At 43.2% G+C, this 72,089-nt stretch overlaps 1 protein-coding gene and 1 pseudogene across 1 annotated transcript; both read left to right on the top strand.

Moving 5' to 3' along the window:
- Positions 1 to 24,570: 24,570 nt before the first annotated feature.
- Positions 24,571 to 40,922, top strand: LOC141110662 (trypsin-like). The gene is made up of 5 exons (XM_073602142.1): positions 24,571 to 24,625; positions 25,486 to 25,645; positions 26,598 to 26,857; positions 32,257 to 32,393; positions 40,725 to 40,922. The coding sequence occupies exons 1-5, from the start codon at positions 24,586 to 24,588 to the stop codon at positions 40,872 to 40,874; spliced, it is 747 nt and encodes a 248-aa protein (XP_073458243.1). The 5' UTR covers positions 24,571 to 24,585; the 3' UTR covers positions 40,875 to 40,922.
- A 29,811-nt stretch (positions 40,923 to 70,733) lies between these two features.
- Positions 70,734 to 72,089, top strand: part of LOC141110663 (trypsin-3-like) — a 13,070-nt pseudogene continuing 11,714 nt past the window's right edge.

Consider the following 72,089-nt stretch of genomic DNA (forward strand, 5'->3'; position numbering starts at 1 on the left):
TTTTCTGATTGCCTTATGGGGTCAGGAAGGAATTTGTTCCCTTTAAAACAATGTGGACCATGCTTTACAGGAACTTTTCCACTATAGGTCCACACTCTCAACAGTACACTGTTTTAGCAAACAAGAGGTTGGCAAATGTGCAAGATAGAGTAGGGACTGGCCAGAGAGGGATCACTTTGACGTAGTTGGCCGGCTGGAACATGTATTGCGATACATGCGAACGAAGAATCCCCCTTTTTTTAAGCAAAAGTTAAATGTAAGGCTCCATGCACACTGGCTTAAAAAAACATTGCTTCTACAAGAGCTTTGTGTTCTGCCTGTAGAAGCTACTCAGTGTTATCCTATGTGTCCATGTACATTAGGACGATTAGAGGCATATTTGGAGCTCAACATTTAGAAACAGGAAAAAAAAAACTTCTGGTTCGCATTTCGGAATGGAGCTTACTGGCAGAAAAAACATAAAACTCTCCTAAACTTGTCTAAACTTTGTACAAAAAATGCTCGAGGTGAGCGTTTTTTACTGCCAAGAGAACAAACTTTTTTTTTTTTAAAGTCAAGTGTGCATGGAGCCTAAGGATTAAAAAGTGGCTACACCTCTTTAGTATCTCATGTGTTGTATACAGTATATGAAGCCATGTTGCTGTGTTATATTTTGATAAAGCTATAGGTTATGTCACTGTGCTGTAACCCTGTAACCCTTATGTCACTGTGCTGTATTACATATATTGTGTGTTATATATATATATATATATAGATCTATATATATATATATATATATATATATATATATAGATCTATATATATATATATATATATCTATATAGATATATATCTATATATATATATATATATATCTATATATATAGATTCTTCAAAAAGTTTCCGAACTTTTTTTTTAACTCTAATAAATATAAATAAGTGCAGAAAATGTTTGATATATATATATATATATATATATATATATATATATATATATATATATATATAAAACTAAAGTACACATACTGTATATGAGCCATTTTACCTGCTAAAGGATTTGTCTCTCTGTCCGTCTAGTCCTTATATTTACACAGCTCCGCAACACAGCACAACTGTCCCTGGCAGGGCAAGAAATCTGCACATAGGAAGGAGGGGAATTTGCTTTTGATTGGAAACTATAAGTAAAACTTTTTGAAATCAAAGTATCATCTCCCAACGTCCTTGGTGCTCTATGGTGCTACCATATCCTCCAATTTATAAATATTTATTAATCTTCATCAGACAGCCCTTTAGATTGGTAAAATGCAGTTTCATATTACATAGAATCGGTCTAGTATGGTATCCCATTAAAGCTCTAGTAAATGTATTGTCTTATGACCTAAGACAGTGGTCTTCAATCTGCCCTATGTTAGCCTTTAACAGGCCTTTGGGGCACCATTTCTCCCAGTGACACCAACAGCCACCAACAGCCACCAAATTCCTGCCACTGACACCAAAGATGGGACACTAATCATTCAACTAATACCAGCAATGGGACAATATTATTACCACTGACACCAACAAGGGGGCACTATTCTTCCCACTTACACCAGTGGTGGGGCACTATTCTAACCACAAACACCAGTGATGGGGCACTGTTCCTCCCACTGATGCTAATAATAGGGCACCATTCCTCCTACTAGATAAGTAAGATGAGAACAAAAACGGCGCTGCCCTCTATATTATTATTAAATAACGGGTAAAAATGTCACAAAATCCACACTGAATCCAGATGACTCCGATGCATAAGAGCTCCACCAATCAAAACATACTACGGTTTAAACCAAAATGGACCATATATTTGGAGATAACCAAAATTTCAAAAACACCAGTACTTTAAAAAATGCTAAATAAAATGTGTTCCCCCAGCGGGATAAAAGTGTCATCCAGAGTGGAATATGTAATACCTGAGTGAAAAAATATATAATACCTGAGTGAAAAAATTAAGTTGGGCAGTGCAAACAAAGGACAGTGTAAAAAAAGAAAAACAAATTAAAAAATTTTTAACCCCAAAGTTCAAAAGTATTGGGACAAGATGGCGCCAAAGGAAAACTATTCGATAATGAAAGAATACGTGTGCTTATTATTTTCAGTGTGATGTCTGTGTTGCCCCTTCCATATTTATATGCAAAAAAAATTGAGTAGGGTTGTGTTTGACCCCAATGTTCAAAAGTATTAGGACAATATGGCGCTTATGAAACGTAAGATGTGAGATGTCCTTCTGTGCGAAACGTGAAATGTCCTTCTAGGTGATAAACTAAATAATTGAATTAAACCACTCCCTATATTTAAATTACAGTGAATAAAAGAATATATACAATTAATTCAAATATCTTTTGTTTGAAACAAGTAATATAGTTAATTTCTAAAAAGTTTATATATATATAATCCATGCAGAACAAAATGTTGTTAACCAGGTGGGGAGAACAGAGTTCAGCTGAAAATGCTGTTTATTTCACCCAAGAGGGTACACCGCAGTGACTTCTGTGCAATTTTTCATAAGCGATTTTTCATAAGGTGACTTGAAGTGCTCGCCCCCCAGTGCTACCCCACTCACCAGAGATAATCACCCCTGCAGGGGTACCAAGCGACAAAGTGGGTGCCTCAGGACGAATGATGTTCACTTCAAAAATGCTTCCATTCCTCTGCTCCGTGCGATCCTTACGGTTGTTCCAGGTAAAATGTGTGCTCTGACATGACCATGCTACTCCAGCAGTGTACCACCTTAAGCTCAGATCAGCATGTCCAGTTGGTACACTGCTGGAGTAGCATGGTCATGTCAGAGCACACATTTTACCTGGAACAACCGTAAGGATCGCACGGAGCAGAGGAATGGAAGCATATTGGTGGAGCTCTTATGTATCGGAGTCATCTGGATTCAGTGTGGATTTTGTGACATTTTTACCCGTTACTTAATAATAATATAGAGGGCAGCGCCGTTTTTGTTCTCATCTTACTTATCTACTATGCAATTAGACTCTTAGGGGTACTAATTAGAGATAGGCAGCAGCTCTTATACTGTCCTAAGCGCGGATCTATTCTTTTATAACCATTCCTCCTACTGATCGCAGGTGATGTGTAATTTTTTTTTTTTAATTCCACTGACCACTAAGCCTGAGGCACGGTTTACTCTCGCTGATACTGGGTCATTTTCTACCCCCACTGGCCACAATCTCCCCCCCCCCTAAAAAACTGAAGAACAGTAAACTGACCCAGTGTTTAGAACGTTTAGGGACTCCTGACCTAAGACATGGACACATGCCAACAAACACTTAATTGTGCTAAAAAATATTTGTATCCAAAACAATAGGATAATGATAGTGGCTTATGTTCACTAAATATTGTTATTACTGAAAACGTATTCCATTGGGACAACATGAAGATTAAGGTTTAGTGTTTTTTGTATGTGCTACAAGTCAGGGTATGCCCAAGTGGCTCTGTTTTGTACTTAAACCTTTGAAAATTAATTAAAAAAAAAAAAAGTTTAGTGCTTTTTGGTCGAATTTATTAAAAAAAAAAAAAAAAGGGTAAAACAAATCTTAGCGCCTGAACAGAGTTTTGCAACTTTGACATGTATTTGTCAAACTGTATATATCATCACAACTACTTCGTGTATTCAGGTGAATCGTACCTTGTTCATTTTACGACAAATTAGGCTTTTTTTTGTGGTAAATGGTAATTGATATTGCCTATTTATTTTATCAAAGGAAAACTGGCACAAAATAGTAAAAAGTCGTAGTGATACCACATACTGTATATTGTGTGTGATTTGTACTTTTAGTAGGGTCCAGAAACAATAGTACCCATTTTGTTTTTTTTATTCTACCTAAGAAAAACATTGACACTGATATTAAAATAGAAAAAGTTTTACTTTTTAATCCTACCTAAAATTGACCCTTGCATTTGACCCCAACCCTGACCTACATCAGAGGTGGGCTGGCAGGGGGTGGAGAGAACCCCATAACTAGACACGGGCCATGCCAGCAGGGGCATTCAGGTGGAAGATTGAGATGCAGTGTTGAGGAGTCTGTCGGTGGACCTGAGGGGTACCCCTTTGTCTGGGGGGGGCCCTGCCTTGGGGCTGAGCTCGGGTGCTGGAAGGATCCTGCCAAAAACACAAAAGGGAAGAGGCTTTCCTGGAGGAAAATCAGAACGCGACCCATTTAAGTGAATGGGGCCACCCCAAAATGTGCGCAATGCGTAGTGTTGAGGCACAGTGGTGCGGGCTTTTAGGAATTAAAACAGGCGGTGAGGAGGTTACATAATGCATCCTTTTTACCTGCAATCTCCCTCTGAAAAGTGATTAGGTTCCTATCTTCTTATAGCCTAGGCCATCTTTATGTAGAGCAACAATTCTTTTTTTCAGATCCTTAGAGAGTTCTTTGTCATGAGGTGCCATGTTGAACTTCCAGTGACCAGTATGAGAGAGTGAGAGCGATAACACCAAATTTAACACACCTGCTCCCCATTCACAGCTGAGACCTTGTAACACTAACGAGTCACATGACATTGGGGAGGGAAAATGGCTAATTCGGCCCAATTTGGACATTTTCACTTAGGGGTATACTCACTTTTGTTGCCAGCGGTTTAGACATTAATGGCTGTGTGTTGTTATTTTGAGGGGACAGCAAATTTACACTGTTATACAAGCTGTACAATCACTACTTTACATTGTAGAAAAGTGTCATTTCTTCAGTGTTGTCACATGAAAAGATAAAATAAAATATTTACAAAAATGTGAGGGGTGTACTCACTTTTGTGAGATACTGTGTGTGTGTGTATATATATATAATTTATCTGGAGAACTATCCAAACATTCATGCAATAAACAAACCAAAGGTAGACTTGTAGGGGCCATAAAAGAGATCCATGAACGTCAAACTTCATATCAAATTACAAGACATGTACAAATTTGTATACTGTAGTAGGATATGCCAAGTAAATGACTAAAGCCAAATTTAAAATTCGGGCCCTAGAGGTAACACCTAAATAAGGAGCATAGGTTCTTTGATTGAATATCTCAAGGACTGACATGGCACCTAGGTTAATCAATGGCCCAAAATATTGATTACATGGGCTCATGCCCATTTGGGGTGGAGGAACTTGACTGGCCTGCACAGAGTCCTGACCTCAACCCAATAGAACACCTTTGGGATAAATTAGAGCAGAGACTGAGCCAGGCCTTCTTGTCCAACATCAGTGCCTGACCTCACAAATGCGCATCTGGAAGAATGATCAAACATTCCCATAGACACACTCCTATACCTTGTGGACAGCCTTCCCAGAATAGTTGAAACTGTCACAGCTGCAAAGGGTGGGTCAACTTAATATTGAACCCTATGGCCTAAGACTGGGATGCCATTAAAATGCATGTCCCCCAATACTTTTGTCAATATAGTGTGTATATATTTTTTTTTTTAAGCACAGCTTCAGATTATGGTGCTGCGCCCAGCTTTGTGCATGGGCCTGTGGCATGACATACAGCTGCATTCAGATCTGTATGCATTATGGATCTGATCACAGAATGTTTTGGTCCTGTAAGCATAATCATTTCTACTGATTATTATACTAGAAATAAAATTGACAGGGGTTCTAGTCTTTCTATACTGGAGAGTTGCCCTCACTTCCTGTCTGGTGAAACATTATTAGCAGGACAGGAAGTGAGGGCAATTCTCAAATGGTGCCCTGGATAGCATAAAACCTGACAGAGGTTACAAAATACATTGGAACACACCAGAACCCATCAAAAATCCATTACAGCAATAAAAAAACAAAAAGAAAAAAAAAAAAAGACAAGAGGGGGAAAAAAAGCACTGGATCACATTACAAAAAAAACAAAAAAAACAGAAAACTTTATATATTTTACGCCCCTGAACGCTGATCTAAAATATGCCTGTTTGCGACACAATGGGGGTTATTTACGAAAGGCAAATCCACTTTGCACTACAAGTGCAAACTACAAGTGCAAAGTGCACTTGAAATTGCACTGAAAGTGCACTTGGAAGTGCAGTCGCTGTAGATCTGAGGGGAAGCTCTGAAATGAGGGAAGCTCTGCTGATTTTATCATCCAATCATGTGCAAGCTAAAATTCTGTTTTTTATTTTCCTCGCATGTCCCCCTCAGATCTACAGCGACTGCACTTCCAAGTGCACTTTCAGTGCAATTTCAAGTGCACTTTGCACTTGTAGTGCAAAGTGGATTTGCCTTTCGTAAATAACCACCAATGTGTATATGCAAATGATAACATGGAGTTGCTTCAGAGGCAAAAGTACAAAATTCAAAAAAGTGCAAATACACGTGTACATTTATTCTAATGGCTAGAATCAATGATTTCTAGCCAATAGACTGAGTTTACGCTCTTCTGCATCTAAATATAATATGCATGCAAACACATGTACATATGTGCGTAAACATGCATAAAAACACAGCATTTTCTGAGAACTTCTGGCAGCATATTTGGAGTGTTTTTTCATACAGTGGTAAGCATGAGCCCTAAGGCTGATACAGTAGTGTGAAAAATGTGCGTCACGGGTTCAGTGCCCTTAAACGCATGCAGTAAAAAAAGCACTAAGCTCAACACCTTAAAAGGGGCAGGAGCTTCTGGTTTATCGCATGTAAGACAGCCCATACAGGTAAATAACCTGCCCTCTGCTTGTGATGCAAGAACGGCGAAAGCAAAAATTCGCATTCTGGAGATGCTAGGGGTGAATAGCGCCTGAAAGTGGCATTTTGTCTGCCCGTGTACATGAGGCCTATCACTTGGATATGGAGAAATTAGAAAGGAAATGAATGGAGGAGAGGAACAGAGCTTTGTAGGTTATAATTCGTATTTGAATTAAATCTGCTAAATATCAGCCTAGAATAATATACTACAAAAAATGCGCTTACTGCTAAGATAGCGGCCCGGCAAACACCACATTCTGGTCACCATAATAATGTCCACATACCAGCCGGGTTCCTCCTCTCCTCCCTCACAGACTGGTCCAGAAATAACGGCTCCCAGTAGAAGTGTCCCCTCACCTCATCTCTCAGACATGGTGCTCCATCTCCTCACTATATGTCACCTTCAGGCTTCACTTTCCTCAGTGATTAGGCCTCAGACCTCCCTCCCATTACCCGGCAACCACAACCAACAGGGCCAGAATCACTTCCTGGAACCTAACTCAACCAACTTTATTTAAAACATCCAAACTTACATGTAAATTTGGACAATGGCGAAAAAATCTTTTTTGTGCATTTGTACAGAAAAAATGTTAGCTTTAATGAAGCGTGGCCCATCTCTACAACGTTTGTTGGTTCAATTTTATCCAGTTCACGCTCTCCTGTCTTTGACCAACATCTAAGGCTGAGAATTGTAGTTGCGGCTGCTGTACAGATAATAAATGGGGCTACCTCCTCCATTCAGAAAAGGCCTTGTATTCTATTCGCAGAATAAAGAATTTTGTGAATGGAGGAGGTGCAGATGAACAGGAGGCCTGACTGAGCCTGATCTGCGTACTACCCTTTGTCTGGGAAAACCAGGTGCTGTGTACAGTCACCCATAGATATGAATGGCTGTGCGGCTATTTTTTCTTTTCTTGGACTATACTTGTATGTTTTACGGGTGTTTATGCAAGTACTGACGCATACCCAGTACAGCCATTCGTGTCTATGGGCGACTGCATGCAGCACCTGGGCTTTCCAGGCAGGGGAAATATGCTGCAATTTAACCACCTCAATATCGGATACTTTTACCCCATTCCTGCCGAGGACAGGTTTCAGCTTTTAGCGCTGTCGCACTTGGAATGACAATTGTGTGGTCATGCAACACTGTACCCAAACTAAATTTTTATCATTTTGTTCACACAACTAGAGACTTCCTTTGGTAGTATTTAATCACCAGTGGATTTTTAATTTTTTGATAACAAAAAAAGACTAATGCCCTGTACACACGATAGGATTTTCCGATGGAAAATATGTGATCGGACCTTGTTGTCGGAAATTCCGACCGTGTGTGGGCTCCATCACACATTTTCCATAGGAATTTCCGACACACAAAGTTTGAGAGCAGGCTATAAAATTTTCCGACAACAAAACCCGTTGTCGGAAATTCCGATCGTGTGTACACAAATCCGACGCACAAAGTGCCACGCATGCTCAGAATAAATTAAGAGACGAAAGCTATTGGCTACTGCCCCGTTTATAGTCCCGACGTACGTGTTTTACGTCACCGCGTTCAGAGCGATCGGATTTTCCGACAACTTTGTGTGACCGTGTGTATGCAAGACAAGTTTGCGCCAACATCCGTCGGAAAAAATCCATGGATTTTGTTGTCGGAATGTCTGATCAATGTCCGATCGTGTGTACAGGGCATTAGGCTGGGTTCAAACTTATGCAAATTGGATGTGAGTTTCCCCTGAAAATTATGAAAACAAAATAAATTTTTCTTTATTCTGGTTATATAATTTTGCAAATAAATAATTGTTCTTCATAAATTTAGCCCAAAATGTATTCTGCTACATTTCTTTTGGTGAAAATAACCCAAATTTGTATATATCATTTATTGTGTAGGAAAGTTATAGAGTCCACAAACCATGGTTTATATCTGAAAATGTATCCGTCCTGATTTACTGACAACCTATCTCAAGGCCCTAAAATGCCAGGACAGTACAAATACCCCCAAAATCAACCCTTTTGGGAAAGTAGACTGTTCAAGGTATTTGGAAAGAGGCATGGCGGGTTTTTTGAAGATGTATTTTTTGTAATAATTTTTGGAAAACGAATAAATTACAACACTACATTACAACACTAATACAACACTATTCCACTATTTTTTTTAATACTGTCATCAGTGCAGTACAGCGTCATTTTATACCTGCTGTGGCCGTGACCAGGGGCACTGACTGGTGACAGTATGTGGAAAAAATAATAATTTTTTTTTTTTTTTTCAATTTTCTTTTATTTTTTATTACATTTTTTAATTTATTTTTTTAAATACACTGATCAGAGCAATATAATGTTACCATAGTAACATTGTCCTACTCTGGGGAAGTGATCAGGATTTCTTAAAATTTTGTTTTAGACATGGTTATTTATAGCAGTGAATTACATTAGTTCTTAGAACTAAAGAACGCCTCCACCCTGTATAATGGAAAAAAGGGAGGCCGAGGCATTCTGTAGTTCTAACATGCTTCCTGTTTTAGTATGACAACGCTGCTCCTCTATAAGTACAGTGCAATGATCATTAGGTGGAAATGAGGGCGTGTTCACACGATCAAAAGAGCAGCAGCCCTCATTACTGCCGCCTCTGGAATGCTTGTCTTTTTATTTTTAGCCAAAAAGGGATTTTGCATGTAAATACTGCACCCCAACCCCAAGGTAAGTGTTTGGCTTGCCGTTGTGGTGCAGCCCCACTTACTAACACTGCAATGCAGCGCGTTAACTTGTGGCTGGGTGGTCGGGGAGGCTGCAAAACTGTGGCTCAGCTGCCCATTTTTACCATCCCCTGGCTGCCCATGTAAACGAGGCCTAAGAAAAGAAAAAAAAAAAAAAAAAAAAAAAAAAAAAATATATATATATATATATATATATATATATATATATATATAGCACCCTCTAGTTATTGTGCTAGACCGCATTTTTTGTCAGTGTAAGGAAATTGTCAGGCTTGCTGTGTGTTTTCTTCTGGGTCAGGGTTGAGTGACCCAGGCAGCATCACCAAGACCTACCACTTCTTTCCAGAATTTACTGGTATCTTCTGGAAAGGGAGGAGAGGAGAGGTGGAGCTGTCTGGGGTATTCCAAGGAGCCCTGACTAATCCCCAATTAGAATTGGCAGGAGGCAGGCCTCCTTAAATACCCAGGGTCAGCCCAGCTGGGGAGGAGTTGTTCGGGGTGGAAGCTAGAGATGGAGTGCTAGGCTGTCGTGGCCCGGAGGGAGCTCCCCAGTCTAGGGGGAGGGGGGGTGGCCTTGGGTATGGGGGGATGGTGCAGACAGAACCCTTCTCAAGACACATGGAGGTGTCCTGGACAGGTGGCATGGGAGCAAGGAGATGACAGCAGGAGAGCACTGCCAGGCAAAGTCTCAATGAAGGAACAACAGGTCGCAGCCAAGAGGGCTGGTGAGTGACACACAGTCGGGAAGGACTGGGGAGGCACACCTGAGAGGACTAAGAGATTTTAGTCTGGGATGGGTGCAGAGCCAGTGGAGTGGACTGTAGTGGCACAGGCAGTGGAGAGAGGCAGCTGCAGCCAGGAGGGCTGGCAGGGCCTGAAGAGGTGGTACTGGGAGCAGTAGCCACGTGGACAGCTAGCACTGGGACTACACCATGGGGGCCCACGGTCCCTGCCTGCAAAGGGCATTTGATTTAGGCCTCCCACTTAGAGACAGGGTGGCTACAATAGTTTGCAATTAAACCAGAATCAAACCTGAAAAATACAATTAACTGGGAATGGACATACAGTCCCTGCTGAACCGTCTAATTTTGATCCATCTATGGCCAGCTTAACACTTCTTGGGATTGATTTGTTATATTTTACACCATAGGTATACACTGCATATACACCTTTACTTTTGAGTAAGCATAAGTCTAAGCATATTATATCAGTATTATCTCCTCTTTTTTACAAGAACTATTGATTAACTTTACATAATTGGTATTAGTTGGCCCCATTAGCTGTCCAGTGTTTGATATAGCAATGCTTTCCTAGTAACAGTTTTCAAGTATCCATATAGCCTTTGCTGTGCACGTGATCCTATACCAGCTAACACTCTTTCCAACCAGGAAAGCTAGCTGTTGTTTTCCCCTACAACTCTATAAAAATCACCAGAGCTCATCAATGTATTGACAGTGTTTCAATAATATTTGAAAGCCATGTTACAGAATCAGTTATGTGTTTATGGTTTTATTGGCCATTAGTCAAGACTGGCTTGTTCCGTGAGCTTGTTGGAAGAATCATTAGATTATCAATCTTCATGGACTATTTCCCATGCATTTAAGAGAAAAAAAAAAAAAAGATGGGTTGGCTTTGATTCAGATGTTTAATAGTTGGCTTATGCCGCGTATACACGATCAGAATTTCTGTCAAAAAAAGTCCGATGGGAGCTTTTCATCGTATATTCCGACCGTGTGTATGCCCCATCTGACTTTTTCCGTCGAAAATTCAGACCGACTTAGATAGAGAACATATTCTATATTTTTCCGATGGAACAAATTACTATCGGAAAAACTGCTCGTCTGTATGCTGTTCCAACGAGATAAGCAGAAGGAGCCCAAAGTATGGCGCACTGGCTATTGAACTTCCTTTTTCTAGTGCCGTCGTACGTGTTGTACGTCACAGCGTTCTTGACGGTCGGAATTTGGTGTGACCGTGTGTATGCAAGACAGCTTGAGCGGAATTCCGTCAGAAAAATCTTTAGAGTTTATTCCGACTGCAAAACCGGTCGTGTGTACAGGGCATTAGAGTTGCCTGTTCAACTCATCACAGATGCTGTTCAAAGAGTTCTAAGAACACTCATCTCTACCTTGGAAAAACCAACAGAATTATCCTGTTCATAGGCTGAAGAGGTTTTGTTGAAGGCCGACCTTTTCTTGGGATTAGTTTTTTTTATATTTTACGTTGTAGTTTTACAAGCTAATCAGAGGAAAGATGTCCTCATTCAATGATTCCTTGGCCTACCGTTGACACCTATAAGATGATCCTGCAGCAGATCGCACCGTTGCTGTTTGCAACATATGTCTGAAGCGTATCAAGCGTGGCCAAAACAGCAACCGCTGGGGCACCACATGCTTGACCAGACATATGTTGAGCTCTCAAGCAGTCCGTTGGCAACATTACCTAAAAGACCCACACCAAAGAACAAGGCGGACCTCTCCTTGCTCCTCATCATAGTGGGGTTGGAGATCCCAGCTAACTTCAGTCCTCTCAGAGACCTGCACTGAGGAATGAAGGTGTAGAATGAGGTGTCCCAAGCACTTGCGGGCAATCTGCTAGCGGTAAACCAACATCCGCTTGTAGCAGGCAAATTTCCCTACCCCAGTTGCTAAACCGGCAAAAGAAATTCGGTCCCAGCCATCCACATGCCCAGCAGCTGAATGCTAGTTTGGCTAAATTGCTAGCACTCCAACTGCTGCCTTTTCAGCTGGTGCCCCCTTTCGAGAATTTGTGGTATGTGCGGTACCTCAGTGGCAGGTTCCCAAACGCCAATTTTTTTTCTTGGAAGGCCATTCCGGCTCTCTACCGACATGTGGAAGGCAATGTCTTGGCCTCGTTGGACAGGGCGGTCAGCGGTAAGGTGCACATTACCGCTGACTCATGGTCCAGCAGGCATGGACAGGGACGTTACCTTTCTTTCACGGCGCACTGGGTAACCCTGCTGGCAGCTGGGAAGAATGCAGGACAGGGTGCAGTATTGTTGGAGCTTGTTCCGCCACCATGCCTCCAAAATTCTGGTAGTGGCGATTCGGCCACACCTCTCTCCTCCACCCCTCCTCCTCTTCTTCTTCTATGGCCTCTTCCTGTGCAGATTTGTCCTCGGAACCAGCGGTGCTCCGTAAGCGTTCTAGGGGCTACGCAAGCACTCAGGCAAAAAGATTGCATACAGTGCTTGAGTTGGTCTGCTTAGGGGACAGGAGCCACACTGGGGCAGAGATTCTAGCAGCTCTGCAGGGGCAGGCTCAGAGGTGATTGACGGCATGCCAGCTTCAGCTAGGAATGGTGGTTTGCGACAATGGCACCGACCTCCTCTCCGCCCTCCGACAGGGACCCTTCACCCATGTTCCCTGTTTGGTTCATGTCCTTAATTTGGTGGTGCAGCGGTACTTGGGCAGGTACCCGGGCTTACAGGATCTCCTGAAGCAGGCCAGGTTAAGTCTGTGGGCATTTCCGCCGGTCATATAATGCCAGTGCTCAGCTGGCTGTCCTCCAAAAGGAATGCAACCTGCCCAAGAACCGCCTCATCTGTGACATGCCCACCAGGTGGAACTCAACGTTGGCAATACTACAGCGGCTGCACAAGCAGCAGAGGGCCATCAATGAGTACCTGTGTGAGTATGGCACCAGGACAAGGTCAGGGGAGCTTGGCTTTTTTTCGCCACGCCAGTGGCTCATTATCAAGGATGCATGCACTGTCCTGTCACCATTTGAGCAGGCCACGAGGATGGTGAGCAGTGACAGTGCATGCATCAGTGATTCTGTCCCTCTTGTCTACCTGTTGGAGCACACGCTGCGTGGAATAATGGACAGGGCATTTGATGCAGAACAAAGGGAGGAAGAGGAGGACTTCCTTACCTCTCAAGGCCCCCTTTAGCCAGACAGTGTTCCTGCGGGTCCGCTGATCACACAGGAAGAGGAGGAGGAAGGAGGAGGAGGATTGTGTCAGCATGGAGGTGGAGCCTAGCACTCAGCATCAGCAGCAGTCTTCAAGGGATCGTTTACAGGCCCCAGAAACCCATGGACTTCTACATGGCTGGCAGGAGGTGGCTGCGGATCAGGACGTCCTTAGTGACCCAGAGGACTCCGGACCGAATGCCTCAGCAAACCTACACTGCATGGCCTCCCTGATTCTGCAAAGCCTGCGAAAGGACCCTCGGATTCGTGGTATCAAGGAGAGGGATCAGTATTGGCTGGCAACCCTTCTTGATCCACGTTACAAGGGTAAGGTGGCGGAACTTATCCAGCCGTCACAGAGGGAGCAGAGGATTAAACATCTTCGGGAGGCTTTGTGGAAAGGTTTGTGCAATGCGTTTCCAGAGCCTGGGAGGTTAAAATTTCCTGGTCCTCCTGGACAACGTGTTGCTGAGGCTTTGGTCAGTCACAGAAGGAGCGGTGGAGAAGGTGGCCGTCTGACCGATGCGTTCAGACAATTTGTAGTCCGAAGCCCCAAGGTCTGATCGGTTCCAGCAACCATTGCCAGCGTCTGTTGTACATGGTGCAGGAATACCTAGGGGCAAGATCAGACTTGGAGACCTTTCCAACCGAAAATCCACTGGGTTACTGGGTCTTGAGAATGGATCACCGGCCAGAGCTTGCACAGTATGCAATTGAGCTACTGGCCTGTCCTGCATCCAGCGTTCTTTCGGAACACACATTCAGTGCCGCTGGAGGCTTTGTAACCGATCACAGAGTGCGCCTGTCCACCGACTCGGTTGATCGGCTCACCTTCATAAAAATGAATCAGTCTTGGATCACCAGCTACCTTCCTACCTACTTGTTTCCCTTAAAAACCCCAAATTTTCAAAATCCAATTGTCATTGGGACAGAAAGTGAGGTGAAACCTTCCGAACAGGGGCACAGACAGCAAAACAAACCTATGTTTTCCAAAAAGCTTTAAAATAGATTTTATGGCTGGAGCTACACTTACAAAATGTATCTGTTCAAAATTACAAACAGATTCTACATAAGAACAAACCTACAGTCTCTCTCTTGTTTGGACCGCCTGTATACTGCTGTTTAGAGTATATAGGGCCCCATGGCTTTTCTTTTTTTAATTTGGGTGCGGGGTTCCCCTTAATATCCACACAAGACCCAAAGGGCCTGGTAATGTGCTGGGGGGTTACCCATGCAGTTTTTCTCAATAATTTTCATCCATATTGCCGGGACCCGACATTACATTACAGCCGCAAGCAGTTTTGGAATGACTTTTATTCCTTTAGAAATGTAATTTTGTACAGGGACTGTTCCAAACACGGGAGACAAGCGCCACTTTACAGGCATACTATGGACACCCCCAGGTATGATATTTAAAGGAATATTTCACTTTTATTTTTTCACTTTAAGCATCATTAAAATCACTGCTCCCGAAAAAACGTTTGTTTTTAAAACTTTCTTTTCCATTGATACATGTCCCCTGGGGCATGACCCAGGTCCCCAAACCCTTTTTAGGACAATAACTTGCATATTAGCCTTTAAAATTCGCACTCTTGATTTCTCACGTTCGAGTTCTATAGACTTTAACGGTGAAAAGGTGTACAAGAAAACACTGCTAACACTAACTAGTGAAAAAAGGAGCAGCTACATACGGTGTGACAAAAAAAATGAATGGATGATAGAAAAAATGTAGCGCATAATATACAAACCAAAATATAAAATAATATTACTAAATTATATTCCAGTCCAAATAGAAATAATGGTGAATCCTTTAACAAATAACCATATAATGAACACAAAGTCAATGGGCTAATAAGCAAATGGGTGAGGGGTGTAAAGTCCCGCTGCATAAGAACATGGATGTAATCCCCAAGGAAGATGGTGTTCCAACAGTTGGCAGAAAGCTGTATAGATCCGTGGGAAGAAAACACATCAACCAGAAAAGGGCACCAAGGAAAAGATGATAAGTATAGACTCTTACCAGATCCTATGGACTCCCGTCAGCGACAGGGAGTCAGGAAAGCAGTGTGCCACCCAGGGCTTAAGGAAGAATATCCCGGCAGTCGAACCCTCGAGATTGGACTCTGCGTAGATTCCAGGGATCACCAAGTAGGTCTTTGCAGTAAGTAGCCAAAATATGGATCCGGAGGATGGAATATCCCTCATGGAGCAGGAGTAAACACTCACTAAGGGGCCCCTTTACCATTCTCCATGTTGCCTACTATTTTATTTTGTTGTGATCACGTTTTTATTGTACTGTTTTTTTAGCAATAAAAAACACCCCCTTTTATCTGCACTATGTGGAAGCACATTTTTTCTTTTCACATACTATCCGAATGGGAGTGAGTGTTTACTCCTGGCTCCATGAGGGATATTCCATCCTCCGGATCCATATTTGTGTGTCTTTGATGTCAGGGTTCCAGCACCTCCTCCCCATGGCTTATTGGCTCTCCCTGAGGAATACTCCCTATATAAGCAGACACACCTGAAAAAGCATGTCTCTGGATTGAGCATTGCTGCCATGGTGTGGTTATGTGCATTGGTGTGTTGAAAGGTAATGTACTTGTAGCAATAACTCTCAGCGGAGCTGCTGGTTTAAGCGGGCTTGTTACCTTCACTCTCCTTCCCTCTGTTTCACCGGCACCGGGTCTAGGGTTCCGTTGAGTTTACCTCCGGACGATACAAGCACCAACACTTGAGTACGTTTTCAATGCTTTATTGAACAATTAACGAAGGAAGTAGCAGGAAAGAGGCAGAAGGGAAACTGCAGGGAAAGCTCAAATACCTTTCTGTAGGATTCTTGACAAATGTCCTTTAGAGTTGAATATTACAGTAGAATGCGCTCCCCTTGTGGGACACGCTCCTTGCTCGCCTGGATAGGCCTCTCTCACTTGCCTAGCAGCCAGTATGTAGCACGAACAAAAGTCTCTGCCACAGACTTGCTTGGAATGAACCCGTACAATCCTCTGCCACAGGATGTATTGGTTTTGCGGTGAATGTCAGTCACAGTGCTTGAACCTTTAAGCCAAACCCAGCAACACTATGCTGTAAAGTTACTTTAGGATACGTCCTCCAAACGAGTCACCAGGCCCCTCTCCAGACCAGCACTCTACATGATCCTTCCATGATGGGTCCTCCCCTGGGATCTCCTTGGGAGACCAGCTCAGGACCATTCCTCGGCTGCTGTGGTTGGCCCCAGACAAGCTTCTGGGCCCACCCATGAGCCGCAGCGACGCGGGCCCCTGGAACGAAGGACCACGAGGTAGCACTCTAACGCATACCTGTCGGCCAGGAGGGCCAGCAGGTGGCTGTAAAAAAACCCTAAAACATGGCGTCTGTCCCATAAATACCCTCTCGCAGAATCCCATTCGGAGGACCACCTCCACCGAGTTGTCTCCGGAACAGAAGAGCATCCATACGCTTTGACACTTTGCCTTTCCAACACTAGCAGATAGTAACAACGACACCCACCGGCCCAGTATGGAAACACATGCAACGTCAGCCAAGCTGGAACAGAGGCAAATCTAACTTCCCCCAACGAGCAATTCAGCAAATTTACCTATCAGATGGTAGATCGCAAATCTACCAGCGCTACATACTCTATGGTGGGGTGATGAGATATCTGATGTTCTTATTTCTATGCAACATTCATCCTGTCTGCTGATGTTTAAGTTTAGGAAGTATGTGTTAATATGCTCTTCCAATTGCTTTTTTTGCTTTAGATATTGATACCTTTTTGGCTGGTGTAGCCTACAAGGTGTTTCTTGTGGATATTTGCAGCCTGCTCATCCTGGGATGCCCACCCATTTGCTGCTCTGCAGACTGCTTCAGTCACTTTGGGAGTCCCTATTGATTTTATTCCTTGTGTTTTCTTTTTTGTTTATTGTACTGTGAATCATCATGTGAGTATTAGAATGGTTAGATTATATACTAAATGTATACTCCTATATTGCTTGCTATGTTCACATCATGCTTTACAGTGTGATTATCATGCGACTAGGTTTACATTTCAGACAAAAAGAATTAAAGTCGCCCAGACATAATTTTCCCTGGGCTATACACAAGAAATCCCTATTGACTGACCACATTTTGTCTCTGGGCAGCACCAGGCATACTTGCCTTTTGTTGGGTTTGATAAATATGTTTTGATGTACCACCAGTTTTTCTAAATTTGTACTGTGTGTTTTACATTATTTGCCTTGTTGGCTATGTCTTTATACAAACAAGTTTTTATGTTCTGTATTAATAAACGTGGCATTATATTGCCTTTTACTATAAAATTATCTTTATAACCATTTCTGCCTAAAAAGTCCAAGGGGGCTGCTCCAATCCTGCACTACGGTGTAGGTGTACAAACCTATCATTTGGCTTTGATTAAGCACCAGTAAGAATGGTGTGAAATACATCAGCTGCTATACATTTTATTCTGATTGTATGGACTTTCTCTTCAATAAAGGTATTTCCTTGGAGTGCGGCCATCCAGATTATTTTTGCTCAAATGTATCTTGCATACTGAACCTGCACCCTAATCGGTGGGGGAGGTGATATTTTGCAACAGCCACCTTGAGCATGTCTTCTCCTTCAAGCTTTAACAGAAGGTATGAAAACTAATTGGGATGCTTTATAGTGTCTGGTAAGATAAGACACTGTGAGGTAGTAATCCACAGTAAATATATACATTAAAGCAGGATATCTGATACAGAAGGTCACTGCTACACAAGGATTGGGAGAACCCAAAAGCAACAGAGAAAGTTTGCAGCATAGAAGTAATCTTTACCATATGTATTTTGTCCAATCTACATTGCAGAAGGAGAACTACACCTCAGGACACCAGAAATCTGTCTGTATTTGTATAATATACAGTAAAATGAAGCAGTATGTCAACTTAATTCCAAGGAAGGAGAGGTAACCTTGTTGTCATTGGAACCCAAATAATGAGGCTCCATGCTTTTGGGTACCAAGAGAGGGGTCGCAAAAGATAATTTCAGATATTTCACTAGCCAAAGAAAGCCTTGAGGTGAACCTGTATGTTCTTCATAATTATAAATAGTTGAGAATGTATATGAATGGGTTTGTTAAAGGGAAACGTTCATGGTTTTGGGGTCAATGTAATAAATAAATATACAAACTTTGTTTTACACATAATCATATAATATAGAGGATAGCTATGGCACAGGATTCAGAGAGCTCTATTGGTTTTCTAAAAAGACAGCGCAGGAGAATCTGTTGTCCTTCAGATATTATATTCTTGATTGAAAATTCCAACTGAGTTTTACAGAGGGAGAAACAAAGAAAGAGAAGAGTCACTGTTTTGACTATAACTTGTGTGTGAATTTCAGGTTGAGCTATTGAGCTCTTTAACCAACAATAGTCACATGCAATATTTTATGTGTAAAATATGTATTATTAAAATAAAATAAAAATATATATATATCTTATGTTTTACTGCATAATGATAAATATAAACAGCCAGCGAGAGAAATCTCTCCTTTCACAGGATTGAAGCCTTCACATGTACATTTGTGAACATCAAAAGATACCTTTTCTCATTGAGCTAACCTATTTTGTGAAGATATCAATAAGTAGTTAATGCCTTGAAGAGCCAAAATGAAACACACTTTGAATTTACTGTGTACTATTTGTTGCTTTGGATATGGCATTCCCAGTCATGTACAGAGGTTTTCTGAGGTTTATACCATAATAGAGATGTAGGTCATCCACAGTATCAAAAAATATGTTAAAAAAAAACAGTCTTTTAAACATTAGCAGCACTTAAGAAGTTCATATGTAAAATAAAATACAAATAAAGATCATCTTTGTTTTTCATCTTTATTTGTATTTTATCTCACATATGAACTTTTTAAGCGCTGCTAATGTTTAAAAGACTTTGTTTTTTTTTATATATTTTTTGATAAAGTTTACATTTTTATAGTAGCAGCTATATATATTTTTATTTATCTTTTTTTTTTTTTTTTTTTTGCATGAGCGCTGAGGGAGAAATACTTTGTATCTGTTTATTTCTCATTGTTTGTGAAAGGTCATCCACAGTGCTTCCCAATTCACAAATCAATACATGCAACTATGCCGTAAAATTGCAGGCAATGAAGATAAAGTAAAGAAGCAACCAGAACATCAGTTAGGTGGTAAATAGAATCTAAGAGTTACTATCAAAAAAGAAAAATGGCAAGTTAGCCAGTGTAACCCTTGTCCGATGTGATATTGGTCAACTGCTTTTGGATATCATTAGGTGAAGGGTATCAGTAAAAATAACAGCGAGTGAGCTTCTACGACAGGATGGTAGATATAGTTAGGAAGATAGCTGGTGCACTAGGCAAGGAATATCCACCATCTCTTAAATAATTTGAACCAAGGTAGGAAGCCATGAGTAAAGGGCAGTGGGTGGGAGTTGAGTCGGGATAGGGGGTATGCGAACTAAAGTAGTGAAACAGGCAGGAACAAGCTTGCTCAGAAGGTCTGAAGGGAGATAGAAAATATTAAGTAGGAGAGGTTAGCAGAAGGATGGATCTGATCCAAGTCAGACTACCAAGAGTTGTTTAAATTTAGCTATAAAAGGATAACTTGAACTTGTAGAACTTGGTATTTATGTCCTTGAGGGAACTAGTCAAATCCTCCATGAGTCTGATATCCCTAACACAGTGAAGGCAATATTCTATTGTCAGGCTGAAGGGGCATTTCCACAGACCCATGATGCAGGAGTAGGCTATGTTAACTAAGTATCTTACAACTGATTTCTTGTAGGCTTTTAAAGGTAATGTATCATGGTACAGTAGGAAAAACAGCAGTGTTTTTGGGGCAGTTCAGTTGGTGAATATCTGAACAATAGTGTGAACTTATGTACAAAACCCCCAAAGGATAGGGCAGGACCAGAAAATATGAAGAATATCTCGGCGTGCACTGCTGCATCTCCAGCAAGTCTTTGGAAATGACAGTAGATAGCATGCAATACCAGTGAGTGACAATCTTATAACCAGATTTCTGGTATCTGTTGCTGATGGAGGTCTTTTGGGAAAGAGTTAAGATTGTCTTGGTAGAGTGTAATTTGAGGGTCCCACATAAGTCAAGGATATGCAGAAAAGTCTGAGAATGTCTCACTGACAAGACTAGCATTTCCATTCAAACTTAGTCAGTGCCCATGCCAAAAAGGTGGCCACAGCAAGGATTTAAGGTAATAAGCTATTTGAAGGATCTGTAGGGGACTTAAAGTATAAAAGTTGGGGTAATTCAACAGGTAATAGAGGAGATGGGAGTGTTAAATGTCAAACCAAATAAATGCCAGGTGGGAGTGATGGCAAGGTGTTTACACATGACTGGAAATGGCAGTTAGAATTGGACCTTTTCCTGTTCATTTGATACCCACTGTTGGGTGATATAAAGGTTTGGTAGGTTCGCTTACATGCCATCTGTGTAAGAGGTCTTTGAGACGCAAATAAATTGTCACATGCCCTGCTGACATTCCAGCTGTGTCCCTGCCAAACCTGAGTCTTTTTGAGTCTCCGGAGTGCTCCGCGATATGAAACGTGTATCACAATCAACATTTTCATGTGTAGGCGCCCCAATGCATGTGTTAACGTTTTCGTGCGTGTGAATATGTGGGGGTGCCTTAAAAAATGTTTTGGGGGGGGGGGATTTTGTGCTTGGGTGTAACTATTTTTTAATGTAACTTTTTTTTTTTTTTTCATCACATGTGATAATTTTTAGTTGACAGGTTCTCTTTATTGAGATATGCAGGGTCTAAAAGACCCTGCATGTCTCCCCTGTACTCCACTGAATGTTTTGCAATGCAGGTAAGTACAGGTAAGCTTTATCCAGAAGTGACGTCAGAGATGTCGCTTTTCGGGTCACAAGAAGAAGGGAAGGAGAGCAGACATGTGTCCGCTCTTTTCCTTCCCCTCTACCTGCCGGCATGTCGGGGGGCGGGGGCAGAGGGGGGTGCAAGAATGCTCTCATATGACAGGCAGGAGTCTGCCTGTCAGTTTCACACACAATCCCCGTGGCTGCAGCCACCGAATTGTGCGTGAGAACCCTGCCGTTAGGTCCGTACGACATATGGACGTGGCGGCGAAAGGGTTAAACAAATGTAAAATGAAACCATAATGGTTTCTGTTTGAGGCACAATTGAACTTTTAGTTTAAATCAGCCTAACACATTGCAGGTGTATGAAAACAACAGGTGTGGAAAGTCTAATGGTTCATGTTCTTTAAATAGCAGTCACAGCTTGAGTAGAAAAGCCTGTCCCCCCAGCAAGCAAATCAATCTATGGAATGGGACCCTTGCTCTCTCTGTGGAAGCAGTTGACTCTGCTAAGTTAGAACTAAATCCCTCCAATCAGCAGCACAAATGTTGCTCCTTACAGAGCTTGAGGTCTGACTCATCAAGGGATGTATTGGACCTCTACAGAGAGAAAGGATCTTTCTCTACAGCATACTGCCATTAGGTTAAGCTTTTTTTACTCAGGCTTTGTCTGCATTCTAACGAAAAACTGTAATGCCCCGTACACACGGTCGGACATTAATCGGACATTCTGACAACAAAATCCTAGGATTTTTTCCGACAGATGTTGGCTCAAACTTGTCTTGCATACACACGGTCACACAAAGTTGTCGGAAAATCCGATCATTCTGAACGCGGTGACGTAAAACAAGTACGCCGGGACTATAAACGGGGCAGTAGCTAATAGCTTTCATCTCTTTATTTATTCTGAGCATGCATGGCACTTTGTGCTTCGGATTTGTGTACACACGATCGGAAATTCGGATTTTGTTGTCGGAAAATTTTATAGCCAGCTCTCAAACTTTGTGTGTCGGAAAATCCGATGGAAAATGTGTGATGGAGCCTACACACAGTCGGAATTTCCGACAACAAGGTCCTATCACACATTTTCCATCGGAAAATCCGACCGTGTGTACGGGGCATTAGACTATGCACTCCTCTTGTTTTGATGCCACTGAAATGTATTTAGCTGATTTAAATATAAAATTCCACTAAGCTATAAATGATAGCAAATTATGTTATATAGTTGGTAAGGTTGAATAAAGCAGTAATACAATACACCACTCCATCCAGTTTAACCTGTGTGGGCGTGGGTGTATGTGTCTGTATGTCTCTACTATTTCCCATATCCCTGTATATTGTGTTCATTAAAATGCCCATCTAAAAGTTTTTAAATTATCAACACGCCCCGCTGACACCACCAATTGTGGATAGAGCTCCATATCCTTACCGCTCTAACTGTAAAGAACCCTTTAAGCAGTTAAGGTTAAACCACTTCTCAGCTAACTTAATTAAATGGCCACTTGTCTTCCTAAAGTGGAATTATACTCCCATAGAATCCAGCGATGTGCTGTCCCTGGAACTCAGTGATGGACGCTGACATCCTTAAATGGCTGGCTTCCGAGTTTGGATTGCCGGCTGCTGGCATTGGCTGGGTGAAGAGGACATTGCTCCCACTCACGTGAGAGAGTTCCTTCAAAATTTGGCACTTCTGAATTTGTGCAGTGAGCTGTGCTTGTGCAGCTTACTGTACAGGGGTAGACAGGCAGCTAAGCAAACTTTAAAGTGATTGTAAAGTCTAGTTTTTTTTTTTCCTATTAAAATAACAAACATGTTATACTTACCTGCTCTGTGCAGTGGTTTTGCACAGGGCAACCCAGATCCTCCTCTTCTCGGGTCCCTGGCTGGAGTTCTTGGTCCTTCCCTCCTGTTGAGTGACCCCACAGCAAGTAGCTTGCTATGGGGGCACCAGAGCCAAGCCACAGCTCTGTGCATCTATTTAGACACAAAGCCACGGTTCGGCCCTTCCCCCCTCTCTCCTCATTGGCTAACTGAGTTTGATAGCAGCGGGAGCCACTGCTGTTTCTCAGCCAATCAGGAGGAAGAGTCTTCTACGGCCGAGGCACTCTTGGACATCGCTGTATAGAGATGGGGCTCAGGTAAATATGAGGGGGGCTGTTGCACACAGAAGGTTTTTTTATCTTAATGCATAGAATACCTTAAAACCTTCTGCCTTCACAACCACTTTAATGCAGAAGAGACAAAGCATATCTCTTCTGCATTAAAAATCCTACTTGTCTGTCCATTTTCATTGTGGAGCCTAAGCAACCTGAGACTAAATAGTTTCCTCCCTATGCTAGAATCACCATTCAGATATTTGTATATCACTATCATATCTCCTCTCAAGCATCTCTTCTCCAGGAAGAATGAGTTTAATGTCTGTAGTCATTCCTCATAACTGAGGTCCTCCAGTCCCCTTATTAGCTTTTTTGCTCTTCTCTGGACTCTCTCCAGTTCCAGCACATCCTTCCTGTGGACTGGTGACCAGAACTGAACAGCATACTCAAGATGCAGTCGGACCAGTGAAGATATCCTTTTAAATGCGTGCCAATAGTCTACTGGCCTTGGCCTCTCTCTCAGAGATTCTCCCCCAGGGAGTAATTTGCATTCATAATTTTCTGCCCTCAAGTGCATTACTTTATATTTATCAATGTTAAACCTTATTTGCCATGTAGTTGCCGGCCCCTTTACTTTTTTAAGGTCTTCTTGTAAAGTTTCTATATTCTATTGTGAGAGTATTTCCCTGCTTAGCTTTGTATTATTAGGATACACAGAGATTGAACTTTTTATTCTAACCTCTTTATCATTTATGTACAAGTTAATTTGTCCTAAAACAGAACCCTGGGGCACTCCGCTCACAATTCCAGACCATTCCCTAGATAAGCTATCTATCACCATCCTTTGGACACATTCCTGGCATGTTGTCATCTGTGTCATTATAGTTAATGGCACACTTGTAAGCCTAGCATTGTTTTAGAGTTTGTGCTATGGCATTCTTCCGTACAACATGAGAGCCTTGGCTTTTCCAGGCAACAACCGTCGTACGTGGTGCCTATAAGTTATAGATGTACTGGAAAGTGTTCCAGGTTTAACTTTGCTTCACTAAATATTCTCCAAGGTTATGTATACAAATATAACTCAAATAAATACGAACCAAACATCTTTATGACAAATACTCTTAGTCACTGTTTCCTAGATATTGGCTGAAATATCTGTGTAGATAATATGGGAAAGGTCAGGTGTCGGGAGGTGAGTCATGGGAATGGACAATCTGCTCGCAATGCAGACCTTTATAAACCTTGTCCAGAGCTGACAACAGTCCATTCAAAATTCCAACAATTCAAAAAAGAAGAGTTACCATCAGCTCACTATGCTTTATATCTGGATATGCATGTTCCTGGGGCTTGCAGGTAAAACCTAATCACATTACACTTCATATCATTTCTGTTGCAGCTGAAACCATAAATTGTGCGGTCTTGAAGTGTAGGGATATCCAAAACTTTTTTCTGTTTTGAATAGAATGCAGAAGTATTAGAATAGGTAATAGGTTTGTATTACTGTATGTGTGTTTGCTAGGTAGATTTGCCATCTTTATTTATCCTAGGCACCATTTCCACCAAGATATGAAGTGTTGTGAAACCCAACATTTTAAAATTGTTATAAGAACAAAAGATAAGGGGGGAGATTTCCACTCACTTTCTGTTACATTCCTGAGACAGGAAGGGAAGGTCAATCTCCTTGATGGGACACAGACACGCCCAGGGCTTCTGGTTTTCAGGCAGGAGGTTGGATGATGATGCATTCTCAAAAAGCAGACTTTTTAACATCATTCTCATAGCAAAGTAAAAGGTGAACTTTAATCCTTAACCTCCCTCCCCTTCGCTCCAGAAGAACACACTGACCCTTCTTTCACTCCCTCTCTTCACACCAAACAGCTGCTGGAAACAGGAGGAGCTGCCCTGCACCTAGTTATTTCAAATTGTAGGTGACCCAAGGTTATAGACTCTCCCGATGAGACAGGCCTTGCCCTTCATGATTTGCCCACTGCTGGCACATAGAGTCAGTAAGCATGAGCATTCATAACCCAAGTACCTGGAAGTATTTTGTTTGCCCATGCTGGCTGAACATAGAAGCAAGGATCAAAGGGAAGGTGAATATATGCTTTTGGCAAGTGGGAATAAAGTTTTAACTTTCCGAAAGGTTGGCAGAAAATTTTAGGTTTCTGTTCCACCAAGTATTTGTAAAAAAACTCTTTTTGATTCCTTTGCAGCTGCTGCTCCTCAGTATGACGATAAGATTATTAATGGCTACGAATGTGCCAGCCATTCCCAACCTTGGCAAGTTTACATCAGCTACAATGGAGGACAATGGTGTGGTGGATCCCTGATTTCATCACGGTGGATCATATCTGCAGCTCATTGCTATCAGCCGTAAGTTCCAAGATTCTTCTTTGTAGATTGGTAATACTTGGCAATACAGATCAAGCCAGTGGCCTAGGGCTGAAATAGTTTTGGCTCCTGAATAGGATCAGAGAATCCTATGTCAGACATAAAAAGGGGATCTATAGTTGTCTGAATAATCAGACCGATGGGAAATCCACTGTTCACTTCATGCTTTACCTAAAAGCGTAGCTATGGGCAAAATTAAATAATATATATCTTTATTGCAGTCTATTATTAACATTAACAGCGCTGTAACACAGTTTTATTACCTGTTGATCCTGCACAAAATTCTATTATTTTTCTACTTCTTTAACAGGCAAAGTGAGCTAGCAAAAATGGAAGCTAGAGAGGTTTGGGTAATCCATTTAGGACTGAAATGTTTGCCAACAATGGCTGGCTTTTATCCATATAGTTTACATTTTCAAATCATTAAAAAATAATGAATCCATTTACACATAGCGCTATGCCCACAAACCCAGCTGCCATTTTATCTCTATGGTTTATTTAATATATTGCCTGTATATTATATTTGCGATGCTTGTTAGTAGTGGCAGTAGCCACAAAGTCATCAAATACTGAAAACAGGATAGCGTATAATGATAGGAAACAAGTTCATTATTTAGCTGGTAGAATAAGGTTAGTGGTGTGATCAAGGATTTTGTTTACTATCAAAAGAGGAATATTTATTGGGTGGTGTTCAAATGGGCTTTTTTTTATAGCCAACACAGTGGCTTAATGTACCATGTGTATTGTGTTACCAGAAAAAAATTGAGGTAGCAAAACACAGTCACACACTCTAAACCTTGTTTCTACACCATGTTTTGCCATGAATTTAATTTATAGAAATCCTCTACATTTTGAACATTATCTGTAGTCACCTTTAATTAATTTAATTTTGATATCTACAGATCCTCTTTATTCTTATATCCAACTTATACAGGCCCGAAACCTTTATTGCTCACCTTGGGGAACACGATGTTACTAAACAAGAGGGAACGGAACAGCGTATCCAGGTGGAAGATGCTATAATACACCCCCTCTATGATGAGGAATCCGCCGATCACGATTTCATGCTGGTCAAACTAGCTAAGCCTGCCCAGTTCAATCAGTACGTCCAACCCATCTCAATAGCCACTTCCTGTCCAACGGCAGGAAGTCAGTGTCTGGTGTCAGGCTGGGGAAACACGAAAATCTTTGGAGGTAAGCTAATTTTCTGGGTTTAAAAAATAAGTGTTTTAAAGCTGAAGTTTATTCAATAATAAATATTAGCTGCAGTTAATGCAAGGACATGTTTTATTATCAGACCTACTCGGGAGTCTCCCGCATTTCTGCTGCGGCTCCCAGACACCCGCAAGCGCCTCCCGATTTTCCGGCTTCAGGGCCTATCCTGGATGGTTCCCTGGTTCACAACCAGGAATGAGCGGTGCGGCGGGGGGGGGGGGGGGACAGCTGTGAAAACCAATCTCCCTGTATAGCTTTTTAGTTGACAGCTGCTTCTCCTTCTCTCCCAACCTTGGCTGTCGGCTAAAAGGCTATACAGGGAGATCAGTGTTCACAGCTGTCCCTCCTGCCACACCAATCATCCCCGGTTGTTTCCTGTGTCCTCCTCCGACCGCTCCTCTGGCCCCCCTCCATGCCTTTCTCCAGCCCCCTTCCGTGTCCTCCCCCCCGTTCTCCTCTGGCTCCCTGTCCTCCTTCTACGGCCCCCCTTCATGTTCTCCGCTCCCCCCCGTTCTCCTCCGGCTCACTGTCCTCCTCCTCCACCCCCCCCACCCATCCCCCACAGCCGGCTTCCCTCCTCTCACGCCAGCTGCTGGGGGGAATCTGTCAGGATGAAGAGTGGAGGAAGGGACCAGTAAATATGTCATTTATGGGCCCCTTCCTTTTCTGAATTGGACACAGTGAGCGATTGCTCCTGTGTCCTGTAATAAACTATGTTTACTCTGCTTCAGTTTATGAATAGACAGGAGCCGCTGTGTCCTGTCCCTTCATCTTCAGTGCTGAGAACAGGACTGAGGAATCTCTTTTCTCAGTTCTGTCACGTACCTGGTGGCGGAGCCCAGAATGCAGGGAATGGCCTCTTGTGTGCCTCTGGCTCAAGAACCCCTGATAGAGGAAACAGGGACTCAAGAGCGCAGGGGGCCACAAGTGCCTGGCAAGTGGCAGATGTCTCTGAAGTTCAACTGGAACACCGGAACAGCAGACTGTAAGAGGAGACACCGGATAACTGTCTGGAACACTGGAACCACTGGCCGTGAGGAGAAGCACTGTAGCAGGCAGGAACTCTGGAACAGCAGGCAGCAGGGAGGTGTTCTGTAGTTTGGCTGAAGAACTGGGACAGCAGGCTGTAGGAAGGTGCACTGGAACTATGGCAGGAACACTGGAGCCACTGGCCGTTGAGGAGAAGCACTGTAGCAGACAGGAACTCTGGAACAGCAGGCAGCAGGGAGGTGTTCTGTAGTCCAGCTGGAGCACAAGCGGAATCAGACAGGCCGGGTCAACACTGGCGGGCAGGCAGGTACCAAACGGTGGCAGGAGAATCGTCAAGATACAGTCCGGGTTGGCAATAGGCAGGTAACAGATAACCGAAGGAGGAGGCAGGAGAGTAGTCAAACGAGCCGGGGTCAAGGACAGGCAGCAAACAGGAATAGTCAGGAACAGGCCGGGTAACAGGAAGCAGGTAGGCAGGTATTCAGGTAGCTTAGGGTCACAGGGAACGCTGTAGACCGGACAGCAAGGAAGCGTGCTGACAGACTCCTTTAAATAGGCCTAATGGCGCCAAACCTCCATTCGTACGAACGTGCACCCGCCCGCGTCCGTTCGCGCCAACGCACCTCCGAACGCGTCCTCTGGCTCTACCAACAGTGGTTCTGCTAACCGATCTTCCGCCGACGGTTGTGCTAACAGGACGCCTTTCATGACAAGTTCCTTTCCCTGTCTCAAGGGGGAAATGTCAGGGGTCTGTTTAGAACACTCCAAAGACATGCTGGTAGGTTAATTGGATCCGGTCTAAATTGGCCCTAGTATGTATGAATGTGAGTTAGGGACCTTAGATTGTAAGCTCCTTGAGGGTGTAGGGACTGATGTGAATGTACAATGTATATGTAAAGCGCTGCGTAAATTGACGGCGCTATATAAGTACCTGAAATAAATAAAATAAAATAAATAAACTCTGATATCTCAGCAAAGCCCGCCAACAAAGCTGAGTGCCACCTCTCTGAAATTAGTTTTTGCAGGTTGGGATGTCTGGGTAGCAGATTGGAAGAGGAAGGGCGAGACTATGTTTTATTGCACATGTATTGACTACAAACATACTGAAAGGAGGAAACAGGAGAATGCTGACGCATCAGTGTTCTGCTGCTCCTTTACTGTCCAGTCAGCAGGTCTGGGTTATCTTAAAGAATATCTAAACCCCAAAACAGAGTAATATACAGTTTTGCAGCTTACCAGTCCTCAAATGTGATGTCCGCAATGATTTTCTTGTTTCAGTTTTTATTTCCTTTTTTTTCACCTGGCAATTTTGCCAGTAACACACACCTGTCCCAGGGTGACATCATTCAGATACTATACTGCACCGTCACCCTAGGCTGCGCTTCTGATTTTTACTATAAAGACCTGTTTGGGAGTACACAGAAGAAAACTGAAAAAGCACCAAATTTCTGACTAAATCTACAGGTATTGTTCTGTATTTTCAAAAAATGTCATTACCCTGAAAAAATGCCACATCTAAGGACTGGTAAGCTGGTATTTGTTACATTTTTGTGTTTGGATTTAGATATACATTAGCAAGGAAAATAATGATATGTCAATGGTTAAATTTAATCAGCACACACAAAAATGCTTAAAGGGGGTATAAAGCTTAATTTTTTAAAATAAAAATAACAAACATGTTATACTTACCTGCTCTATGCAAGGGTTTTTACACAGAGCAGCCCAGATCCTCCTCTTCTGGGATCCCCCGCTGGCGCTCCTTGCCCCTCCTCTTCATCTGGTACCCCCAGCGTAATGACTAAGCGCACGTGACGTGTGTAAAACGCGTCTACCCAGCACTTTTGTTCTTGTAATATTGGGATGTCCTAATAAATGATTTTGATCTACAGTGGTGTGCGGCCATTTCTTCTATTTCATTGTGTGCAGAGGCGAGCCGGGGCAGGCACTCACTGGATCATCAGGCTTCCTGGTCACACCTGGAGCAGCGGGTTTCCTTGTTTGATTGCCCCCTGGGAGAGCCGCGTTCCCTGGGGGCACCCGTGCGGGCGAACTCACGAGTCCTGATGCTGCATCCATTAACACAGACAGTGGGACTCGGGCCTCGCCCCCCGCTCCCATGTCACTGGCTCCGATGGCTCCTGCTGCTATCAATCTGTCCAAAGAAATGAGAATTAGCGTCTGGAGCCACTAGGCTCATGTAATGGGCTCAGATAAGGAAAAAAAGGGGGGGGGGGGGGTGCTGCAGCAAAAGAAGGTTTTTCACTTTAATGCATATAATGCATTAAGGTGAAAAACTTTCAGACAACACCTTTAAAGTTCTCAAACAATTCCAAAAGCATTAAGTATAAATCCGTAGCTGATGTAATAATGCCTGCACAACGATTAAAATTACTTATTGAGTTAATACTGAACTTGCAGAGGATTTGTCCAAACTAGCGCAGCTGCTGCTATTTTGTTTCCAGAGTTCTGCCCCTCTTTCTTGCAATGTAGGAAAATCCTTCTTAAAATAATTGTAAGTGTAAAATAGGATATTATAGGCATTATGTTACAATGCTAGTTGCAGAGCTTGCACTTTACTTTGAGGGAAGACAAGTATGTCTAATTTACTGACTTGGAACTGGTATGTTTCCCCAAAGTCTAACTATTACCTAATGTTCTGCAATGCCGGGCTTTGTAAGAAGGGGCTATTACCAACGGGCACACCACAACACAAAACTAAATATTGCTTGAAAGCAAAGCAACAAAACCACCTCAATCTGTAGTTAAATAGTCTTACCTTTAATAACAAGGTCATTTAAAAAATTAATTATACAATAAGTCCTCCCTCACTTAAGGCAAACCCATGAACCTCATCTCCTGCAAGAATTACAATAATGCACAACATTCATAATGCCCCTTAAGACAACTACCAGTAAAACTAATACCTCAACCATTCCCCATCATTGCATATGAATATATTTCTAACAACAAATATAACCTCATGAAATTATAAGATTATTTAACATAAATCAGCCCAAATTGGAAACCCACATCAACAGGAGAACTGGAAGGACAGTTGGCTCTCGAAGCAAAATTTGGGCTCCTCTGTCTCTGGTTTATTGTTCTGGTCCCTTGAAGTATTTTTACCACACTTTGGGGCTGATTTACTAAAACTGGAAAGTACAAAATCTGACGCAGATGTGCATGGTACCCAATTGGCTTCAAACTGCAGCTTGTTCAATTGAGCTTTGACAAAAAAACCTGGAAGCTAATTGGTTTCTTTGCAAAGCTGCATAAGAGTTTGCACTCTCCAGGTTTAGTAAATCAACCCCTTTCTCTGCCACTGTTTTCTGTCAGGTCTTTATTGTTGTCCATTTCCCATTGGCAATATTTAATTTTCCTCACCAGGACAATAAGTAGGGGGGAAATCTGGGGACACAAACCTAAATACAAGTTTGCCCGAGGTTCTAACCCTCCCTCACACTATGCAAAACTGAACAAAACTGTTTTAGCTGGAACTCCACATTAATTAAAATACTTATAAGAAAAATGGCTCTCGTCTTCTCCCAGAATAATGTAAAAGATTTTGTAAAAATGTTGCGTATAACATCACTTGTACCCTAAAGTGGTTGTAAAGCTTTAGGTTTTTCACCTTACAGCGGAGTTCCACCCAAAAATGGAACTTCCGCTTTTCGGATTCCCCCCCTCCGGTGTCACATTTGACACCTTTCAGGGGAGAGAGGGAAGCATATACAGTACCTGTCTAATACGGGTATTTGCTCCCACTTCCGGCGAAAGATCGCTGCAGATTCCGCAATGATCTATGCCATGTCTGGCCCCTCCTCCGTCCCTCCTGCTGTCTTCTGGTAGACACACAGGTCCCAGAAGACAGAAGGGACCACTCAGAACGCGCAGCGTGACTTGTGCATGCGCAGTAAGGAACCAGGCCGTGAAGCTGCAAGGCTTCACTTCCTGATTCTCTTACTGAAGATGCTGACGCCTGCACCCGGGAGCTGAAGGACAGGCCGGCTTTGGTTGAGGACATTGTGGGCGCCCTGGACAGGTAAGTGTCCTTATTTTAAAAGTCAGCAGCTGCAGTATTTGTAGCTGCTGACTCTTAATTTTTTTTTTTTTTACGGTGGAACTCTGCTTTAATGCATCCTATGCATTATAAATAGTTTTCGGTGGGGGCACCCGATGGGGTGGAGTGGCTTGAAATGCCGACGGAGCACCCCAGAAGAAGAGGATCAGGTTGGCTCTGGGCAAAACCATTACACAGAGCAGGTAAGTATAAGCATGTTTGGTTTTTTTATTTAAAAAAAAAGGGAGTGTTTACAGTCACTTTAAATTATACGGCATTATGCAGTACTTGATATTATATTATACCTTAATTTTTTTTATGTTTTTAGTGCAATATGCTACAAAATTACAGTGTCTTGATCTCCCTGTTTTGTCGGACTCCGCCTGTAAAGCTTCTTATTCAAACATGATCACCACAAATATGTTTTGTGCTGGTTTCCTAGAAGGTGGAAAAGACTCATGTTCAGTAAGTATTGAAGATATATAGAATTATGAATATTCATAAATGTCTTTATATTGTATGTTTAGAATAGTAAGAATATCCACAGCAAACCATATGACTGCTAAAGGACCAATGGTAGAAATACTGCCTGGTCTATGGGGCCCAGGGCAGAGAAGGGCCTGGTCGGGACCAGAAGGGGTAAGTTGTGGATCCTTATTGTGGCAGTTCTTAAAATGTAAAGATACACTGTGATATTTAAAACCAATTTCAATACTATGAATGTTTTCCAAAATATGTTTTTTGAGGGTCCTCTTAGTACGCCCTACATACATCAAGCCGCATGGACATTGTAAAATGTCTACCACATGTGTAGTGCTACACATTATAAACGCAGACATTTTAAAGGTCCTATTATTACCCGCAGATGAAAATTCTGTCAAGCCCGTTATCAGACTACTTACTTGGGAACCACCTTGACCCCAACATTCGAGGCTTTTCTATAAGTTAAACTAGGATTTTACGGAAGTGCTTGGTTAAGAACTCTATCCATGCACAGAATATGCCAATGACGTTTGAAGATGCCCTCAATTTCTCTATACTCTGTATGGAAGTTGGAAATAAAACCCCACTCTACACTACCACACTGTTTAGAATTTCCCTGCCATTCTTTATTTGTCAGGCAGACTTCACGTGGTATTTCCCCAACTTCCTGTATAATTTTATCAAGTTGTTGTTCCCTATATCCCTTCCGGGTAAATCTATATTTAACCACTTGCCCACCAGGCCAATTCTGACATTTCTCTCCTACATGTAAAAATCATCTTTTTTTTTGCTAGAAAATTACATAGAAACCCCAAACATTACATATGCATTTTGATCAGAGACCCTATAGAATACAATGGTGGTTATTGCAACTTTTTATCTCACACGGTATTTGCGCAGCAATTTTTCAAAATTTGAAAAAAAAAAAAGTTTCATGCTTAAAAAAAAAAAAAACAGTAAAGTTAGCCCATTTTTTTTATAATGTGAAAGATGAAGTTGCACCGAGTAAATAGATACCTAACATGTCACACTTTAAAATTGCACACGCTCGTGGAATGGCGCCACACTTCGGTACTTAAAAATCCCCATAGGCGACGCTTTAAAATTTTTTACTGGTTACATGTGAGTTACAGAGAAGGTCTAGGGCTAGAATTATTGCTCTCGCTCTAATGTTCGTAGTGACACCACAAATGTGTGCTTCAACACCGTTTTTCATATGTGGGCAGGACTTACGTATGCGTTTGCTTCTGCATGCGAGCACACGGGGACAGGGGCACTTTAATTATTTTTTTTTATTGTTAATTTTACTTAAAATTTTCTAATTTGACACTTTAAAAAAAAGTTTTGATCACTTTTATTCCTATTACAAGGAATGTAAACATCCCTTATAATAGGAATATGTAATGACAGGACCTCTTTACAGTGAGATATGGGGTCAATAAGACCCCCACATCTCATCTCTAGGCTGGGAAGCCTAAAATAAAAAAATGTAAAAAAAAGTCATGGCTTCCCAGCTGAGGCGGCGCCGTTTTTTGAATGCAGAGGCCGGGCGTGATGTCATAACATCGCGCCCGGCCTCCGACGATCATAGAGACTCTGGCGACCATCTGGTCCTCCGGAAATCTCTATGGTGGACATCTGGGGCCGGCGGATCTGTTCTCCGACTCACCGATCGCAGAGGTGAGTCTGTAGAAGCACCGGAGGGTGGCGGGGGGGACGTCCCCTCTTGCCGCCCGTAAGAATGATCTAGCGGCTGACCGGCCTCTATGATCATTCTTATGGTGTAGGAAATCGCCGGCTGAAAACACCGATATCTGAATGATGCCTGTAGCTTCAGGCATCCTTCAGATATACCATCACAAAGCCCAGGAGGTCCACGGACGTTCAGCCGTCGGCAAGTGGTTAATAATCTGGGATTGTGACAAGAAATCGGTATCCATAGTACAGATCCTCGCATAATTTGCCCCTTGGAGATATTTTTCAGCCAATGGGGTTAGTGCCCTGTCCATGGGTTTAAAATAAACCTTAGTATTAAGCTCATCTCCCTGTCTAAAAAACACTAACATCCAGGTAGTGAATCTGTTCTTTATTTCTCTCATGATCTAATCCTATATTATTATTACTGGTTAAGTTCTGACATAAATTCATGCAGGGAGTTCTCATTTCCTTCCCAAATGAAAAACAAATGGTCTATATATCTTTTGTCAGAGGCGTAACTAGAATTTTCAGGGCCCCGGTGCAAGAAACCATGAAGGGCCCCAACCAGGGGCATTGCTAGGTCTACAAAATATCTGGGGCTAGAGCCCATAGCAACAAAGTAAGGAAAATCATATGCTTGGGAGGGCATGCACCTGTATATAATATACATGTGTGTGTGTTTATATATATATATATATATATATATATATATATATATATATATAATTATAAAATATCATTTCATATCTGAGTGCAGATCCCCCACTTACAACGGGGACCCCAGAGAGCCCTCCCCTTACACCAGGGTCCCCAGAGAGCCCCTCCTTAAATCAGGGTCCCCAGAGAGCCTCCCCCTTACATCAGGGTCCCCAGAGAGCCCCACCATTAAATCAGGGTCCCCAGAGAGCCTCTTCCTTACTTTAGGGTCCCCAGAGATCCCCCCTCATTACATCAGGGTCCCCTGAGAGCCCCTCCATACATCAGGGTTCCCAGAGAGCCCCTCCTTATATCAGGGTCCCCAGAGAGCCCCTCCTTATATCAGGGTCCCCAGAGAGCCCCTCCTTATATCAGGGTCCCCAGAGAGCCCCTCCTTATATCAGGGTCCCCAGAGCTCCCCTCCTTATATCAGGGTCCCCAGACAGCTGCCCCCCCTCCAGAGGTTCCCTGTGTACCTGGCTGGTCTCCTCTGTGCACCTCCAACCCCCAGAACATATCGTCAGCTTTATGGTGTCCCCGAGGGGCAGGATCTCTCTGGGGCTAGTAATTCTCTTCCCGAGTGTAGAGGGGAGGGGCCTCTGACCCGGGCATGTATCAGCAAGAGTGTAATAGCAGAATGACTCACTTGTACACTGAAAAGTGAAACTGATACATGCTCGGGTCCGAGGCCACTCCCCTCCCCACTGTGTACACTCAGGAAGAGAACTACTACCCCCTGGGAAATCCCGCCGCCTGCGGGCATCACAGAGCTGGCGATTGCCCCTTTTGAAGTCGCCCCTGACAGCGGCAGAACGCCAGGGCCCAATCACAAGTACGACTGCTGCAACCCTGGTAGTTCCGCCACTGTCTTTTGTAAAAAAGTGGACTTTCTTTCTTTTTTGCAAACACAAATTTGTCTTCCCACTCCCCATGAAAAGGTTTACCAGACTGGGCGCAAATTTTGCGCCCATCGCAACTCCTTTTTTCTGTGAGTAAAAATGATGATTATACCAAAAATAATGAGACAGGCAAAAATCTAATACCTGTCTCACCTGTCTGTCATTCAAAAGATATATCATCCCTTTGGCTTAAAGCCAAATTTAGTGCGAGTAAGGCGTACAACAATGACACATCAGCTGTCACCATGTACACTTCCGCTTTCTATGATAAATTAACTTCCTTTATTGAACTGTTTTTTGTGTGCTTCAAATAGGCTTTCGTGTAAATTACACTTTTTTGTAAGAAAGTATCTAAATACTGACCAAGTCTCGCTGTTACTGACCCTATGGATTTCACAATAGGACATGCGGGGGGGATTAATAGGGTCTTTATGTATCTTTGGCAGGGTGTATATTGTAGGAATTCAACAAAAACTTGGTACTATATATTTATTTAACTTTTTATTAAGCACATGCGCTTTTATTACTATGCGCTTTTGTCAAATCCCAAATCGACTAATCGTTGTAGGTCTTACTCATAAGCTGAAGTGGGATCAGACCTCAGCTTTACATAAGTATCATCATCTGCCAACATGTTACTCAATTGGGTGTCGTAAAATATTTTATCTACAATAACAACACCCCCGCCCTTATCTGCCGGGCAGATAATAATATTATTTATACCCTCGAGTTGTACAATACCTTCCTGCATGTGTCTAGGATTTATATTTTTCTTAGGAACTATTTGCTCTAGATCTTTTAATATTAGATTCCTAAAAACCTCTACATGTTGATTTGCAGAGTTGGCTGGGTTAAACATCGATTTATTTTTCAAGCTGCTGTCTATATCTGTCACATTCTTTTTTGCAATGTTAGTATCCCTGGATCTATTACTTAAAAAAAATATTTATTTAAATTAATCTTTCTTATATATTTATGTATATATTTATGTATATCCACATACACATCAAATTTAAAGTTTTTTTTGGGGGGCACACTTTAGTCCAGAGTTTAAATTTTCATTTCTTTATGGGTCAATTCTACTTTACCAAAATTATATATACCCATTTTTCTGTCTCCCTCCTTATTTTGTTTAGATTGGATCCTCCGACCGGCCCTACACCCTCTCCTTCTCTTCCCTCTCCTTCCCTTCTTAATACTTCCTGTGGGTGTATAATCTCTCCTTGTGTTGGGGCTTCCACCATCCCTACTGGTTGGAAGGGGGACCTGATGGACCCGGTGGTCTTCCCCTGAAGGGACGGTTCCCCCGGTATCCCCGAACCCCCCCCTCCCCCGCCCTAAAAAAAGGATGTGGAGACATATGTTCCCCCACTTGTCATATTGGATAAGGGGGTCAAATCTGTTATGAGTGGGCACAGGATACTGATACTCGTTATATGTAAACGCTCCCTATACTAGCTCTAAATCCTCCCCGAACCCCTCTCCCTCTGCCTCCCCTACCATTATGGGGTTGGGATGCAGAATAATGGGAAGGGTTATGAGGTGTGGAGGGAACCTCTAGTGTATGATTATTCTGTCCCATTCTGATCTGTGGGGACTCAGGAGGATTAATAATAATTGTAGGGACTATCGAGGGGATAACTTTATTCTGCCACAGGTACACTAAACCATTCCTGAAATCACCTAAATCCCTATGGAATTTTTTTACTTTTTTTATGTTATGTATCCCCATCAATCATTTCTAATTATGTATGAATACTTTTATTCTCTGGGGCTTGGAGACATCCCGATCGATAGACGTTCAATACTGTGAACGGTTAACGCTGTTTAACCAATGGCTATATAAGCCGGTACGTCGTGTTGTGTGGCCACACCCTCAGATGATGTCGGAATGACAAAACGCATCAGTGTGTGGCCATACGACGACCAATATAGAAGTCAGCACGCCTATTGGGGGTTACCAGCAGCGCCAGAAAGCGGTGAAGTGTGCATTAGGAGATACCTGCAGGATTCCTATTGCTACCTTGACATATTGAAACTTGAAACATATTATGCTTGTTTTATTCGAATTGTTTGTAAGTGCGATTCTTAAAAGGGGGGAAGTTTGATTCCAATAAAACTTTAAAAAGTTTACGCTATGGAGCTGTATCTTTTTTTTTCTTTTAATGAGTCCATTAGCATGTGATCTATTCTCCCGCTGCAGTCTGATCCATGGAGAGATCATCCGATAGAGCTGGTAAGAGTTTAATCTAGAGGGGGCGGCTTTTTTTCACTCATGGAGGTGTTGGTGACAGCTTTCCTGTGGCACTAAACCCTGTTTGGACTGATCGCACTTATTACGGTGCTCTTACACAGTGTAGGACTGCGGCATATGTGGACTTAATTATCTTGATTGTACTTTTTTCTTCTATATATCAATGCACACTCGGTATTTGACTGTGTGTGTTTTTTAGTGCTGCTTTATGTTGTGTGTTTAACTAGTTACCGCCCGCCCCGCCGTCAAATGACGGCGGGGCGGTGTGGCTCTTGTTCTGGGAGGATGTCATATGAGCGTGGCAATCGCGGCCGCGCCATGTTGCTAGGACACGGCGCGACCCCGATCTGTGGAAAGAGCCCCGTCCGCGGCTCTTTAAACATGTGCTCGGCTGTGTGATCGGCTGTGTCCACTGCCCACAAGTGCCACCAATCAGTGCCCATTAGCGATGCCAGTCAGTGCTGACAATCAGTGCCGTCTATCAGTGCTGCCCATCAATGCCCATCACTGCCCATCAGTACCGCCTATCTGTGCTGCCTATTAATGCCCAGCAGTGCTGCCTATTAGTGCCCACCAGTGCTGACTATCAGTGCCACCAGTGCCACCTAACAGTGCCCATCAGTGCCACATATAAGTGCCAACTATCAGTGCCCATAGGTGCTGCATATTAGTGCCTCCTCATCAGTGCCACCTAATCAGTGCCCATAAGTGCCACGTCATTAATGCCCACCAGTTCAGCCTATCAATGCCCATTGGTGCCGCCTCATTAGCGCACATCAGTGAAGGCGAAAAAGTTAGTTACAAAATTTACTCACAGAAAAAAAGTGAAAAACATTTATTTTTTTAATATTTGGTCTTTTTTTTTGTAAAAAATAAAAAACCCAGCAGTGATTAAATACCACCAAAAGAAAGCTCTATTTGTGTGAAGTAAATGATAAAAAATTTGTTTGGGTACAGTTTAGTACGACCGCGCAATTGTCATTTAAAGTGCGACAGCACTGAAAGCTGAAAAATGGCTTGGGCAGGAAGGGGGTGTAAGTGCACGGTAGGGCAAGTGGTTAAATACTGTGCATTCCCTATTCCACAGTGCCTCATTGCAAATGCCATAATATACATTCCCTATTCCACACCCCTTGTACTGTATGCCATGCCATTTATTCCCTGTTTCTACTCTCATTTGCCATGCTGTGCATTTCCTATGCCACAATGCTCATTCCATATGCCATCCATTTCTCAGTCACTCAGAGGCATAAACCAGTCCGTTGCTTTGTTTTGTTGTATTTAGGGCATTAAACGTGGATAGGAATTTGGGAATTATGGGATGCCCAAGAATTGTGGAACAATCAATTGTAGATTTTAGAACAATCAATTGTAGATTTTAGAACAATCAATTGTAGATTTTAGAGCAATCATTTGGGACTACTATGTACAGTCCCTCAAGCTTCTCTCTAGCATGAACACTTTCTGCACAGCATTCCTCCTCTAGAACTTCACTTTCTGCAGACTGTCACTCCTCCAGACTAGCTAGCACCATGTGGGTAGGCCTGACACTGCTTCAGCCAGGCCTCAATGAACTGCCTTTTGCAGGCAGGGACCTCGGGCCCCTGTGGTGTAGAAATAATTTAGGTGCTAGCTGTCTTCTTTTCAGCTACCACTCCCAGATAGCTCTCTTCAGGCCCTGCCAGCCAGCCTGGCTGCAAAGACCCCTTTCCACTGCCCTTCCCACAGTCCTCTCTTCTGGTTCTGCACCCATCTCTCAAACTGCAATCTCCCAGTTCTCTCAGACGTGCCTCCTAGAGGTAATGAGCTAAATCAAGGGACCTGCAGGGGACCTAAAGAAGTGTTAAATTCCAATTTAAATAAAAGAAAACTCGGAGTGATAGTTAGTTGTTACGCAAGGCTGGAGTTGGCAGGACCAGGCTCAATGTGAGCATATTCTGTGGAATGCGGACCTCTTCCTATTCAATTGATACCCACTATGTTTTATGTTAGAATGGCAGCACCAATCATACAAAAAAACATTGTACAAAAAGTCACTAGACCTCTGGAAGCTTATATGTGGTATCAATTATTGTACATTAACTGACACTGAGGAATAATGTCCTGCTATCGAACCATATTCTTTACTTCCTTAAATAATCAGTTTGGGTTTGGCAGGTTTGCCTACTTGCCATGTGTGTTAGAGGTCTTTTGGACCCAAGAAAACAGTCATGACCACTGTTGATGCACTAGCTCTGTCCCTGCCATGACTATATCTTGTTAGGTACTAAAACTTGTAGTTTTATTTTAGCTTAAGTGTAGCCCTTACCCCTGAAGGGAGGTAGCTGGGGATGTCGGTATGTCTGTGCTCCATAATGGCAATTGTTAGCAACTGGTTCCCCTTTGCATCTATGCAACTCTCAGTCCCCAAGAAGATCCTTGCTCACAGTGTCCTTGGAGCTATCTGCCATTCAATCTCCACAGGTAGATCCTTAAAGAGGGAGCCAAAAGTGAAATTGTCCTAGCAGCCTAGCTAGTAGGAGCACTACATCAGTATGGTATTTAAAATATGCAAATCTACAGTAAGATATAACTAAAATAAAGTTGTTTAATAATTTAAATGTATCGCATCTATATCTTTTTTAGTCAGGTTTTGAGGTACTGGTGAATATTTACACGTAGAAGCTGGAAGGTGGTTTGATCCACACAAGTGAACACAAAATTCATTATTAGTGGTTTTATCCTTTTAAGTACTTTCATGCACTGATGTACCTCTTGTTTTCACAGGCTGATTCTGGTGGACCACTGGTCTGCAATGGAAAGCTGTATGGAGTGGTCTCATGGGGTCGAATGTGTGCACTCCGTAACTCTCCTGGTGTCTACACCAAAGTCTGCAACTATTTTGACTGGATTAAGAACATTATAGAGCAAAACTGAAGCCAATTTTACACCGAAACAAACGTACAATAAAGCATAGTGCAAGTTCCCAGCATCTCTGAGTGTCTGTGTCGTTTTATACTGCCTGTGGTTTTTAGAACTCTCGTGCACATAACTAAACACAACTAAACACAATAATGCCCTGTACACACGACTGGTTTTCCCGTCGGAATAAACTCTCAAGGTTTCTCCAATGGAACTCCGACGGAATTCAGCTCCAGCGGTCTTGCCTACACACGGTCACACCAAAGTCTGACCGTCCAGAACGAGGTGACGTAAAACACGTACGACAGGACTAGAAAAAGGAAGTTCAATAGCCAGTAGCCAATAGCTTACGTCTCTTACTTGCTTCAGAGCATGCTTTGTTTTTGGTCCGTCGGAACAGCATACAGACGGGATACAGACGAGCAGTTTTCCCGATTGGAATGGGTTCCGTCGGAAATATTTAGAACATGTTCTATTTCTAGGTCTGTCAGAATTTTCGAAAAAAAAGATCCGATGAGGCATACACACGATCGGAATATACGATGAAAAGCCTCTGTCTGACTTTTCCTGTCGGACATTCCGCTCGTGTGTACGGGGCATAAGTCTTTAAGCCACCAAGGTTTTTTACACAAAGAGATTGTTATATTTTTACTAAGCCATGCGGCTATTTTACCAACCAAGTTGTTGTGGTGATACAACTAAAGAATATGAACCTGTACATACACCGGTTGTTCAGAAAGATCTAAATACAACATGATACATCATGGTAACCACCTAATGCCCAGATACATGTGTGCTTCTACTTATGTATGTTGTATTGAGAATTTGTTGGTTAGCTGGCCTTAGGAGGTATTTCATAGGCTTCACAGTGTATAAATAATCTTAAAAACATACAACACTTGAGCTACCTTGCAATTTTATACCCAGCTGTTGCCACAAACTGAATAAACAAAAACTGCCCAGGGGTTGTAGAACTATTTTCTAATAGTAAATGCACAACATGCACCACTTGTGCCCAAACAATTACATTAAATCAATATATGAGTAAATAAAGTGCTATCCGTATAACAAAATCCAAAAAACTCAAGGTGCTCAAAAAAATCCATTTACTTCATGACATATACATCCAATGTGCAATACATCCAATACAAAGTGAATGCCTCTTTGGTGCACCCCAAGTGCAGTCCAGGTGATCCCCACTTGCTCTGCCACACACTGGAAGAAATTGACTTCTTGTATTAGCAAGTGAGTGAACCAACTCCAATATTCCTCCTTGAGTAAGTGTAAAGAGCTTATCTCCCATAAACAACAGGTATTAGCCATGATGAAGAAGAGAAATGAGAAGATTTTCGTAGTAAAGTACAATTTCTGATTAAAAGAAAGCATGGTATATAGATATCAGCAAGAATAGGTAGTACAGATAGTACTGCTGTTAGGTAGCCAGTGTGCGCTCCAATGAGAAAAATGTGATGTCACCAGAAATTCCTGTCAAATGCGTTTTGTCATCAACAAGGGATGTCTTCCGGAGCATGTCATCTTGTGCCAAGCTAGGGGTTAATAAATGTGCCTTTCTGATTGTTAATTTTTGTGCTATGCCAGATATTAATTGTTGTGCTGTGCTGGGAGTTATTGTTTTGGGGTTTTTCGCTGATCCTGACATATGCTGGGGGTTATTGCTGTCCCTGACACTTGCTAGGGGTTATCACTGCTGGTCCCATTTGGGCTTATTCAATTTTTTCTGTGTACCCCAAGGCCCTGTTTTGTCTATACAAAAGGGAAAAAAGTGGCACACTACAAGCATAGACTATTAAGAAACACCCATGTTTTGGTTACGCCTTGCCTACAAGTGTGGGGTAGGAGGAACGCTATGCAAGCAGCATACTCCCAGCACCATCACAGCACCCCAAAAATGTCTTGAGTCACCCCTGTCATTCCTAGTAATAACAAATACTGTAGGACTTAATATTCCTATGCTAGGAGTGGTATTCTTTAACAATCTTACACAATAAACAGTGCAGGGATACGCTAAAGTGCAGTAACTAAACAGAACTGAATTTCTTTCAATTCATACTTATAGATGATAGAAACTACTTAGTTCCTATGGTTACTACACATTGCGCTTAGCATTTAACCACCTTCACTGTTTCACTGAACAAGCTGATTAGGCTTCATTCACATGGGCGATGTGGCCCGTACATGATGAACAATTGCCTTGTTTATGCAGCTGGAGCTGCTATGTATTTTTTCCTAATGGAACACAGCGGCTGTATGGATACATTTGTAGGTAGGTAGGTGTGAGAGTGAAGCTTTGATTGTTTAGTGGGGTCTGCTCAGTGTGCTCTGGTGCTGCTCATGCGGTCTTGAGAAGTTTCACACTGGTCTGGTAGCTATGGAAATGTACTGTACAGTGGGTGGAAACTAAGCCCTGGCCAATTAGAAGGGGAGGTGCCCCAATGCATACTGGGTGATTGTATTTATATTTGATGAGCACAGGGGCTCTGGGTCTGCTGCTAGAGAGAGAAATCCAGGTGGGGGGTCTGCTGCCCTTCCTCCATGCAGGCTGCCATGCGGACTCAGAGCCTGAAACACTGAAGCTGCCACCCATGGTTCTTGTGAGAGCTGACTGTGGGAGAATGTCCACGGATCCTGTCTGGTAATACTGAGGAAGGCTGTCGCTGGTGCTTCAGGAGCCTTGTGAGTACAGACCCCCACTGAGGAAGGCTGTCAATTGTGCTTAGCATTTAACCACCAGCACTGTTTTCCTGAACAAACTGATTAGACTTTATTCACATGGGCACTGTGGCCCGTACAGCATAAAGGAATGCCTTGTTTATGCGGCTGGAGCTGCTTGCATGTTATTCATTGGAGCACAGCGGCTGTATGGATACATGATCAATAAACATTTAAAGTACAAATTCATCTTTATGTAATAATCCACCTCTTACAACAAGTCAGCTATGCCGCCACCACCAAAACACCCAAAGTCCCCCTCCAACCTGTTGTGTGTTCGTGATTGCCTTCCCTCGTGGCTGCAGCGTCATAGGCTTTCTTCAGCCCAGCTGTTAGAGATCTAGGGGTTTGTGTTTGGAACGAATACACCTTTCCATTTATCACAAGAAATGTCAAGTGTATGTAGTGTACATTGAGTAGGGGTGTGATGTATGTATTGCATATAATGCAGGATTCAGATGTATGGTGCACAGTGTACACTGCCGGGACCACCCATATTTAGAAAATTAATACCCAGCACCAGCACCTTTGGTTGCTAGGCCACAGATGGCTTATTCTGCCTATTTTGTATAAAAATTAAGCGCTGATGTGAATCATTGTATCAAGTTGTGAACCAAAAATTATATTAAGATGAACAAATGATAGTGACTGCTACTATTGTGTTATGTGCTGATATCACAAAAAAGTAAATATATAAAAAGTTAATAAAGCGTTACCATCAACCTTAATACAGCACAGTGATCCTATAAATAATGTGATCCAATAAAGGATGTGATCCTATAAAGAATAAATAAACTAATCATATATATGTGTCCAGTAAACCACACTAGATATAAATTAATTACTGTTCTTCCAAAATGCTTGTAGATTTCTGGAGATGCTGGGAAAAAAGTCAAATACCACTCATTTGAAAGATAAAACACAAAAGGACAACGATACCCAAATGATCAGGTGTGTAGTCTTTGATGATGTTCACATGTGGTGGATTACTTTCAAACCTTCATTGCTTTCAATCCTTCATAGATCGATATTGCTCAAAGGACATACCTCATTGCACAAATAAATAAACGAAAAACAACATGTGGGTGATAAAACACAATTGCACTCACCAGGGGCGGACTGACAACACTCAGGGCCCCCGGACCAAATAAAGCAAGGGCCCCCTGTCAGGCCCCGCCCATGACCCACCCCTAACCCCTCCCATGGCCCACCCCTGACCTCGCCCCTACATTTTGCACAAAGTACAACTTCTGCCATTTTTTTTTAATGGGACCTGGAGGGGGGTCTCTCGCTAACAGTGTCCATTAGAGAGTCTCTGTTAGAGAGAGAGACCCCCCTCCAGGACCTATTAGAGACTACAAAGGAGTATAATGGGACCTGGAGGGGAGCCTCTTTCTACCAGAGTGTACAGTGAACACCTTCATTCACTCTGGTCCTCACAGGACCCCCTCCTTTTTGCCATGACTCTCACCCCTGCCCCAACCCCTCACAAAGTAGAAATAAAATTGGCACTGTGTAGAGCTCCTCTTACCTTAACTATGGGTACTGTAGCTGTGGCTGGTTCCCGCATCCTCTGTGGTTGGCTGGCTCCCTGGTTTGGGTGGGTCACTGTGGGTGGCTAGCTGGCATCCTGGCCCTGCTGTGGGTGGGTCACCGTGGGTGGTTGGGTGGCACGCACCCTGGCGCTGCTGTGGGTGGGTGGCTGGCTGGCACCCTGGCTGGTGTGTCCTCTCCTCTTCCACCATTTTGGGCACTGTTTGCTGAGGTGAGGGAGGTGCTTGGAGGGAAGTAATGATCTTTTCCCTATCCGGGACGGTAAATCTAGAAGGTTTGCAGCCTCTCCAGTGCCTCTCAATGCAGCCTCACCAATTCCAATCAGCGCAGACTCAGCAGTGCCAATCAGTGCAGCCTCACCAGTGCCCATGAATGCAGCTTCACCAGTGCCCATCAATGCAGCCTCACCAGTGCCCCTTAATGCAGCCTCACCAGTGCCCCTCAATGCAGCCTCAACAGTGCCCCTCAATGCAGTCTCACCAGTGCCCCTCAATACAGCTCTACCAGTGTGCCCCTCCATGCAGCCTCACCAGAGTGCCCCCTCCATGCAGCCTCACCAGAGTGTCCCCTCCATGCAGCCTCACCAGAGTGCCCCCTCCATGCAGCCTCACCAGAGTGCCCCCTCCATGCAGCCTCACCAGAGTGCCCCCTCCATGCAGCCTCACCAGAGTGCCCCCTCCATGCAGCCTCACCAGAGTGCCCCCTCCTTGCAGCCTCACCAGAGTGCCCCCTCCTTGCAGCCTCACCAGAGTGCCCCCTCCATGCAGTCACACCAGAGTGCCCCCTCCATGCAGCCTCACCAGAGTGCCCCCTCCATGCAGCCTCACCAGAGTGCCCCCTCCATGCAGCCTCACCTAGAGTGCCCCCTCCATGCAGCCTCACCTAGAGTGCCCCCTCCATGCAGCCTCACCTAGAGTGCCCCCTCCATGCAGCCTGATCAGTGCATGGGGGATAGCCGCCGGATCACACAGAGTGGGTAACTCCTGCTGTGAAACCTGGTGACCGCTGTCATCGGATGTCCCGCCTCCTTTGTTAGACATCACATGTCCTGGCATTGGACCAGTGAGACATCTATCAAAAGAGGCGGGACATCGGGTGACAGCGGTAAGCACAGGGCCACTGTTAGAAATCATGGTGCCCCATACAGCTTACCTGACAGGGCCCCTTTTAACCTCGCCCTTGACCCCATCCTAGGCTCCTCCCCTGATCCAACCCCTTTAGATTTGTCCATGTTTACATATGCACGCATACTGTGTCCCAGTAAAAAGGTGATGGCGGGACGGTGGTGGAACCCCCTTCCACTGCCTGTAAAAGTAATCCAGGGGTTTCTTAGCAACTAGGATTACTTTTACTTTGTGCAGACTTGTTGGGGCTAAAAAATGTTATCTTGATCATTGCTGCAGCAATGATCAAGATATCACCCTTCCAATCAAGCAATGTACCAGTATGTTGCTGGACAGGAAGTGGTTAAGGAGGGTGGTTCAGGGGCACATGTTTACTGCCCCCCCAAACGCAAGTGTAAAGTAACATCACACTGCTTATGATTATCAGCATTATGAAAATTGCGCAGGCAGCACAGTCAGCATGTGCTCTGTCATGGATCTGTCACAGTGTCACATGGCTTTTGGGTGCTGACTTTGTTAATTTATGCCTGTACTGTATATTACAAACTTTAACCCAGTACAGGCATAACAAAGTCAGCACCAAACAACAATATGACACACTGTGACAGAACACATGCTGACTGTGCTGCCTGCCTGAGTATCATAATGCTGATAATCATGACCTGCTGCTATGCTGTGTGTTAGCCCAAGTGAGACAGTGAGGATTCTATCCTCTCTTCTCCACTCACTCTGCAGTGCAGGTGCAGCCACGCTGTCCCCCAGGTTCTTGCTCTCTCTCATCCACTGAGCCGTCTGTCGCCTCACCTCAGTCTTGGCAGTCGGCACCTGAAAACGGGAGGCGGAGCCTTGTCGTATCACTCCGCCATTGAAGGTAGTGGGCAGTGGCAGCCGGAACTAATTAACTAGCAGAGCAACGTGCGGTGCAGCTTTTTCTACATGCGCCCGAAAAAGGAGAAATAGTCCGACTGCTGCGCTCACCTCCTGGGCCCCTCTGTAGACATGATGGGGCCCAGGAAAATGTTATAACCCCTCTTAGTAGCAGCGGGGGTATGGTTTTGAAATCTCTCGATTTTATTATGCATAAATTAACTGGAAATCACCAGCCCTAAAGGGTCCAGCAGGTGGCACTGGCGGGCCACCTTTAGCGGCCGGGCCCTCGGTCCATGTCCGATTGGACCGACTGGTCAGTCTGCCCCTGGCACTCACACATGCCCCGCAATAAGATCGCATTTAAAAAGGTCAGTTGCATATATTCAGAGACAATCTCCTCATTTAGCTGTTCCTGCTCACACAGCGCTGGGGTTACTGGCTCCTCCTACGTGTTACATCACTGGCAATCACTGGCATGTGACTTTTTCAAGGTTAGCCTTGTGAGATACTTGCTGCATATTTATACCTGGTTGGGCATACCTATTGCCATGGTAACAAAGGAGCGTTATGCATCATCATACCATCATACCATCACATGCGATCATTACCGCAAATCTTATTGCGGGGCATGTGTGAGTGCAATTGTGTTTTATTACCCACATGTCGTTTTTAGTTTATTTATTTGCGCAATGAGGTATGTCCTTTCTTTTATTTGAGCAATATCGATCTATGAAGGATTGAAAGCAATGAAAGTTTGAAAGCAATCCACCACATGTGAACATCATCAGAGACTACACACCTGATCATTTGGGTATCGTTGTCCTTTTGTGTTTTATCTTACAAATGAGTGGTATTTTACTTTTTTCCCAGCATCTCCAAAAATCTACAAGCATTTTGGAAGAACAGTAATTAATTGATATCTAGTGTGGTTTACTGGACACACACACATATATATATATATATATATAATTAGTTTATTCTTTATAGGATCACATCCTTTATTGGATCACATTATTTATTGGATCACTGTGCTATATTAAGGTTGATGGTAGCACTTTAACAACTTTTTATTCTGCCTATTGTCCTTTATTGCTAGGATGCAGGCAGCTCTTGACACAGTGTCTTTGGTTGCTAGGACACAAGCAGACATAGCGCAAAATGGTTCAACAGCTAACTCATGATTTAAGGAGTGGTAATTAGAATTCAACTGGAAAAGTTGTTTAGGTAACTAATTATTAAACCGAAGGGGATGTAAAAGTTTGCACAAGGGACACGTCTAGGTGTGAATAACCTGGGGAAAAAGAAGACTAGGGAACATGATGAAATTTCCTAAAGAGGTGTGTTTTTATGGAGCCTTTGAAGCATTTATTGACAGAATGAAGGAAATTATTTCAGAGAATTAGTGCAACCCATAATATATTCTTTGTTATCAATGCTACTATCGTATGACATTTTACCAAGCGTTAATTTTGACATTGTTTGATACCATTGTTTGTATTAACATTTAATAAAGCTTATTGACCCACCATTTATGTGTCGGCTTGCAAACCATTGGCTTCATTTAAAGTCCCACTCCCTTCTCTTTTACTCGCTCGCTATTGCTTGTGGGTTTTTTATACTGTAATCCCACCACATGTGACAGAAAACAAAAAGAACATGCTAAGTCAGTGAAGAAAACTCAAGTTGTCCAGAACAAGGAGAAGATAAGATGGAGTATGACCTCTGCACTCTGTGCATTAATCCTGACCCCTGCACACTGTGTTACTGACTCCTGACCCCTGAACTTTGTGCATTATGCACTCTTGCCCCCTGCTGTCTCTGCCATATGACCTACTGACCCATACACTCTATGCAGTAAGCAGGGTACGTGGTAGCTTAAGTGGAAAAATGTTTTTCCACCAGATCACTTCAAGTTGGCCACTTTTGCAATGTAACACAATAAAAATAAGTGCCTATACTGTTTAAAATCCAGTAACATACTGTCTCACCCTGCTCTCTACATACTCATTTGCTCTCTATTTTTTTGGCACTGTGCTAAAATTATATAGGCCGATCTACTGACAGCCTGAAGATTTCCTGCTGCTCAGGGGCTCTGGGCTTCAGCAAAAATGGCAACCTCCATCAAAGAAGAAACAGGAACAATGCTGGAGGCAATTTTCAGCACACACCAATTGTGGTAGCATAATTATTAATGTGGAATGTATGTTCCTTGATTAAAAAAAAAAAAAAATAAAATAAAATAAAAACATTGGGGGAATTCAATAAAGCTGCTGTGCCACTTTTCTGGTGTTAATGCCTCTTGTTAAAGCATTGCACCAAATTCATGAAGTCTTTGCAATACTTTTGGCTCTGCGACTCATGCACTAAATTCAGATAGTTTCAAAATGCGGCACATTTATGTTATGTCTCACTGAATGCTCCACTTTTACATTGTGTCACATTGATACAAAAAGAAGAGGCGCCTCTAAGTGTAGGAGTATAGGACAATTTATTGAGAATAAAACAATGTCAACTCACAGGGGTAGGGATAATTCTGGCACATCTCTAAGAGAAGATAATATCCCAATGAGCTCTAGTCAGTAGGCACCTCACTCCTCCGCTGGCTCCTGACATATGTGTTATTCCCGGCTGGTAAGGAAGTCGGCCGTAGGATGGAATGAATTCCAAAGCGAGGCTTAAGAAGGACAACGTGTGGTGATGACGTCACTGGAATGCGACACGTTTCTGAGTTTTCGAGTTCACGCGCTCAGATACGTGTCACATTCCAGTGACGTCATCACTGCACGCCGTCCTCTGCCCCTCAAGCCTCGCTTTGAAACTCATTCCATCCTATGGTCGATTTTATTACCTACGGGGAACGTCATTCCTCTGCAGTGTACGCCGCATTGTGTTGTATTGTTTGGATTTCTTCTTCTTTAGCTAACTGCAGTGAACTTGCATGGTGATTTTCTTCAACCCTTGTAATCAGAAGACGCTCCTGCTGAGGTGTTAACTTCCGTGGACGGCCTGGATGTCTCTGTGAGATGGTTGCAGTTCCATCTTTTTCGCCGACGTGTTGCTTTCTGTCAGCGATTATCACGACGGGAAGTCTTGAGTGCCAGTTGCGGAGTGACACTAGCTGTCTGGGCATTGACGCTGCCTCCTTGAGTACGCAGCGTGACGTTGGCGGCACTCTATGGCTGCCTGTGGCTATAAAGACTGCATGTGGGTGGAGCACACACTTTTCTCACCTTCAGACACCAACACACTGGCTGTTACAGTTTCCTTTCTAAGTTTTAAGGTAACACTTCCTTGGTTTGGGTTTTTTCACCGGGTCTTTTTGCTATTTCCCCATGTCCACACCCCATCTTGGTTGGGTATGTGGGTTGCATTTTCAAATAAATGTACTTTCCACCTGGCTTTTTGACACCATTACATGCCCCTTTAGATTGTAGTCCTCTTATCTGCTTATATGCAGCTTTATATATATATATATATATATATATATATATATATATATATATATATATACACACACACACATTTATACTATACTTTCCTTCACAGAATATCCACTGCAACTATTATACAGTCTGCACTAATACTTACTTGATAACTGGGGACCACACCACCACTGATGCTTTTCAAATTACTTTCTTTGGCCTCAGTGCGGCCATGGTTTGGCGGCCTTAGCTCCCAAGGGATGCTTGTTTTGCCACGGTGCCTTCAGTCGTGCACAACATCATTATTTGCTATATATCCAACTTGTATACAGGTAAGAGTGTTGGGGAATTTCCAACCCTCCTCTGCCCTGTGTCCCCCGTGTGTCAAACACTTGTTCATTCTGCCCTTTTGTTCTACTATAGATCTATCCCAACTGCTATTGCTCCTGATGAGTGGACATCTCCACGAAATGCGTAGAGCCCCAGCCTTATGCTGCATCATCGCAATCATGTGATTCTGAGATTTAATAACATGAATTTTATTATCAGTTATTATCACTATTAACATCATTATCTTTATTATGAATTGGAACAATTTTATTACTATATATTAATGTATCTATTATTATTACTGTGAATCATGTTTAATAAACTGCTAAGGTGTTACTATCATCTATCATGTTATTTTCAATTATTCAATGTATATTTCTTCGGAATTTACCATCATATGATTGCATATCTTATTACCTAGCCGTGCTTCATAAAAAGTCCCACCCAACCCCTTTCTTTTAATATATGCAGTTCCATCTTTGTTACATTTCTGTATCACTTTTGCTACAGTATTCTGAATGATAAGTAAATCTTTGCTGATCTTCTTTTAGCCTTCACCTTTCTTGTGTAAAGAAATTATTTTATGTGACATTTCTCTTCCATGTGGTGCCATAGCCGACAGCATGAAATGGGAAGGGGTTTTCTTTGTATAATCAACTGTCTGCTGGACACCTGTTTAACCACTTCAGCCCCAGAAGGATTTACCCCCTTCCTGACCAGAGCACTTTTTGCGATTTGGCACTGCGTCGCTTTAACTGACAATTGTACAGTCGTGTGATGTTGCACCCAAACAAAATTGACGTCCTTTTTTTTCCCACAGATAGAGCTTTCTTTGGTGGTATTTGATCACCACTGCGTTTTTTTCTTTTTTTGCGCTTTAAACAAAAAAAAGAGCGACAATTTTGAAAAAAAAAAGCAATATTTTTTACTTTTTGCTATAATAAATATCCCCAAAAAATATATAAAAAAACAAATTTTTTTCTCAGTTTAGGCCGATATGTATTCTTCTACATATTTTTAGTAAAATGGGACCACTGCCTAGATCTGCAAGCAGTGACTTGGACAGTTGTTTCGGCTTGTGCAAGGAGAGAGAGTCATCATGAGCGGGTGCGAGTGCATCCGCTGCCAGCAACATCTGATCGTTCGGTGGCAGCCTGGAGGCCACCCTCATCACATCCATTCCAGATCCAGCTGGACTGTAGCGTGGTGCGACACAGAGTTGAGCGCTGTCCCTAAAACCAGACTTTGCAGGGGCCTGCTGCGGAGTCTTCACACTATTCTCTGAAAAAGAAGGTCGCTGGGATTGGGGAGCGGGCACTTGCCCATTCTCTTTACACCAAAGGACACTGCATGCAGACACTGATGCCTTATTAATTTCACCAAAACGGGAACCTTTGCTACACTTTGTTTCACATTGAGAGATTCTAGTGTTCATAATACTTGCCAGGACACATTGTGCCTATCTTAAAGATCCTATCTGAAGATGCAAGACTCTCGCTTCAAAGGACTACAGAATATCTCCCCATCCCCAACAAGGGATAAGAACTTTCAGTGCCTATCTAGTCTCACACAACAACCAAGGATTCTCTGTATTATAGAATAGGGTTAGGGACTCTAAAGTTGTTTTGTTTAATTTGAATTCAGAACTTGTACACTTATTAGGGGGCTGTGGTCTCAGGGGACTAAAAGGCGTGGTCTGACAGGAGATAGTCATTCCCCTACCCTTTTTTTGGCATGTAGCCATAGATCCTAATCAGGGATAAATTCTGCTGGTTATATGCTCTTAAAGTATTCAAATTGTCTATCTTCCTAAATGTCTCAGCCATCAAGTTTATTAACCGTATTATCTTCTACATGCTGCAAATTTTCTGTTGCTGAATTAGTTTGCCATTAATCATTCAGTAGACAAATTTAACTGGTTTACTTTGAATTTGTGGGTCTTTAAGTTACTTTGTTTACAACAAGAATGTTGGAACCCAGAGTGTCAGAGGACATGCAAGGTAAAGGTAACCAGTGGGGTACAAAATCTTTAAGCGGTCCTCACGAGGGTAGCGTTACATATACATGTACACAGACACACATACTGTATTAACCATCTCGCACCTGCGCTATAGCCGAATATCAATGCCCACCACTGCTGCCAATCAATGTCCATCAGTGCCTCATCAGTGCCACCGATCAGTGCTGCCTATCAGTGCCACCTACCAGTGCCCATCAGTGCCACCTACCAGTGCCCACAGTGCCATCTACCTTTGCTCCCCAGGGCCACCTGTCAATGCCCATTAGTAACCATGCAAATATTAGGCTGCGCTACCAGTGAATAAACGTGGTCATAATTGATAAAACCAACTGAGTGACAATCAAGCATAGACAGAAGAAAAAAATTATTAATTTAAAAAATTCAATATCAGCAAAATTTAGATCACATTGATAAAATGATGGTGAAAAAAGGGGTTCAATAATCGAAAGCAATTAAAATGAGTCCATATAATCAGAAAATAAAGTCCTTATGGATACAAAAACTTTATAGATAGAAGGAGAGAGACACCCTTTCTTCAAGTGATATAGGCATGCAAAAAACACTGTCTCCCTAAGGAGCGTGATGTTGCTGGGAGTTCCTCCACCTCAAGTAAATGGGCCCCTTACCAGATCCAAAGATCTCCTGTCACAGAGATCTTACACGCAAGTGGCTGTATCCTCCAGCCACTGGGTCTCTGTTGCGGTATATGTCACAGGCCACCGCTCCAGGAAATCAACCTAGTGAAGATGTTTCCGCTCCCAATCCACAGGTAAGCAAGAAAAGAGAATACTCCATAGCGTAATACAGTAAAAAACTCTTTAATTAAATAAAAGAATAACACTTACAGTGTATGCAGTAAAAGATCGCTTAAAAATCGTTAAGTGCCGGCCGGCTTCAGCTGCTGCCCGTTCCTTCCGGGTTCAGCGTGGTGTGGTGGTGACGTCAGCACGCCGCTCCTCCCTACGCCGTTTCGACAGAGCTGTCGTCTTCCTGGGGTACGGGCAGCGTGCTGACACACCACCTATATAGGAAACAATCACAAACAAGGGAACGCCCCCCTCTGAGATCAGGGCGTCCGAGGCCACCGCCGCCATTTTTAATTAGGGCAATCGGGACCCGTGTGTTGCTGATTAAAATGTAATTGATTATGGGACAAGAGAAAAACATCAGCCAAGTAAGCTAATATTCTGTATTGTAACCAGTAACGTGCAAGCCATGATGATGCCCTGGATATCACTGGGATAGTAGGAATCAAATCCGAATACAACAAATCTGAAACTAATTGACAAAAATATATGAATGAAAAATAAATAAATAAAAATAAATATAAAGAAAAAAAAAACAAAAAACTGGTGATTTAACCATTAAGAAAAAAATCTTCACATCGAGTAACCTATTAATTTAAGGTGTAGAATAATGCAAACATGGGGGTCACACCATCCCTGCGAATATTAGACAATGTGTAGCTGTCTGTTCCATATAAGGATTATGGAATGTAATTAAAAAAACATTTTTTACAAAAAAAAAATTTTTTTTTTTTTTTTTTAATTTTTTTTTTTTTTTATAAACAGGATATTCCATTGAGACCTAGATGTGAATAAATATATAGAAAAATTACTTATATTAAATTAAACCAAATATATTAAAACAAAAAAGGGTACCCTTTAGAAAATGAAAAAGCTCCACTTCTTCAATTCCAAATGCCACACAAAGGAGTATTAGTTATCTCATGCTAGCCAAAGCATGTACTAATACATTGCTAGGATGGTCAAAATTTTTTTATTCGCAGACAATGTTTCTTGACAAACGTATTGTTAACCCTTGTATATGCTAAATGGGCTGAGATTTTAGATGGAATACAGTCCATGCATCTTATTTCCTAGTGGACAAACACACCCTTAGGAATATTTGAGAATGGCCGATCAGTGTGTCAGTTGTCTAGCACACCAGAAAGACCCCAAACTGAAAAAACTTAAAAAAGATTGAAGCTAGATGACCCTCCAGGGATGAAAATATGGGGAGGGGGGAGATTTCGCCCTTACATTATCCAACCACCTCCGGACACCATGATCTCAGATAAAGGCCATAGAATAAACTGCCTAACCATTATCAATGAAAGCTTTCACATCGGTATCGATATTCAAGCCATGGGGGGTGTAACACCGGACACGATGGATCCAGGTCATTTCCAATCTGGACAGTTCCCTGACCAGGGATCCACCCCTCCAGTGAGCGCTATATCTGTCTATCCCCAAAAATAAAGTGTTAGCAGGATTCCTATTATGGTGTAGCGCATAGTGTTTTGATACCGAATGGTATTGATATCCGTTCTTGACGTTTGTGATATGTTCTCCTAACCGGACCTGCATGGGGCGTTTAGTTCGACCTATATATTGCAACCCGCAAGGGCATTGCAATAAATATACCACCCCTTTAGTACTACACGTAACAAAAGGTTCAATTTTATGGACCCTGGATGTACTGTAGGATGTAAAAGACTCTGTTTTTCTCTGTTTACTCCTATTAAGCGAGCATATCTGGCACCTTCGACACTGATGGTAGCCAGATAAATTCTGGAAGAAAGATATCTTTTGAGTGGGCGGGTCCACTACATTAGGGGCAATTTTGTCCCGTAACGAGGGGACCCCCCTAAATACAATTTGTGGTTTGTCGGGTAAAATTGTTTTAATAACCCTATCATTCTCTAAGAGGTGCCAGTGTCTTCGCAAGATCCTTGTGATCTGGTAATGTTGTGTGGAAAAGCTCGTAATAAACGGTAATGATGGTCCCCCCGAGTTCCTTCTGGGGGCGTCATTTAATAAGGAAGCTCTATCTATGGATTCCACTTGTTGTTTAGTTAGGAGTTCTTTATCATATCCTTTATCTTCCAATCTTTTGGATATGATATCCGCCTGTACCCTGTAGTCTCTAATATCGGTGCAATTACGCCTCATTCTAGTGAACTGGCTTTTCGGAATAGATTTAAGCCATGGGTCGTGGTGGCAACTCCCAATAGGAATGAAGGCATTCCGATCCGTTTTTTTAAAAAAAGAAATTGTTCTAAACATATCTCCTTCCTTAGATATAGTGAGATCAAGAAAATTGATCCTCTCATAGCTGCTTTCATGGACAAACCTTATCCCCCTGTTGTTCTCATTAATTATGGAGAAGAAATCATCGAGCTGGGAGATGGACCCATCCTATAGGAGGAGGACATCATCTATATACCTGGCCCAAAACTTGAGGTGAGGGTTCCGGTCTTTATAGATGACGTCCTCCTCCCACTTGGCCATAAATAGGTTGGCAAGACTAGGGGCGTATTTAGCCCCCATAGCTACGCCCCGTTGTTGTCTGTAAAACTGATGACTAAACCAAAAATAATTATGGCCAGCTGCGTATTCAAGTAATTCAATAATGTAAGCCTGTTGTTCATGCAGGGTAGAGAATTTCTTCAGATAGTATTCCACCGCGGTCACTCCCAAGTGGTGAGGGATAATGGTGTACAGGGATGTGACATCCGCAGTCACCAATAGAGTCTGATCATTAGGCCTCTGTTCAGATAGTAAATTGATTATATGTCGAGTATCTTTCACATGAGGGCATTTTATGCACCAATGGTTGAAGAAAATGATCTATGTACTTGCCCACCCGGGACGTGATGGAATCAATCCCACTAACAATGGGACGTCCCGGGGGGCAAGTCAAACTTTTATGAATCTTGGGTAAGCAATACAAAATGGGAATTCGCGGGGCCTTTGGAATGAGAAAAAGTTTTTCCTTCTCATTTAAAATACCCATCCTAAAGCCTTTGTCAACTATAGGTATTAATGCCTTCTTGTAATCCCGAGTGGGGTTACCTGGTAATCAGACATAAGTGTCCTGATCCCCAAGGATATTCTGCATTTCCAAGAGGTATGCGTCTCTGTCTAAAATGACAATGCCCCCACCCTTATCTGCTGGGCGGATCACTATGTTTTTTTTATTACATAGCGAATCCAGCCCATCCTCAAGAGTCTTATCCATACGGGGGTTGGGGTTTTTTATAAGTTCCAAATCGCGTATGAGAACATCCCTAAATACCCTCAATGAAGGAGCTAGAGTTCCGGGGGGGGTTGAATGTTGAAGCATTCGACAACCCTGAGTGTTGGATTTGATGCTGTTCGATTGTAGTATGAGTTGTTTGGTTGATCGCAAAATGTCGTTTGATATTTACCCTGCGAACAAATCTGTGTATGTCCATATAGGTTTGAAATTTATTTAACTTCTTAGGGGGTGCGAATTTCAAACCCTTACTTAACAAAGAGGTCTCAGCAACAGTGAGGGTTTGAGAGCTTAGATTAAAGATCCCATCATTATTTACTTCTTTGTTTTTTTTTGACTGTGCTCTCCTCCCCCCTCTGGTTCCTCTTTGTTTTCCACCGGCCTTTTGACCCCTTGATTTGGCCTGGGAAAACCCCAATTATTTTGTGAGTGGTTCCCCCTTTCGAATTGTTGGAATATTCGCTGGAGGGACCTGGTCTCACAGATTCATAATCCTGACTATAGTTAGCAGAGTTGCCAGATCTCTGTTCCATAGGGCCTTCTCTATCACTCAAGGGAAAAAACCGGTTCTGGGTATCAATTCTATAGTCATAGCCATAATCATTATCTCTTTCGGAATAAGTACGATCCCTATGATGATACTCATAATCATAATGCCTAATAGGACCGTGATCGTAGTATGGCATTCTATCGGATTCCCTTCTAGGGTACTGATGTTCCCTTCCTTGGTCCCGATAGGGGCCCCTATATTGTGGAGAGCCATATTCATAATGGCCATTCCTTCTTGGTGGTAGTAGAGCCTTGTCCCCTATGGGTTTCTTGGGATATCCTCCTCTGGGCATACCCAGCCCCCTTTATGGGGATTGATAGGAAACCCTCCTCCCTTTTTTAACACCCCCGATGTTACTTGGTTGTTTCTTTGATGTTTGCTGGGTATGATACGTTTTGGGCAAATGTTGTGACGTTATGGGAGTTGTATCTGGGTATTCCTCTCCCTGGGTAATAGCCTCCATACGGGGGTCAGAGTGGGCCGTTTGTTCAGCCACCATTTTTTTCTGCCATTCGAAAACTAGGCTAGCTTGATAGTCATCATAGTCCCTATTATACTTCTTGCGTTTTTTGATTTTCTGTTCCCTCTCCTCTTTGTCTAGGGTTTTGATCAGGGAACAAGTCCTTTCTTTATATTCTTCACTATCTTTATAGGGAAGGAGATTGTCTTTGAGAGTCTTGATTTCCAAATCCAATCTCGTGAGCTTATCTTTTTTACGAGTTATCAGAAACTGGAGGAAATCGATACCGGCACCATTGAAATACCGGAACCATTCCTCAAGTTCCGTCTCTCCTTTCTGCGGGCAGACCTCCCACCTCAAGCTCCTAGGGACCATCTTTAAACAAATATAAGTTTCCAAAAACGCTATATCCCACTGTGTATGAATTTCCGAGACCATGAGATTTTTTAGTCTCATGAAGAGGCCTCCCAGATCCCTATCCCCATCCTTATAGGTTTCAAAGACCCCATCAGTATTAACTGTCTTCAATGCCCTATAGTCAAAAATGTCCATGTTTATATGTGATAATCTCCTCTACCAAAAATGAAAAATGTTAAAAAGAAAAAAGCAAATTGGTGTATAAAGAATTATTTGACCAATTAAATTGAAAAAAGAATTTTACGCAAACCTATATGTCAGGTTTAAATGTGGTACACAATATAAGTGATACTAAGTGACAATAGTAGTACAATATTTTGATATAAAAGTAATGAAAGAATGCCTTTGAATATTGCGTTCAGGGATTGCTGCTGTAAATATGTGTCTCAATAAATAACTGTTTTTGGGTTTACAATGCCCATTAGTGCCTCATCATCAGTGCCACCCATCAGTGCCCTTCAGTGCTGCCCACAAGTGCCAACCATCAGTGCCCATCATTGCCACTCATCAGTACCACCTCATCAGTGCCCATCAGTTTTTAATTTTTTTTAAAACAAACTATGGAACTGTTTTTTTTTTTTTTTTCGTTTTTTTTTGGCCGTTTTTAGTTTTTTTAGCAAACAATAAAAAAACCCAGCAGTTATTAAATACCACCAAAGGAAAGGTCTATTTGTGAAAAAAAAATTATAAAAATTTCATATGGGTACAGTGTTGCATGACCACGCAATTGTCATTCAAAGCGCAACAGCGCTGAAAGCTGAAAATTGGCCTGGGCAGGAAGGGGGTTTAAGTGACCAGTAGGCAAGTGGTTATTTAGATAAAACTAATAATATATTCTATATAAATTAATAACCACAAATTCAATTTCAAAATGAATTTAATCATTTTAATGAATTCTTAACTACATTAACTTGTGTTTTTTATGTGCCTGGAGCTTAGAAGTTCAAACAGAATTAAAGTCAGTGGATAAGTAAACTGGCATTTGCAGAACAGGTTAGCAAGGGCACCCCTCTCATAACAGGTTTACATTTACCAGAAAAATGTCCTTGCTTTATAAAACCTCTTACAACCTTTTTAAACCCAATGGATATGGAGACCTCACACCTTTTGATTTCTGTACAATTCACTCAGAACCTAAATATTATAAATATGATTGTAGTATTTTTGCTGGGTTTTCATCTCTTGGGGACCAGTATGTTGTAATATGGGGGATCGTTTAGCTCAGTGGTAGATACGTTTTTGCAGAGAGTCCACAGCAGTCAGTTGTCAGGTTTGAGGGCGTGGCAGCCCATTTTTATTAAAAGAAACAAAATAAAAAGTTTATACACAGGATTTCCCACACAGGGGTTCTTCTCCAGTAAATTCACACAACCAAAAACGCCAAGCCTCCTGGCTCCTAGGCTTAATTTGCCTTGCAGTTCCCTGCTGAAGTGGCCTACTCCTGGCCTCAACAGGATTCTCCAGCCCCCTGGGCTTGCTCACTGTCCCCAAGACTTCAGGAATTCCTGCAGCCCCCTTGGACTCGCTAGCCACCTCGGCTCTCCCAGCCTCTCAGACCCTCCTCTGGTCTCCCAGACTCTTGTAGCCATCCCGAGCGTTACAGTCCTTCAGACACGAAGTCCCTCCTCATCAGGGATGTAGTCTCAAACAGGGCAGACAGTTTTACTGACAGGGGTCATAATCCACCGTCCATCTCCTACTGTTCTCCCCAGCCCCTCGTTATATGGGCTTTTGTGGACCCACCCTGCTGGCTGTCCACAAAACCCGGACACAGGGTTGGAGATTCCGTGTTCTTTTGAATTTGCCGTGAACACCGCATAATGTTCGCTGTTTTGGCGAACACCCAATGTTTGAGTTGAACTTATATTCGACTCGAACATCAGGCTCATCCCTACTGGTTATATGTTCTTAAAGTACCTGAATTATCTATCTTCTTAATTGTGTCAGCCATCAAGTTATATGCATGATAAATGCATGAAAGGTAGTGTGGGTCTCTGGCTATAACCCTTATGACTTCCATCACAATTTGAGTGACTAGCATAAATTGGGTATAGGTACACTAAACCTGTGAGCCCCCTGGGGGTGTGTTCATGATGGCCTGGGTTCACTGGAAGTGAGTTTAATGACACTGGATGGTATTTAGTCCCACAGAATATTAGCATAATTTGAGGAAGAACAGGTACTGCAGGTAACAACTCTGGACGGAAGGTGAGTATTGCAGCCAGTGCTTCTTTTTTTCTTTAGATACTGGGGCTTTCCTTTTTCAAAGATGAAGGTAGGCTTTAAAGTGCCGTTTTAGTTTACCAATCCCCTATTTAAGCTGGTCACTCAAATGCTGAGGAAAGTCATAAGGGTTATAGCCAGAACCTGGAAGTCCCCCACACTACCTTTCGGGTTAGTCAAGCACCAGGTTTCTCAGGTAATTTTGAAATGAGAAACTTACAGCTATACGAACAGACACTATGAAAAAAATTCTCAAAAAGGGTCGAGCCCTACTACTTTCGACAGAGACTCCCTGACTATCTGAAACTAGAACACATAATTTTGCTCTAAAGCAGGGCTCTCAAAACTTTCTAAACAAAGGGCCAACTTACTGTTCTTCAGACTTTAAAGGAGCCAAATTGGAACAGTGGGGGTAGAAAATGTATCGGTATCAGTGAGAGTAAACAATGCCTCAGGCTGGTGACCGGTGGGAGTAAAAAAATGACATGGTGCATGTGGTCAGTGGAAGGAGGAATATTGTCTTGTATCAGGGAGATAAATAGTGCCCCATCATTTATATTAGTGGGGGAGTTATGTTATAAATAAAGTGAGAGGGAGACGAGGGAGACTACTTATGCATGGTTAGAGGCAACCACAGAACACAGTCCAGGTTCAAGCACCACCATCCAAGTGGACCCAGAGGGAGAATAAAAAAGTGGCGAGCGGCCTTCTTACAGGCGCCGTATACAGCTGATTTCCAACTATCCGGCTTCGGCTATTTCCGCCGGTTCCTACTGCGCAGGCGCAGTGCCTGCGCAGTAGATGGGGGTCCTTATACGCTGAGGGGAACTTTCTCGGCAGAACACCGGCATCCCAAGATAGTGATGTAGGAGTAAATCAGCCCTTTTATATCTTCTTCCAGCATTCTGTTCTCCTCTCCTGTTGCAATCTGGTAGTGGTAGTTCAGGCCAGTCCTGCTGGAATTGAAGCCCCAGTATTCTGAACTACACATCCCACAATGCTTTGCTCTGAGTTTTGTCTCAAAGGAAATGACACATGGAGTCCAAGCTAACACTAGAGGGAGATGTCTTCATGTTAATAACACTGTAAACTGTCCCTAAATTTCAGGCAAAATAGTCAGCTCCTGGCTACATAGATTCACACAGGAAAGCCCTATTTTGAGTCCATTCAAAGTCCTTATTTTAACTGAAGCCCCAATGAAGTTTCTTCTGGCCTCAGAAATGTGTTAGCTTGTTTTTTTTGTTTTGTGTAATCCAATACATTGATTTGAACTATTATCATTTGGTCTGGCACTCCTTGGTGCATGCTTTTAACTGAATAAAGCATGAGAGCAAAGATACTACCATTTGCAGATGGAAAGCTCAGCTACTGTATATTTCCTTACTACAGGTTTCCTTTAAAAAACAAAAAAAAAAAAAAAAAAACCAAACCAACCCAAAAAAAGCAGTGGCGGAACTACCGGGTTCGCAATGGTCGCACTTGGGACCGGGCCCTGGAGTTCCACCACTGTGAGGGGCATCTGTTCTGCCACTGTGGGGGGGCATTCGTTCCACCACTGTGGGATGTGGGGGCCAGGCCGCTCATTGTGGCTGAGGGGAGGCTGAGCATTTGCTGTCACTTGACTACCCGCCTATCCTCTCCGCCCATAGCTGCAGACAGAAGCTATGTCGGAAGGTGGAAACTGAAGGAGAAAGTCAGCTGACCAGCTGATGGCCAGTAGAGTGAAGGAGGAGCTCTCTGCTGTGCGAGGAGACCCCTTTTACTGATTGCATTCCCCCCTCACCACCACTGCCTTTTACTGATCCCATCCCGCCCACCATCACAACTGATGTCATCCCTATCGCCCCAACCCCATCACCTCTGCCACTGATCGCACCCCCCTCACCACCACCGCTGCCTTTTACTGATCCCATCCCATCCCCCCACCATTACCACTGTTGTAATCCCTACACCCCCCATTACCTCTGCCACTGATCTCATTCCTATCCTCCCCTACCACCACTACCACTGATCTCATCCCTATCCCCCCTACCACCACTGATCTCATCCGTTATCCTCCCCTCACCACCACTAATCCCATCACCTCTGCCAGTGATCCCATCTCCCACACCATCACTGCCACTCATCCTATTCCATCCTCCACCATTACCAACACAGCTGCCACTGATCCCATCCCTTCCCCCTACCTACACCACCGCCACTGCTTCCACTGATCCCCCCCCGCCACTGCTGCCACTACCACCACCGCTGCCACTCATCCCATCTAACCACCACTAACACCGCCACTGATCCCATCCCCCCCACTATTGATCTCATCTGTATCCTCCCATCACCACCACTAATCTCATCACTATTCCCCCCTATCACCTTTGCCTGTGATCTCATCCCTATCCCTCCATCACTGCTGCCACTGATCCCATTCCCCCCACCACCATCAGTGGACTGATACCATCCCCCTAGCCACCACTATTGCCACTGATCTCATCCCCCCCACCGCCCTCAGTGGACTGATCCCCCGACACCACCACCACAGTTCCCATTCACTACAAGCACTGCCATTGATCCCATCTCCCCCACCATCTCTGCCACTCATCACATTCCATCCTCCACCACTACCAGCACCGCTGCCACTGATCCCATCCCATCCACCCTCCAACACCACCACCACTGCTACCACTGATCCCAACCCCCCCACTGCTGCCACTACCACCACCGCTGCCACTCATCCCATCCAACCACTGCCACTGATCCCATCCCATCCCCCCACCACCACACCACTTATACCATTTCATTCCCCCACCATCACTGATCCCCTCCCATCACCACTACCATCGCCTCTGATCCCATCCCATTCCATTTTCGCACCACCACCGCTGCCATTAATCCCATCTCACCACAACTACCACCACTGCTGCCACTGATCCCACCCCCCCACAACCACTGCCACTCATCTCATCCCACCACTACTACCACAACCACTGCCACTCATCCCATCACCACTCATTCCATCCCACCACCACTCATCCCATCCCCGCTGCCAATGATCCCATTCCCCCCAACCACTACCACCACCGCTGTCACTGATCCCACCCCCCCATCGCTGCCACTTATCCCATCCCACAAACACTACCACCAATCCCATCGCCCTACCACCACCTCTGTTGCCACTGATCTCATCCCCCCTCACCACCACTGCCACTGATCCCATCCCACCACCACCACTACCACTACCACTGATCTAATCCCCCACCACCGCCACTAATCCCATCCCCCACCACTGCCACTAATCCCATCCCATTCCCCCACTGCCACTGATCCCATCCCATCCCCCCACCACCACAGATTCCATGCCCCCAGGGAGTGGTGGGGGGCATATAGAGGAACTGATGCCCTCCATTTTTCTCCTGCACCCGCTGAAAGCTAGTTTCTCCTCCTCTTCCTTGGCATTCATCGGCTGCAGGAGGAAAAGGGAGGACATCGGTTTCCCTATATGCTGCCCCTCCTATCCAGGTCTTGCTGTCCCCAGGCTTCAGGATCAGTGAGAAGGGCCCCAGGCTCCAGGGGTCAGTGGGGCCCTTGATTGTTTTTCACCAGGGGGGCCCTGAAGGTTCTAATTACGCCTCTGCTCCAAACCATATTAGTTTCTGTTTAAACCACAATTGAAATCAAAGGTTTTGCACAGAGCAGCCAGATCCTCCTCTTCTCAATCCCCCACGGTGCTCTTGGTCCCTCCCCCCTACTAAACGCCCCCATAGCAAATAGTTTGCTCTGGGGGCACCCGTGGGTGCTCGCTCCTGAGCTGCCTTTGTGTCTGTGAGACACACAGAGTGCGGCTCAGCCCTGCTCCCTCCTTACTGGCTGTGATTGACAGCAGCTGGAGCTGCTTCTTCTCTCGTGTATATCGCTGGATTGGGATCGGGCTCAGGTGAGTATAAGGGGAGCTGCGCACTGAAGGATCTTTTGCTAAAAATACATGAAGGTAAAAAAGCTTCAGCCTTTAGAATCACTTTAAATGAATGCGAATTGCATGCTTCATCTGTGTAAATATAGTCAATGGCACACTTGCAAGAATGCATTGTTTTTAGAGTTCGTGCTATGGCATCAGTCAGCAAAACATGAGAAACTTGACTTTTCCAAACAACATCAGTCCTAAACATTGTCCTTCAGTCACAGATGTACTAGAAAGTGCTCCAAGTTTAAAGCGGTTGTATAGTCATTTTTTTTTCTTTTACCTACAGGTAAGCCTATAATAAGGCTTACCTGTAGGTAAAAAAAATATCTCCTAAACCTGTACCGTTTAGGAGATATTCCCCTTGCTATGAGCCGCTGACTGCAGCGGCGCATGCGCACAGGGGATTATCAGCTGAAGGCCCGGTGTTCTGCTGAGAAAGTTCCCCTCGGCGGATAAGGACCCCCCTCTACTGTGCAGGCGCAGTGTTTGCGCAGTAGGAGCCGGCGGAAATAGCCCAAGCCGAAAAGAATACAAATCAGCTGTACACGGCGCCTGTATGAGGGCCCCTCGCGGGCTCGCTTCGCTCGCCACGCTTCGGGCACGGCCTAGCTTCGCTCGGCACTTTTTTATTCCCCCTCTAGGTCCACTTGAATGGTGGGGCTTGAACCTGGACCTAGACTTGTTGCCCCTTCTGGTCATTAAGCAGCCCACTTTCTGATGCTACTTACCTTGTTATTTCAGAAACCCTAGAGCATCCGCCCCTGAAGAAGTGTATTTCACAGAAACGCGTCGGGCACGATGGATGCAGCCCTTGTGCGCTTTTTAGGATTCTATTTTTATGAAATATTTGTGTATTTATTTATTACATCATCATGGTCTGTGATTTTTTATATGTACAATCTCTACATGACATACGTGTTAGCTACTTATTACTGGAATGTAACGCTGCTTGTTTTTTGTGCATGTGCATGTATATAGGCTATGCCTGGTGCATATGCACCGGCAACCTTTTATATGTTGAAGGTATATATCAGCATAAATCACATGTAATAAATTGTATTTTACTCTCATCCCCAATCTGTCAACTGTTTCATTTAAAGTCCCACTTCCCCCCCTTTTTTTGTCTCTCTGAATCCGGGATGGAGGCAATACTCCAAGCCTCACTTAAAGTCCCACTCCTATTTTTTACTTGAAACCCGGGATGGAGACAGTTGACAGTAGCAGGCAGTTTTCCCCTGCCTGGCTTTTTTTGGGGTATTAATATGTTTTGGTGAACCTAGGGTGGGAGGGGATGGCAGTTTGTTGCGACCGGTGTTTGTGCAACCATATGTTAGTTATTCATTGCTGGAATTTTGTATTACGAATTTTTTTTTTTTTTGTTGTTGTTAATATTTGGTGCGTATGCACAGGTAGCTTCCCACATATAACCAGCATACCAGCATGAATCATATGCAACTAAGTATACTTTTATTTTTCTGTCAACTGTTTCATTTAAAGTCCCTTCTCGTTTCTCTGAATTTGGGATGGAGGCACTAGGTTTTGCCTCACTCAAAGTCCCACTCTTCTATTGATACTTGATACATGGGATGGAGACAGTTGACAGTACCAGGCAGCCACCTTCTGCCTAGTCTTGTCTGCATATCTACAAACCCCTTTGGTTTGCATGCACCGGTCGCGGCGATGTGTCGTTTCCCACCCTGGGGTACCATATACATTCCCCAGCATGGTGGCCGGTTTTGGGCCAATCCTTGTTCCATATCCGGAGCTGCGATGCGCTCTGCGGGCCCCTCCCACCCCCCCCACGTCCACCCCAAGTGGGGTTGGTTTGGTGTTGGGGGTCGGGTGGGCGCCGCACATCGCATCGGCGTCACGCTCCACTCCCGCACACGACGTCATCGTCTGGCGCCGTTGCGCGGAAGTGAACTTTTTCCATCTCGCTGGCATGGTTGGACGTGACAGCGCCTGTCATGGGCGGACTTTCACGGCCTGGGCAGGGGCCACGCCTCTTGCCTCGTCAGCCTTACGTGACGTTGGCGGCAATCACCGACGCAGATGAGTTGCATATCAGGTGTCTCCTTTCGTGCAGTCCTTTTCTCCACTCACACACAAATGCCGCATTGATGTAGACGCTGTATTCTTTTTGGACAAATTTCTTTTGGACCATTTTTGTTTCCAGCAATCTAAGGTACTATATTTTTGACCATTCTTTCCAAAGTTATCTACTTTCCCAATACCTTCCCCTTTTTGAGTTCCCACATCTCTGGTATATCTTAGTGGACTTATCTATCCATTTCAGATATTCCTCACCATTTGAAGCTCATGGTCACCATATTGCGGAAACAATATGCACCAAGTGGAAGATACCTGTGTGCGACTGTCGTATGTTGGTGTCTCTGTTGCCTCAGCTCCGGAAGGGGGCAGTGTTTGTTGACCCGATACCTGCACTTCACCACAGTTTGGCCACGTATGTAAATCTCTATAAACTGACTTGTTGCCCCTTCTGGTCATTAAGCAGCCCACTTCCTGATGCTACTTACCTTGTTATTTCAGAAACCCTAGAGCATCCGCCCCTGAAGAAGTGTATTTCACAGAAACGCGTCGGGCACGATGGATGCAGCCCTTGTGCGCTTTTTAGGATTCTATTTTTATGAAATATTTGTGTATTTATTTATTACATCATCATGGTCTGTGATTTTTTATATGTACAATCTCTACATGACATACGTGTTAGCTACTTATTACTGGAATGTAACGCTGCTTGTTTTTTGTGTATGTGCATGTATATAGGCTATGCCTGGTGCATATGCACCGGCAACCTTTTATATGTTGAAGGTATATATCAGCATAAATCACATGTAATAAATTGTATTTTACTCTCAACCCCAATCTGTCAACTGTTTCATTTAAAGTCCCACTACCCCCCCTTTTTTTGTCTCTCTGAACCTGGACCTAGGGCGAAGGCGCCGTGTACAGCTGATTGAAGTTTCTCAGCTTCGGCTATTTTCGGCAGCTCCTAGTCATTCGTACTGCGCAAGCGCTGCGCCTATGCAGTACAGGGGGGTCCTTATCCGCCGGGGGAACTTTCTCGGCAAGACACCGGCAACTGCCGGACCTTGCCGGGAAAGAAATCTCCCGCGCGCATGCGCAGGAGTGATGACATCGCGGCTCCAGCCACTCACAGCGCTGGAGCCGCGATACCCGGAAGACACGCCGAGGCAACATGTCAGCTACCTTGGCGTGGACCAGGTAAGATACCGACGCCTCGTTCTAAGGTAAGTATTTCATAATGAGCTAGTATGCGGTGCATACTAGCTCATTATGCCTTTTGCCTTACAGGGGTTAAAAAAAAAAAAAAAAAAATGTCAGCGGGTATACAACCGCTTTAACTTCATTTTGTCACCCTGTGGTAGTTTGGCGAACTATGAGAGCACACTGGACCCTGTAAAAGAACTAACTTTGTAAGCCTGTTGGTGTGCTACCATATCCTCTGCAGTCCCCTGCAGGGAGTCTTTTAGGTCCACGTGGCGAGTCACTGATTCCTTATTACACACATCCATGGCTGCATGAGAAAGCAGAATCTATCTGCGAAAGTTCAGCTATCACCTGCCATCCTCCCTACTAGAAAATATTTTGATACTTTTACTATGATCTTTAGACATATACTATATTACCAAAAGTATTGGGAAAACTGCCTTTACACGCACATGAACTTTAATAGCATCCCAGTCTTAGTCCGTAGGGTTCAATATTGAGTTGGCCCACCCTTTGCAGCTTTAACAGCTTTAACTCTTCTGGCAGGGCTGCCCACAAAGTTTAGGAGTGTGTCTATGGGAATGTTTGACCATGTAGGGGACCCCCCCTCCTACATTTCACTTAAAAAAATCTCTGAGTGTTGATGGTGCGGTATTAAAAATTGAAAGCCAACTATCACAGCGCATCAACGTCACGCCTCACATGCCGGGCGTGCAGCGTCCTTGTGCAACACTGGCGGAGTGATTTACATCTGCTAGCATACTGAGGAGGTTGGTTTGGCGCCAATTGCCAGGCGGTTTAGTCACTCTGGTGATGGCACCCCCCCTCTCTTCTTGCAGGTCTTCGTGACGTTGGGGGTTGTGCCTTGGCGGCGCCACCGTATATAGGCATCATCCGAAGTTGAGTCAAACACACAGGACGTTTTTTCCTGGACACTATGCACAACCTGGACTGTGGTTCTCACTTTCCAGCATTAGGTATTATCACATCATTTGACCTACACAAGTCACTATTTAAGTTGTCTTTTTTACTCTCAGTATATATATTTTTTTAGCTTTTGTTGGTGTTCTACTTTCTCACCTCCCTTCACTTTCTCGTTTTATCTTATTTTAATTTCCTTTCATTTTTCCTTTTCTTTTCTTTTTCTTCTTCTTTTTTTCTTTTCCTTTTTCTTTCTTACACTCACTTTTCATTATCTGTACCTGTTACATTACCCATGTACTTACATTATTTTGTTTACTTACAACACTTAATACATGCATTTTTACAGAGGTCCTAATTTGGGGTTCATATTCCGATTATATACCAGGGTTAACTCATGGACACATACCCACTTCGGATGCTGTTTGTGTTTGGTTGTCACCACCGTGCACACTGCCACAGTTTCTGGAAATGTCCCCGGTTGGCTTTCAATTCTCAATACCTCACTATCAACACACAGAGATTTTTATAAGTGAAATGTAGGAGGGGGGGTCCCCCATTTTTTTTTATTTTTTGTTTCTGCTAGATTATTCAGAGATGTATGCATCTCATTCATAGAGGTATACTACAGGCTTGCTCCTGAGGAGTGGCTAAAATCCATGAAACGCGTTGAGCTATCAACTACCGTATTTAATATTAATCATGGGTCAACCAGAGACTTTTTTGATAAGTTGTTTATTCAACATATGACAAATATATTTATTAATTTTTTCCATCTTACTTAATCTCATTATCTATACTGACATAAATTAGTAAGGTCAACAGGTTGCCTAGGTATCAACTGCATTATGTGTATATGTATATTTATGAAATTTCGCTGGTTTGTGTATCATTATGTAGTGCTTAATTGTAAATTTGTTATAAAGATTTTTATTATTAAATCAAAAAGTGTAAAAATTTTACATAAGAGACTATATGTTATGAACCAATAAATGTGATTTCTATATTCATCAATAGACTCATTTGCTACTGTGTGCTTCATGTAAAGTCCCATTCCTCGCTCTTTCCCCAATACTAATAGGGATGAAGGCATGGGACTGTTAGGCCACTGCTTCATTCAAAGTCCCAAAAACCCCTTTCCTTGTAACAAACATGTTATACTTACCTGCACTGCATTAGTTTTGCACAGAGCAGCCCTGATTCTCCTCTTCTGGGGTCCCCCACCAACTTTTCTGGCTCCTCCTCTCTTCAGAGTGTCCCAAAAGCCAACTGCAAAGTAAAGTATAAAGTGCACCTATAGCAAAGTAAAAAAAACTTCTGCCTTTAGAACCACTCACTTCCTGCCCAGGACTACATGTCCCATGAGGCATTGCTCCTCACACATTCGCAAGTTCCCAGGCACTTACTGGCATGTATGGACGTGTACTGAGCTGTATGTGTGCTGCACTGTATTTCCTGATATGTAAACAAATAATGCATTCTGCATGCAGGCCAACTAATTGGCTGGCACCGAGTTGACACCGATTTTCATAATCGATTAGTTGTCAATTAATCGACTTGTTGTTTCGCCTCTATAGCGTATGTACAAACACTAAGATATCAATAGGGGGATAGGCAGTTGAATGTATATGGATGATGCTATGACACGTAACCAGTGACCAGTCTTAATGTGTTTCTAATAAAAATGTATGGATTTTAGAAAAATACATTGTGACTTTTCTGACCCTCTCATAAATATACGCATTTCAAAAGTCCTTATCACTGTTTGCAACAGACTTTTGACGTAAGCCATAATTTTGATATTTACTTACGTGGGATGTGGTGCAGAGTTATAAATAGATGGAGAATTAGCACCTTTAAATATTTAACTTTATTTCACCAAATATTCTTCAAGTTTATATATAGAAAATATACCCCAAATAAATAAGAACCAAACAAGCTGATGACAAATGTACGTAACTGTCACTGTTTCCTAGGTAGTAGCCAACATTTCAATGCAGATAATGTGGGAATGGTCAGATGTCTGGAGGTGAGTCATGGGAACGGACAATCTGTTCACTCTGCAGACCTTTATAAACCTTGTCCGGAGCTGACAACGGTCCATTCAAAATTTCAGCAACTCAAAGAAGAAGAGTTACCATCAGCTCACTATGCTTTATATCTGGATATGCATGTTCCTGGGGCTTGCAGGTAAAACCTACAGTAATCATTGTCGCACCTCATTATCATTTCTGTTGTAGGTTAGAAATTGTTTGGTCCTAAAGTGTAAGTATATCCAAAACATTTTTTACAGTTTTGGATATAATGCAGAAGGATTAGAAACTTAATTTTTTTTTTTGCTGTAGGTGTCCCTGCTAAGTAGATTCACCTTCTCTATTTGTCCTAGGCACCAATGCCACCAAGATAGTGTTGGGAGACTCAACATTTTAAAGTTGTCATCAGAACAAAAAGGAAAAAGGGACATTTTTCAAAGGGGACAGCCGGCCCAGTGACCACTGCCCAAGTGGATAATTGCGCTCACTTGGGGAGATTTACACTCACTATCTGTTGCATTCCTGGGACAAGAAGGGAAGGTGAATCTCCTGATGGGATACAGACAAAAAAATAAAATGGCAGATATAGTAACCATTTCCTACATTCTACAGAAAGAAAAATAGCTATACATACAATTATATACATACGTACGTACAATATGCATATAGATTACCATCGGCTTTCAAAATCACTGTAAACATGGAGGTCAAAGGTATGGTGAAAAAATTATAAAAATAACCTTGAAATGCTTACAGAGGAGATAGCCCACCTGCTCAGGGCTTCTTGTTTTCATGCAGAAGGTTGGATTCTCAAATATCAGACTCTTTCCCTCAAACAGCAGAGCAAAGCAAAAGGTGTACTTTAATCCCCCCCCCCCCCCCCCCAACCCACAGAAGCACATACTGACCATTCATTCACTCCCTCTTCACACAGTTTAGCTGCTGGGAACAAGAGGAGCTGCCCTGTCAATGCACATAGTCATTCAAGTTGTAGGTGACCCAAGGTTATGGACTCTGCTGATGTGACAAGTCCAGTGCTTGGTGATTTTCCCAGTATTCTCACATAAAGTCAGTATGCATAAACATCCATACCCCAAATACCTGGAAGTATTTTGTTTGCTCTTGCTGGCTGAACATAGCAGCGGGGGAGCAAAGGGAAGGTAATTGTATGCTCTTGGGAAGAGGGAGTAAACTATACATTTTCCCAAAAGTTGCACCTCTACAATTAAGCTCAATGTGGGATCTGAGCTGAAGCCTGACTTTTATTTACCTTACATTGGAGTTGAATACAGTGTGCGGCGGCACCTGCATGCCATGTTTCCCAAAAGTTG

Source organism: Aquarana catesbeiana, linkage group LG10, assembly GCF_042186555.1.
Source record: "Aquarana catesbeiana isolate 2022-GZ linkage group LG10, ASM4218655v1, whole genome shotgun sequence".
Classification (NCBI taxonomy): domain Eukaryota; kingdom Metazoa; phylum Chordata; class Amphibia; order Anura; family Ranidae; genus Aquarana; species Aquarana catesbeiana.

What these genes read in the sequence shown, in the direction of transcription:
- LOC141110662 (XM_073602142.1), top strand. Translation starts at nt 24,586, where the DNA reads ATGCTTTATATCTGGATATGCATGTTCCTGGGGCTTGCAG. An exon ending in GCAGCTCATTGCTATCAGCC is followed by an intron (nt 25,646 to 26,597) that starts GTAAGTTCCAAG and finishes CAACTTATACAG; the next exon opens with GCCCGAAACCTTTATTGCTC. An exon ending in GTGGAAAAGACTCATGTTCA is followed by an intron (nt 32,394 to 40,724) that starts GTAAGTATTGAA and finishes TTGTTTTCACAG; the next exon opens with GCTGATTCTGGTGGACCACT.